Source organism: Delphinapterus leucas, chromosome 13 (assembly GCF_059928025.1).
Source record: "Delphinapterus leucas isolate spDelLeu-1000000601 "Yukka" chromosome 13, BTC_Dleu_Yukka2, whole genome shotgun sequence".
Classification (NCBI taxonomy): Eukaryota; Metazoa; Chordata; class Mammalia; order Artiodactyla; family Monodontidae; genus Delphinapterus; species Delphinapterus leucas.
Window position 1 is genome coordinate 40,075,267 of NC_143141.1, and position 71,844 is coordinate 40,147,110.

Sequence of the window (71,844 nt, forward strand, 5' to 3'; positions counted from 1 at the left end):
TGGCTACAATGCTTTGCAGCTCCTTCCACCAGGAGCTGAAGTCCGTTTCCCACCTCTTGAGTTTGGCCCGGCCTGGCGACTGGCTTTGACCAAGAGAGTGTGGCGGGAGCGAGGGCGGCCGGTTTCCAGCCCAGGCCTCAAGAAGCCTTGTGGCTCTGCTCTCCCCATCCTTGGAAGCCTGCTGCTACAGCAAGCAGCCTGGGGTCAGCTGTCCTGCCTTATGAGAGGGACGTGGCCCGGTCGCCCTTTCACCCTAGCTGACAGCCTGCTGACCACGAGATATGTGGGTGAAGCGGGCCTAACCCATCCAACGACCTGCCGGCTCACCACGGACACACACACAGGCCCCGCAAAGCCAGGCTAGCTAGACACTGCCCCACTGACACCCACAGAGTCAGGAGCCAATAAATACACGTTTCTTGTTTTAGGCCGCCAGGTGGTTTGTTGTGTAGCAATAAACACAGCAGAAAACACCTCAGAGAGAAGGAAGGTATGAAGTTGGAGGAATTCCCACCAGACAGTATGAGTAAGTGGAAACCCTTCAGGCAGGGAAAAGAGATTCAGAGGAAAACAGTGAGGGCCGGGGGAGCACCTGCCTGTTTCCTCAGAAACCCAGCACGCTCACCCCTTCCAGCTTCCACCAGGTGGAGGAGAAGCCATTCTCTTCCGAAGAGAAACTCCAGAGAGAGAAGAAGCTGAAGCAGGAGTACTCTGCTCCTGTAGGGAGGGTGTCCACAGTCAGCCCAAGGTGGCTGCCTCTTGGCAGACACGCTGGCGCTGCACGTCGAGCAGACAGAGAGAACCCAAGACAGTCCTGTGGACCTGGGATCCCGGGTGTCATGGAAGGGTTCCAGCTGCTCCACTGGAGGAGCCCCGATCCAGACAATGAGCTGTGTGAGCCTAAAGTCAAGCAGCAGCCGTTAAGAATGAGAAGAAGCGGGGAAAGGGGAGAAACGTTTAGGATGTACAAGGAACAAGAAAACTTGGGGCGAATTGAAATAGGGGGAAAGGTCAGTGGGAGTGGGGCAGCCTAAAATAACACTGCTGTTCAGAGTACAAAAGGATGCCCCAGGAGATAACAATAGGGGGAAAAAAGATTCGATGATACTTACTAAATGTCACCATCATATAAAATTTACATATTATGGTATAATCATGCCTTTTGGTGATGACATTGGTGATTTTTGGACATAGCCTGCCACCGGCCCTTGTTTTAAGGATTACCCCTCCTTGAGGCATTTGAATTTTAAAGAGAATCAAAGCCTTCGGGTAAGGGATGACGCTGTATTCACAGAATTTCAGGCAGCCATTGAGAGTAGAACAAGGGTTTTTCTTTTATGTTGGCCCCTTCCCGGGGCTCTTGGCCTGGGCACTAGTCCCGGAACCACAAATATCATTTCTCAGGACCTTGGCGTCGCAACACCTTAAACTCCCTTCTTCCCAAGTTTTCCCAGTGTTTCTCAGACTTGGGGAAGCGACTCTCCCCGCTCCGGAGCCTGGGGGTGGGGGCGGCCGATCCCCCGCACGGCCGCCAGAGGGCGCTGCTCCGTCGCCGGCAGCGCCGCGGCCGCCTGGGCGTGTGGCCTGGGGTGGGCATTTTTGTGTTGTTTAAATGCCAGCATTGATTGCTCACTCCTTTCCCAAACATGTTTCTAATTTACCCGGTATCTCGTCTACGTGAAAGACTCAAGAACAACAACCAAAGAATGCACACTTAACTTTGGTTACCGGGTGAGCAAAAGGGGTTTGACACCAAATGCAGTTTTGTTCCAGAAACCTCTGGGACTGGGGCAGAGCAGCCAGCAAGGGATCTCCAGAGGCTACTCACTGGTTAGGACAGAGGCACGTGGAAACAAACACACCGAACCTCGACCCTGGATAGGTTCTTGCTAGCACCCAACAAGCCGGCAGCTTTCCGCTCCAGAGGACGGGTTCGTTTCCGGCTAAGTTCAGGAGCTGGTGCCCGAAGAGGGTGCCGCGCGGGACCGCGGAGAAGCCACCCGCGGCCCTGGGCAGGCGGAGGGCTCCGGCTTCCCGCCTGGCCCTTGGTTGCGTGCGGCGTCCTGGGGAGCAGAGGCGCTCGGATGCGGATGAGGGGGAGCGACGGGGGGCGATCCGGGAGCTCGGGGCAGCAGTACCCGCACAGGGTGAAGGCGGGGAGGCAGGGGCAGGGGGACGAAGAGGGGAGCAGAGGGAGAGTCCTGTCTGATGGGGGTGGCGGGGACGGCCCCTCGGGCTTGGGTGAAAGCCTGACCGCCACAAATAGAAGTTATCAGCGAAGAGACCTAAGGATGCGTTTGGCTGCGGGGAGGTCTCTAGGAGACAAAGCTCCTAATCCCGGGGTGGGGGCTGGGATGGGAACCCGGGGCAGGGGGTGGGCTGTGGGGGGAGGAGTGTCTGATTGCCAGCTGGGTTCTGTTTTTCGGACCAGAAAAAAAAAGAAAATCCCCTGGCCCCTGGGGAGATTGCTCAGTCACTTTTCTCCTGCAGGAAGCTGCTTCTTGTTGGAGCCTCCTGGGACTGGCAGAGTTAAAATCCTTTAACCCAAGATGCCTTGGGCCTTTTGTTCAGCTCTGACAATGGAATTGGCTGGGAGAGGCTGGGAAGGCAAGGAGCTAGGTCTGGGGTGTATCCGTGGGGTGGGCGTCTGGTGAAGCTGTGTTCAGTCACAGGGTGAAAAAAAGCGATTTGGTCGCGTGTGTGTGTGTGTGGGGGTGTGCGTGTGTGTGTGCGCGCGTGCGTGTGCGCGCGCGCGTTGGGGGAAGGTGTAAGGAGGCCCAAGGCACGGGCACCAGCTCATTAACACGTGTGTATGAGTACCTGCTGTGCAGCTCAGCAAACCTTTAATTACCCAGGGAGAACTTCCAAAACTGAGAACTCAATATTGGTCCCTAAAAGGTTGGATAATGGGTTTTTCTTGCATCTCAATCCAAAGGGACAGATCTCCGACTCCCCTGGGCTCCCAGATTCTTCTAGATGTTTTGTCTTCTAAAATTCTGTGCTCCCATGGGACAGCACTTAGTTAAGGACACTCAGAAATGTAAACCCTTCTATCATGTTAATCATCTTTAAATCTTTGCCTTGAACCTATCACATCCTTGAGTCATAATCGTCAGCAGCAGCCACTCCAATTCAAAGGACTTGGAGTGACAGTCTGCAAGCCCTCTCGCCATGCAGAATTTTCTCCTCCCATTCCCCATGTGCATCTTCCCCTGTAGCCAGCCTGGCCCCTCAGGGTCCCTTGGTATATCTTGAATTCTCCAGCCTCCCTATCTCTGGCCCTGCAGTTGCCTTCCTGGCCATCTAGCTGGTCACTTCCTTCTCCATTCAGTTCTGGCCTCAGTCAGTCAACATGCATTCACTGAGAGCCCCCTATGTGCAAGGCATCTATCCCCTGGAATATATCAGAGACTGAGACAAATGCCTGCCCTTAAAAGATTTTTTTGCCTTAATGGGAGGGAATAAAGCCAGACAATTTCACATGTTAAGTAGCTAATCACTGTGATAGAGTTGTGGTGGGGTGGGGTTAGTGGGTGCTGCTTTATTTGGGTAGGAAAGGCCTCTTTGAGACCTTCTGGGCAGGAAGAATGCTCCAAGCAGAAGGGATAGCAAGTGCAAAAGCCCTGAGGCAGGAATGCACTCCGTTAAATTCAGGAGACACCATGAAGGCCATTGTCCCTGGAGCAATGTGAACAAGGAGATTTCAAGGGCTCTTGAGACATAGGCAAGGACTAGACCATCATGTCCTCACGGGTCAAAATAAGGAGTGTTTTATTTTGGTTGCAGTGGGAAACCTTTGGAGGATTTTATGCCAGGAGAGAAGAGATTCCACTTACCCTTTAGAAAGATCACTCTGGCTGCTTGGCAGAGCAAGGAGTAGGAGAGAGGAGGACAGTGAAGATGCGGTTGCAGATGTCCTGGCAAGAGGAGGTAAAGGCAGGGTTGCGGCTATGCAGATGGTCCTATGACAGAAGAGAAGAGTCAAGGATGACACCTCCATTTTTAGGATAACTGGGTGGACAGGATGCCCATGTTAATGGGGAAGGGTAGATCAGCCGTTCCGTTTTGGCCATACCAAGACCTATCAGACATCAGGTGGATATGTGTAGACAGGTTTGAGGCAGGAGTTCAGGGGCATCTGTCCTTCAGATTTAAATTTGAGATCTAGCATATATATGGTATTCAAAGCCATGGGCCGTGGGACAGTTCCACTTAGGGAAAAAGTAAAGCTAGAAGAGAGAGGGATGAGACTGAAGCCGCTCTAATATTTAGAGGTCTGGTAGAGGAAAAGTGAGCAGGCGAGGCTGAGACAAACAACCTGTGAAGTTGGAAGAAAACCAAAAGATGGTGATTCTAAGGAAACTAAGCAAAGGAAGTATTTCAGGAAGGAGGATGCATCAATAAGCTATTGCTAGGTAAAAAAACAACCATAAAAATCTCAATGGCATGTAACAGTAAATATTTATTTTACTCACGCATCTGGGAGTTGACTGGAGGTCAGCTGGGTGAGGCTGACCTTGGCTGGGTCTGAGTCTTCTCTAGATACATGTCCCTCATCATCCTTGCACGGGTAGGCCAGTTAGGGCAGGTTATCCCCTGGTGATAACACTGGCACAAATAGGCAGGTGGAAATGCCTCCTAAGGCCTAGGCTTAGAACTGTACCGTGTCACTCCTCCTACATTCCAATGGCCAAAATGAGTCACGTAGCCATGTCCAAAGTCAAGAAGCAAGAACATATACTCCACCTCTAGTGCAAAGAGGGACTGCAAACTCACATAGGATAAGAACACAGGGAGGAGTGACAAGAATTAGGACCAATAATTCAATCTACCACGGAGTGGTCCAACATGTTCGATGCCACTGGGAGACCAGATGAAATAGGGCCTGTAAACTGGCCACTAATCTAGTCGAGATGTCAGTCACTGGCATCCTCCTGAGAGAGATTACAAGGGAATGGTAAGGACAAAAGCCTAGCTGGAGTGGGTGGAGGTGAGACGAAGGTGAGGTGGGGAAGTGTGAGTATACAGACAACTCTCCCAGGACCATCTGCCCAGCAGAGGGGCAGAAAAATGGTGCAGGAGGAAACGGGCTAAGGCTAATATGTTTTTAGATTGAGGGATATTAAGTCCTGTTTGACTTCAGTGGGAAGGATAGAGTAAAGAGCCAGAAATTGATGGTGCCTGAAAGGAAGGGAATACTTGCGCTGGTGAAAGGGGAAGGGGCCCAGGGCACAGATGGAGGGATTGGCCACAGCTGGGTGGAGGGAATGCCAAGCTGCAGGCATTCTGGTGGCTTTGGTGGGAGGAAGAGCAGGCAGTTGGTCTGTTTATACCTATTTTCTCTATGAAGGACAGTCCCAGGCCAGGCTGAGAGTGAAAGAGGAAGTGGCGTTGAAAATATGAGGAAGAGGAAAAAGTGTGAAATTGTTGCATGGTGGAGAGAGAAAAGGACTTTTCTAAGAAACAGTAGTGGGATTGTCCAGCAGTTCAAATGCCCATTGGAAATTTATGGTCATAAATTTGATGTGAGTCCATCCACAGTAGCTGGGTAATTTTCTTTCTTTTTTTTTTTTTTAATAAATTTACTTATTTATTTATGGCTGCGTTGGGTCTTCGTCGCTGCGCACAGGCCCTCTCCAGCTGCGGCGAGCGGGGGTCACTCCTCACTGCGGCACGCAGGCTTTTCATTGTGGTGACCTCTCCTGTTGCAGAGCATGGGCTCCAGACACGTGGGCTTCAGTAGTTGTGGCACGCAGGCTCCAGTAGTTGTGGTTCGCGGATTCCAGAGCGCAGGCTCAGCAGTCGTGGCCCACAGGCCCAGCTGCTCGGCAGCATGTGGGATCCTCCGGCTCTAGGGCTCGAACCCATATCCCCTGCATTGGCAGGCGGATTCTCAACCACTGCGCCACCAGGGAAGCCCTAGCTAGGTAATTTTCTTCAGCGGTGTTCAACTAGTCGGTTGTGGGTGTGAAGTAACCAGTTTGATTTAACCACAGCTGGGTTTTCACCAGGTGAATACGATGGAGAGAAACTGGTGTAAGGAGTTAAGAGTGTTTGCAAGGGAGATTTCCCATACCAGATCATGGAATCTCAGCTGGCTGATAAGTGAAGACCTGAGGGGAGACAAATAGTGAAAAAACAGTAGAGCGATGGACTGGAGGTCTCAGGTGGGAGAGCCAGTAGACTGGAAGGACCAGAGTGAGTAAGCTGGTGGGCTGGCAGGTAGTGGGATCTTTGAATCTGAGATTTTAGAGATGGTGTAGATATTCATGGTTCCCAGGTCTAGGGTATGACCAGGAGACCAGGATGGGGCAAGAGATGTATTGCTAGGGCTAAGGTAGTCAAGCGACTTAGGGGCTAGGGTGTTGGGCGAGTCATCAGAACTGATGCTGAGGTCACCAAGAATGATGACAGTGGAGGAGAAAGAGCCCAGTGCTGAAATCATCAAGGGACAGAGGAAGTAACCAGAAGGATAATAAGGTGACACTAATGAGAAGTGGTGGGTAGCAAGCTCTGTTGCCATGTATTCCATAGGAGCTGGGTTTTTGAAGGAAGAATAAGAATCAGATTGGAAGCTTCAATGGTGAGTGAGGAGACATCTCCAGGCCCTAAGCATGGCCTGAGGAGTAAAGAGCCTCTGTTGGAGAGGGCTGTGGAGCAGCAGTCTAGTCAGGGGTCAGACAGCCTTCAGAAGGAAGGAAGTGAGGGTCCCAGCCTTGGAGGGGATGGAGAGTAGAGGCTGGGGAGGGCGTGGGAAGGCAGGGAGGGCTGGGGATGGGGCCGAGGCCAGTGGCCCTGAGGCATGATAGGATGGCTCTCCCTGGCCATTGGTGGCCCCCCGGGGAAGGTGTCGGGGCAGCCACAACTGGCCCCTTTGGGGAAGCTTCCCAGATTACCCTGGCCTGGAGGGGGACTTCCTTTTCCAGGAACCCCCATAACTTTGGTTGCTCATGTTTCTCCGTTAGGCCATATCATCTACTTCCTGCTGTCTTCATCGTTCTTCTTCCGTGTGGATTTCTTATTTCATCAATTAGAGGCAAGTTTGGGCAGAACCCCAGCTATGCCATTTTTGCACGCGCTCCAGGCCAGCACAGCACCTGATACATAACGGGCCTTCAGAAATGTTTGTTGCAGGAGTTGGATACAAATGCGGTAATGGTGTCCCTTTAAGGCCAAGAAAGGGGCCTGTCCCGGGGGTGGGGGGGAGGGTCCTTCTGCCCGAGGCCCCGCCCCCTCCCCGCCCCCACCCCACCCCCACCAGGGCCAGCTGCAGCGGCCGCCCCTCCCCCCTCCCGCAGCCGCAGCCGCTGATCCGAGTAACCGGACGCCTGGGCCCGCTCCCCCTCCCGACCCAGGGCTCGGCGGCCAATGGCAGTGGCCCGAGCCTCCTCCGGGAGCCGCGGGGGCCCTCCCGGCGCCACCCGGCCAGGCTGGGGCACCCGGAGCGAAGGCCTGCCCGGCTGCGAGCCCGGCCTCCAGCTCCCGCTCGCGGCCTGTGTTCTCCGTGCCCTGCGTGCTCTGCCGTAAGCCCGGCCCAGCCCAGACACACCCGATCTCTGCCCCGACCCGAGCCGGGGAGGTCAAGGCTGTGAAAGGGGATTGGGCAATCGGCGCAGAGCCGGCACCCAAAGGGCCAAGCCGGGACCCATCCCCAGCCCGGGGAGTCTGGACACTCGGGTTCTTGGGCGTTTGACAGGCTGAGAGACCTTGGGCAGTGGTGGAATCTCTGAGCCTCAATTTCCTCATCTGTGGCTGAGGCTAGTCCCTGTCCACCTCTTAGTGGGGCGGTGTGAGGACCTATCCAGGCGAAGGGTGTGCAAGTCCTTCTGTATTAGCCAGAGGACAGGCCGAACCCAAATCATTGGGACCTGTCGCCACCGGCCCTGCAGCGGATGAAGACTGCAACCCCGCCTCCCCACCATCCGGGTCTCACCCACCATCCAGGGAATTCCTGGGTTCAAGGGAAGGGCCTGACACAACTTTCCTTAACACCCCAGTCTGGGAGTTTCCTGCAGCTCTTCACTCCCAAGGCAGAAGTTGGCTGGTGGAGTTTAGCAACCCCCAGGGAAGGGAGTGGGAAATAAATGCTGGGCTGGAAGGATGGAGCACAGGCACCTTTCCAACTACCTATTTTATCGCCTGTGCTTACTAGAGTGGAAGACGTATAAAGAGGAAGCTCTCACCAACAATGCCTTTTTCCTCCTCCAGTGATTACGACTACACACTCCTGCCTGTTACCTGCCACAGGCTACAAATACTCAAGTATTTATCTGTATACCTTTGCTCCTGGTACCTTAAAAAAAGCTAAGGAGAGCTCAGAAAATGCATTATAGTCTGAAAGCAAAGAAAGAGAGGAAGTCTTTGTCAAGGATGCATTATTTTAACATTCCCAGCTTTCCCACATCATGGCAGGGCGTGGGTCACCTATGGTGATGAGGACACAACAGGGGTGCCCTGAATCTTTGCTTCCATGTCCAGTTCCTGAACAGGCTCCCAAGTAGGTTCTGGAACCTGCAGCCTTAGCTCACACCATTTCCCGCACTGGGCTGGCAACCCTCGGGCACCTTGCCAGGGCACAGTGTCACGTGGCAAACTGCTCTCTCTTCCCTGGCACTTGGACTCCAGGGCCCTGCACCCCATCAGGCCCGCTGCCCCAGGCGAATCCAAAGGCAGAATGTGGTCAGGGAGTCTGAGAGGGGGGGTCCTTAAGTGGGGAGCAGTAGAGGCGCCCACCAGCCCAGGCCTGATGTTCTGCGGGCTTCTTGAATTCATTCGCTTCCAGACCTTTTCAGCCTTGCCAAGCCCTGTGTGAAAGATCAGAACAGCTGGAAATTTCTAGCAGGAGAGTGCCAGGTGCTGAACATGTCCCGGTCTGACTTAGAAACAGTTAGGGGCCGGGGCTGTTTGGGGTTGGCATTCTTGCCTTTGCCAGGCAGGCAAAAACTGCTCTCTCTTGGAAGGCACTGCCACCCCCGAGCCTGGGCTGGAGCTGCAATAAACCCAGGACACCAGGCTGGGGACGGAAACCAGGAGCCTCCAACCTCCCAAGCCCCAGGAGGACACAAAGGGCCTCCTCTCCGGGCGAAGCAGAAGGGGACGGGCTGACCAGGGAGGGCCGGACCGTCACCCAGTCAAAGCCAGGCGGCTGCAAATGAAACACAGGCCTAGAAGGCTCCAACAGGCACTCTGTCTTTCCCAGAGCCAAGAAATCCTGGCTAGAAACTTGACTATGGAGTAAGGCAAGGCACCGGGAAATACTTGAAACCAGGCGAGACCCCTGGTAATGTTGGACTCCGGACAAACAAGGGCTGAGCCAAGTGCTTTTCCCCCACCTGGCCCAGACACAAAAGCTGAGCTGGCCAGCGAAGACCCAGGGGAGGCGGCAGAGGAGCAGGGGAGGGACCCAGCAGGAAGAGGAAACCTGGCAGCAGGGTCATTTTTACCCTGCTCAGACAGCAGAGCTCTCGCACAGCAAGTCTGCAGAGGGGAGAGTTCCCACTTGGCTTCACACAAGGCCAAGGTCACCCAGGCCTTCTGGAGGCTCTCACGAGGGGCTCTGGAAACTACAACGCAACACGCGGCGACCAGGACCAGGCTGCAGGAGCCAGCTCCCGTTTGAAGGAGGGGAGTTGGTAGGGGCAGCTGCTGAGGAAGCCCAGCACCCCGCCCCCAGCCCCAGGCTGTGGCAGGACTGAGCTTCGCCCTCAGGACTAGCTCAATCCTTACATTGCAGGCTCAGCCTGCTTCATTTTATTTTATTTTGAAAATTTTATTTATTTATTGTTATTTTTAAGAACAGATTTATTTATTTGGCCGCACCGGGTCTTAGTTGCTGCACGCGGGATCTTCACTGCCCCATGCGGGATCTTTAGTTGTGGCATGCGGGCTCTTAGTTGCGGCATGCAGGATCTAGCTCCCCGACCAGAGATCGAACCCGGGCCCCCTGCATTGGGAGCACGGAGCCTTAACCACTGGAGCACCAGGGAAGTCCCAGCCTGCTTTATTTTAAATGCATCTACATAGTAGCACATGTTATGGGTAAACTTCATAAACCTACTAAGGAATGTTCTTTTATTCACATTTCTCGTAATATGTGAAGGGAGGGTTACTTTTTAGAAATTCCAAAATTAAAGAGAAAAAGAGAAATCATCCTGTGTTGAGGATGGACTCGGGGTCTCAATTTTCTTTATCCTTTGCTGGATCTTGAAAAAAAAAAAAAGAATAAAAAGAAGTGGTCCACAGTATGAAATCTTCTTGAAAAAAAAAAAAAAGCTAGAACATGCTCTATAAAAAGAAATTCAGACAAAAAGTATAAAGAAAAGAGCAAAAAATCACCTATTAATCCCACCCCCCAGTGATAGCCCTGATATCATTTTTGCGTATTTTTCCCAGACTATTTTCTATGCATGCTGATACATATTTTTATATGAGGTACAATTATTAATATCAGAGTGTCTTCTCCTTCTTCCTCCCCATGCCCACTGCAGAAAATCCTGAATATGCCTATTTGGTTTCCTCTCACTTCTCTCTTCCAGAGAGAGGAAGAATTATCACTTGCTGAGAAAAGCTAAATTGATCTACATAATAAAGGAATGCAGTGGGACAGACCAAGTTCCAGAGTAGGGAAAAGCCTTCTGGACTAGAGTTCAGTAGAGTGTTCAGATTGTAGCACATTCGAGGCTCTGGAGCAGCTACAGGGTGTAGAGAATTGGGCTTGGAGGATGGGGCTTCTGAGATGGGCTGATATGGTTATGACCTGGAGCCCTTTTAATGCTCTTCCAGAAATGTAATTAAATAATGGAATTTATTTTGTATTAATTTTGGCTATTAAGCTATGCATTAAGTCCATATAGAGACTGAAGCTTATGGTCTCCCCTCTCATTTACAAGGGTTATGTTTTTTAAATATGGGGACGCACTATATTTCCTTTTTTTTTTTTTTTTTTCCGGCAGTACACGGGCCTCTCACTGTTGTGGCCTCTCCCATTGCAGAGCACAGGCTCCGGACGCGCAGGCTCAGTGGCCACGGCTCACGGGCCCAGCCGCTCCGTGGCATGTGGGATCTTCCCGGACCGGGGCACAAACCCGTGTCCCCTGCATCGGCAGGCGGACTCTCAACAACTGCGCCACCAGGGAAGCCCCCTATATGCTTTTTTTAAAAATTAAGTTTCGTAGTCCAGTCAATAAATGGAGATATTTGTTATCCTCTTAAACAGCTGTATGGCTGTCCTTCATTCATCTTCACCATAATTTATTTAACCCGTCCCCTGTTGATGATCATTTATGTTATTCCATGTTCACTGTTATCAACAATTACCCAGAGGCTATCCCTATGTGTATACATCTTGGCACTCTTGCTGAATTCTTCCTTAGGATGTATTCCTGAAAGTATAACTGCAGGGTCAAAAGAAAAGAACATTCAAATTTTAGTGCACGGTGCCAAGTTGCTCTCTGTAAAGACTGAACAAATTAAAACAACCACTTACAGGGACGGATTCTGCTCTTGAGTGTAGTGCTGTTGGCAAGGGAAGTCCCAGTGGGCCAAGCAGCCAGAGATGCTCTGGGAAAGAGCTGAGCTGTGGCACAGGGTAGGGCGACAAAGAAGGGTCTTCCAGGGAACATGGTAAGAAAGCCAGTGAAGGCTCTATGGAAATTACTTTTGCTACCCAGCATCCCTTCCCTGGGGGAATCACCTTCCCCTCCACAGTACCCCTTTCAGCCTATGAGCTGTGGGTGGCGCTGACCTCCCACCTTCTCCGAGACCCCCATCCTGGGCTGGCCGCAGAGGTGACCATGACTGGAGCCAGATCAGTCAGAAGTCTCCATACCCTGATGGGGGTGATGGGTCCAAGCCAGGAAGAAGTCTTTCTTGCTCACTGAGCATGATGCGACACCAGAACTGGCAGTGACCCTCTCCTCCCATCCCATGCAGATCTGAGAGATGGAGACAAAACCTTGACAGCCTTGCAGAGCCGCAGGACCTAGCCATGTTTGAAGGCATGAGGCCCATCCTGGGCTTTTTGTGTACCACCAAAAGTCCTTTCTCCCCCTCAAATTATCATGAGATTTTATTTTTTAAGCGTTGGCTTTTTTTTTTTTTTAATAAGGTACATTTCACATAATATCAACCATTAACCATTTTAAAATGTGCAGTTCAGTGGCGTTGAGTACATTCACAGTGTTGTGCAACAGTTGCCTCTATCCAGTTCCAAAGACATTTTCATCACCACGAAAGGAAACCCCATACCCATCGAGCAATCCCTTCCTATTCCCTCTTCCCCTTGGGAAGTTTCATATAAGTGGAATCATACAACATGCGATGCTCTGCATCTAGTTTCTTTCACTTAGCATGCTGTTTTCAAGGTTTACCCATATTGTAGAGTGTTTAAGTACTTCATTCCTTTTTAAGCCCGAATACTATTCCACTGTCAGGAATATACCACATTTTGTTTGTCCATTCTGATGGACATTTGAGCTGTTTCTACATTTTGGCTATCATGATTAATGGTGCTGTGAACATTCATGTGTTCCTATTTGTTTCAATGCCTGTTTTCAATTCTTTGGGGTATATACTTCGGGGTGGAATTGCTGGGTCACATTGTAATTCTATGCCCATACATTCTACATTCTTTTTCTAGTTTAAGCCCACGTGAAGTGGGTTTCTGTCCTGGGCAGCCAAAGGAGTCCTGACTTACTCAGGCCTTGAAAGACGAACCAGCCTGGCCGAAGTGGAGAGCGGGGAGGAAAGTGTTCACCCTGGAAAGAGTGGGCAAGCAGCAGCAGAAACACGGAAACAGAGCAGGGAGGAAGTACATTCTCCGGTGGGAGTGCCACATGAGAAAGTCTTTTCTGGACACGTAGCCGGGCCACACTGTCTGGAAGACCCACAGAGAAGAGGAATCTTAGAGCAGTTGCTTTGACAACCAAGTCTGTGAGAGGAAATACCCTCCTTCCTCTTTTTCTTCCTCCCCCCACCCCTTCCTGCCAAGGCCTGTGCAGGATGCACCAACGGGGAGTAGTCTGGGTGGGAAAGAACACGTTTTCCTTTTTATTTTATTTATTTATTTTTTGCGGTACGCGGGGCTCTCACTGTTGTGGCCTCTCCCGTTGCGGGGCAGAGGCTCCGGATGCGCAGGCTCAGCGGCCATGGCTCACGGGCCCAGCCGCTCCGCAGCATGTGGGATCTTCCTGAACCGGGGCACGAACCTGTGTCCCCTGCATCGGCAGGCGGACTCTCAACCACTGCGCCACCAGGGAAGCCCCACATTTTCCTTTTTAAATGAGAAAGGTTTGTTTCACTCTGGGCCTCCTACAGTTCAGCCAGGGATCGATTTCTCCATGGCGGTGGGCCACAGGTCGGCCCTCAGGATCACGTTTGAGAGGGCCAGCCACCTTCACACCTGCCCGCTCTGCCCGGGACTCCAGGCAGAGTGAAGCCCCTGATCCCGCGTAGAAAATAAATCTGTGAGGTCTCTGCTCCTTTTCCTTCATTCCTACCACCCACCCCTCTCGGCACCCCGATGTCATCAGACCCTTTGGGGGGACCGAACCAGGACAGTGGAGATCTGTGTTTCTGCTCAGTCTCACTGAAGTCCAGTTGCTCACTCTAATCGAGATTCTTCTCAGAATCTGCATTCCCCCCTGTGGAATGGAATGAAGGTAGGAAGCAATTCTATTGACTTTCTTTGGTGTTGAACCCCTTCCGTGTGTGTCATGGTGGGCAAACTCCTGGGCAATGGAGGAAGAGGGGGGCTTTGGAAATATTAATAACCCAAGGCTCCTGACCCTGAGGTACATGCAGCTCAGTGGGGGAGATAGATGTGTACCCAGAGGAGACAGGGGGCAGCATAAATTAGAGCAGACGACATTACAACGGTAGGGAAATTTGGTTTTAGATCCCTCCTAGTGAATATTTATTTACGTAGTTGACTCTGTATTTTAAAAATTTAATCAAAAAAAATTTAATCAAAGTAATACCTTCACATAGTTTAGGAGCTGAGACAGCAGCACCAAGTTGCCAGCCAGGTGAGGGAGCCGTCTTGGAAGTGGATCCTCCAGCCCCAGTCAGGCCTTCAGGTGACTGTATCCTCTGCTGATACTGTGACTAAAGCCTTTCTGTAAGAGACCCTGAACTGCATCTGCCAAGCTAAGGAGAATTTCTGACCCACAGAAACTGTGTGAGGTAAGAAATGGTTATTGTTTGAAGCGGTTAAGTTTGGAGATAATTCATCACACGACAATGGAAAACTGATACATAGTGGTTGCTATTATTATTTTCTTGGGCTAGAACAAGGACGCCTTGCTCGTAGGCTGTGTATTATGAAATGGGCTAAGGACTCTCCGGACAAGTTACACAGCTTCATTTGAAATGATAAGTCTCACACCATTCCGAAGTATCCTTCAGAAGCCAGTGGTCTGAGGGAGGCGATGCCTGGGCTGACAGACCTGGTTCACAGATGACCTCAAGTGCTCAGGTGACAAACATCCAAACGAGAGTTATGGGGCTGTGGATCTAATGCAGTTCCCGCAGTTAGGAACTGACCGAGCACTTTCAGTAGAAAAAAACAGTCCCAGCTGCAGGTTCACTTGAGTCTGGCCCTTGTTTCCAGCGTGTGGAAGCTCGGCCCTTCCCATGAAAACATGGTAAAAACCTCTGCAGTATTTCCCAGCGAAATTGGCTTCCTTCCCTGCCACCAGGAGCTGGACAGAGCTGTGGGCACATGAGCAGCATTTCATCAGTTAATGTGAGCTCATGTCCAAGAAGTCCCCACCCCTCTCCCGTCTCGGTACCTGAGATTCTGGGAAATCTGCTTTATTTTCAGCCTCTAGGTTTCCTTGTCATTATGAGAACTGAGCTCCTCAGAAACAGGTGGCCACAGGGGAGCTGAAAAAAGAGGAAGATGAAGCCAGACCCACACAGCCTGGCAAGGAGATAGTTCTCAGCCTGAAAACTCCAGAAACCTTTGTCAAAAACCCACTGTTTGGGGGAATATGTTTGGTAGGGCTTCTCTCAGTGACCAAATGGTCAGCCCATTTGAACCCCCTTCCTTGAAAGAAACTTGCTATAAAACATTTCAAAAGAGTGTTTTAAACACTTCTTAATTTTTTTTGCTGCTTATTCCTTTCTTTTCCGGTTTTGCTGCTTCGAGACAGACCTTAGATCCAGCAATCTCTCCCTCCCCATGGCTATAAGGAAAAGCTGTTGAGAAATGACCACTTTTCAATTTTTCCACGTCCCTAGAAAAAAGAACACAAAACTCAAGTTTGAACCTTCTAAGGACCAAGTGCTCATAAGTCTTTCCTCCTGCAGCAGAGACCCTGAGAAGGTAAAGGAAACAAATCCAGTGACTGGTTATTAAAAAGCCTTCGCTTAGCATCTGATGAAGGATGCCTTTCGGATTAACTGTTAAAATTGACTTCCAATTCCCAATGGAAATTGAACATGTCCAGGCACTTCCCAGAGGGTAAATGAAGAAACCAACACTTGAAAAAGTTAAGTCTGGGTTTCTTAGAAATAACCCCAGTTTGTGTGGATAAAGGGACTCTTCCACAGACCCCTTGGCCTCCACTCACGTCCTCCCCCAGTGAACAATACCATGCCATAGCTGAAGGGTAAATGGTGTGTGAATAAGATGTCTCTAGCAGCAACTTTAGACAAGGCTCGCAATGAAAGAAAAGCAAAAATGAAATCAAAGTAGGGCTTCCCTGGTGGCGCAGTGGTTGAGAGTCCGCCTGCCGATGCAGGGGACATGGGTTTGTGTCCCGGTCCGGGAAGATCCCACATGCCACGGAGCGGCTGGGCCCGTGAGCCATGGCTGCTGAGCCTGCGCGTCCGGAGCCTGTGCTCCGTAACGGGAGAGGCCACAACAGTGAGAGGCCTGCGAACTGCAAAAAAAAAAAAAAAAAAGAAATCAAAGTAAAACACTGCTGGTGCTTCTCTTGCAATTTGCATCATATTACCCATAATGATTTGTAATTTTACATTTAAAGCTATTATCTTTTGGCAGACACCTTGACTTTAAATAAGTGTCTGTTACCCCAACGGGCTGCGACAAACTGTGCCTCGAATCCCACAGTAAGATCCAGAGTGAGGTTATCCACACGGGAGTACGGCCACCTGGGAAGGAACACCACCAGCCTGAGGCCATGCCTTGCTCCTTGGCCTGAGGCTGTCCCCTGCATTGGCACTTACCATGGTCACTGCTTTGGTGGCTGTCATCCTGCCAAAGGGCTTTAAGTTACCACCATCCATCTACTCCCACTTCTCTCTGCATAGAAAGAATTGGGTAGCTTGCCGTCTTGCCTCAGTTTCCCTAGGACTGTCTGATAAGTGCACTAAAGGATCATCTCTGGGTCCCTGACATCTAGGAACCTACATATGCTTAAAAACAGCAAGAGGTTCCCCAAGGAGCTGCTGGCAGAATGAGACGTTGGATGGATTCCAACTGGAGTGCCATTCCATAACTCCACACGCCTTTAAGTGACAGGAGACTGAGGAATGAGAGGGGGTTATTGCAGAATATTCTGATCTTCTTGTCAGAGCCTGAAAGCTCCTTGGAGCAAATGACTGCACAGAAATTCAATCAGAATTTCAGGCAGAAGCAAACTGAGGGGCTGGCTGGGGGCGATTTCTTCCCGGAACACATATTCTTCACATTGATAGGTACTGATATAGTTTAAAGAAATAGGACCATGACATAAAGTACACGGCCAGTGTCTGGCACACGGTAAACCTATCAGTTCGCTCTTTCTGTTTAACTAACCAGCCAAAACTTAGTGGCTTAAAACAGCAACTGTGGGCTTCCCTGGTGGCGCAGTGGTTGAGAGTCCGCCTGCCGATGCAGGGGACACGGGTTCATGCCCCGGTCCGGGAGGATCCCACATGCCGCCGAGCGGCTGCACCCGTGAGCCATGGCCGCTGAGCCTGCGCGTCCGGAGCCTGTGATCCGCAACGCGAGAGGCCACAATAGTGAGAGGCCCGCGTACCGCAAAAACAAAACAAAAAAAACACACAAAACAAAACAAAACAAAACAAACCCAGCAACTGTTACTTAGCTTACTGCTCTGCAGTTGGGCATATTAGGCTGGCTCACTCCTGCTCTGCTGTCTGCTGCCCCATCAGCTGGGGGCTGGCTGGTCTGCAGTGGCCTCAGCTGGGGCAGCTCCTGTGCGCCACGTGGCCTGTCATTCTCCGGCAGCCCAGCCCGGCCCGTTCACCTGAGTTCCCGAGAGAGAAGAAGCAGGCACCTTCTTTCGAGGCCTAGGCTCAGAACTGCACAAATAACACCCACTGCTTTCTTCTGGGCCAAACGAGTCACTGGGCAGCCCGAATTCAAGGAGTGGAGAACTAGCCCGTGGCTCTCTCTGGGAAGGGCTGCAAAGCCATCTTGCAGAGCAGTAAGCATAGGGAGTGGTGGAGGGTTGTCGCCATTTTTGTGATCTACCGCTGCAGGTAGCAACAAAGTCTGTGAGTGTGTGTATAATTTTCAAGCATTTCCAAAAGGAACTACATTACTGTGTTAGTTGACAAGCTAGGGTGAAAAGATATATGGAAAAGCAAGACCATCAGACTGCTAAGGAGGTAAAGGGTGACACCTTTACCTTTACCTTTACTTGCTCCCTTGATAGCCAACTCCCTCCCAGGGCCCTCCTCTGATCCAGCCCCTCTCCCCTCCCCTTCATATGAGAACACTTGACCTTGCTCAGGACCAGAATCCTGTCCTCAGGACACTGGCATGTGGTTAAGGAGACTTTCTCCATCCTTTAGCTTCTCATCTAGCAATGCTCTTCGCTTGTGAGTCACTCAGCTTCTCAATGGGGTTTCAGTCTGTCCAGGAAGAATGGAAGCTCTGCTCCGAGACTTGAGGGTTCATTACCCTGATGTAGAATGTTTATTTCCCTCTCATTTGGACGCTAGTAAGAGGTTAGTGACATATGGCCAGTGTCAGTGAGACCATACTGTTCCTCGTGCTGGCTGGATATTTGGAGGCAAGTGTGAAGAAACCCAGCTTTGTCTCAATGTGTGTTGACTGGTTTCTGTCACATTTTCAGGTGGGACAAATCAGTTTAGCGATTTCCCTTCAGGGTAGTCAACGTATTCTCTCTTCCTTCTGATTCCCACCACCAGTGCCATTACACGTATATACACAATGCACTCATGAGAGCTGCATTGTTCTGTTTCCTCAGCAGAGCAGACGCTGTCGTAGCCAAAGTCAGCCAAATGATACTTCTAGGAAAGCTTGTTTCCCTGACTTAAGAAAAAAAAAAAAAAAAAAAGGATGATGAACCCTTTGCCCTTCCTCCTTCTTCCTGTCTGGAACATGGATGTGAGACCAGGAAGTACAGCAGCCATCTTGTGACCACGAGGACTAAAGTCATTAAAGTCATGAGCTGAGGATAGTAGAGCAAACAATAGAAGAAGCCTGGGTACGTGATGACTTATTTAAGCAGCTGCACCAGCCCTAGGATTATGTATGTTAGTGTAAGTCACTATTGGTTGGATTTTCTCTTATTTGCAGCCAAATTCTTTACTGATAACAGGCAGGATCCTCATTGGCTTCAAAGGAAGGTGGAGTCACAGAAACATAACTGAGAGAGCTGAATATTTCTAAACAAGTCCCAGGAATAGATTAGTTAGAGAAATCCTTGTCCATGTCAGGCTTCAGGTTTTCACTGTAACTTGCTTGGAAGGAAAATAAATCAGTAACAAGGAGAGTTAGAATGCCATCACCTGAATCATATTATATTTTATTAAATCTCAGATGCCATCCACTGAGGTACATCATTATTTTATGTATCACTATGAAAGAAAAAATGTTCTCAAGGCGTGCCACTGATTATAAGATGTATTTGCTCCAATTTCAGAGATTTTAAAATGCAGGGGTTGGCGGGAGGATCTTAGAATCAGTGAAATATGGCAAATATTGGGACTTCCCTGATGGTCCAGCGGTTAAGACTTGACCTTCCAATGCAGGGGGTGCAGGTTCGGTCCCTGGTCAGGGAGCTAAGATCCCACATGCCTCACGGCCAAAAAACCAAAACATAAAACAGAAGAAATATTGTAACAAATTCAATAAAGACTTTAAAAATAGTCCACATCAAAAAAGGAAAAAAAAAGAAATATGGCATATATTTGCTTCCTTGATTATTGCCTGCAGCTCTGTTAGGTCAGAGACTCTGCCCTGCTTTCTGCTGAGTCCTCCATACCTGGAATTGGGCCTGGCACAGAGCAGGCTCCATAGATACTTGTTATTGAATGAATCAGGGGTCTAGTCCCCGCCTTTCCAGTAACTTGCCATACCACCCTGGCTGAGCAAAGCATTTACCTTTCTCTGTGCCTCTTTTCTCCATAATGTATTTCAACTGAACCTCACCAGAATTGAAGAAATACAAAGCCCCACATAAATGCAAAGTGGACCCATGCTCTGCATCGCCATGGCGATGCCTCCCAGTGCCTCGGGTGGATGCAGGAAAGCCTTATTCTCTACCATCCCTAGAAACCCATCTTTCCCCAGGGCCTAATTCCTTCCAAGGCTCCAGGATTAACCCTTTCCAGCCAATTCTCTTCCGACACTTCGTCTGGGTTATTAAATGTGCTCCTTGCAAATGGACAAGAGGTAAGGAAATATGCAAGATCCTTCCAGGAAAGAGATGGTATTTTGTAACTTTCCTGAATCTCTCCACGAAGACGACAGGCCAGTGTGCCATTGCCACAAAATATTTTGAAGTAATATCAGCGTGCGTGTCTCCGGGCAATAGTCTTTTCTAAACAAAATCTTGAGTTGTTGCAAGGCTCTATGTGCCACCCTCCTGCCGAACACCTTATTCAGAAATAATGAAGAAAATAATAATTCATACATGAATAACAAACACTTTGCATATGTTCTCTCATTTAAACTTCAGCAAAAATGTGTGAGATAGGAAGTATCATTATCCCCTTTTTACAGGTAGGGAAACTGAGGCATGAAGATGTTAAGTCACAGTAGGTTGCAGAGCCTGGCTTTGAACCCAGGTGGGTAGCACCAGTGCTTCACAGCCTTGCAACTACCTTACACTGAAAACCTAGTTGATGCTGGGCTCTGGGCTTAGTACAGACACAAATAAAGCCTAATCCCTGCCCTGAAAGGGTTCCTGCTCTGGTAGAGAAGACAGACCTGCTGGCAGAGATGGGTAAACAAAGGATCACAGGAAAAGAAAGAAAAAAGGCCTGTGCCTGTGGATAATCAAGGAAAGCTTCACAGAGGAGGTGGCTTTGAGCAGGGCATTGAAGGGAAAGTAGGAGTTTGCTAGGTGGGCAAAGAGGGGGCAGGGCATCTCAGGGAGCAGAAGCTTCTTGGAGGCTGGATCTGGGGAAAGGAAGGAGGCAAAAGGCAGGGCTGAAAATAAAGGAAGTGGCCCCAGGGGGAGGGAGTCTCCCTGCCTTGGGAAGTGAGTCTCCCTGCCTTGGTCAGGGAGCCGGGAAAAGGATTTACACAGTTAAGGGGTGGGCTTGCTTTGCATTTTAGAAAGAGCTCTCAGGTAGTTGCATAAGGGGTGATTGCGGTGGGAAAAGGGGGAACACAGTTCAGCACCGTAGGGGACATTGTGAAGTGGAGGAGAGAAGGGTGGACAGATATGTAGATCAACTTTGGCTTCGAGCGTAGGAGGGAATGGACATCCACACCTACAAAACGCGCACAGTGACTGGCTAGGCCTTCTGCATGTTCATGTGGGATGACAGGGGTCTCTGGCAAGGTCTCTACTCCCACTTCTAAAACACCATCTCTCTGGGAATTCCCTGGTGGTCCAGTGGTTAGGACTCCGTACTTTCACTGCCAAGGGCCCGGGTTCAATCCCTGGTTGGGGAACTAAGATCCCACAAGCTCCACGGAGTGGCCAAAAAAAACAAAACAAAAAAACCCACCATCTCTCTGAGGTCACCATTTCAGGGCAGCCATGGCGGGGTCACGCGCAAGCTGATGACTGAAAGCTGTCTGCTGAGAGAAAAGACTGAGGTAGACACAGGCAGTAGAGATGAGAGACCAGGACACCCCAGAGAGTGAAAAAGAGTTGGAGGGGGGGTAATTACAAAAAAAAAAGTTGAAGAGAATAATTGCCTGAGAACTTTTCAGTTCCTTGAGGCCACACCACACTACCTGCAATCAAGTTTCATGCAGATTCCAGCTTTCTAGTAAGTTTTTTTTCTTTCTTTCTTGTTTTCCTTTCCTTTTTTTTTTTTTTTTTTTAACTTAAGCCAACTTGAGTGAGTTTCTATTTCTTGGAATTAACAGACCCCTAACACAGCCTTACATACTGTCCTGTAATTTTCTTTTTCACTTTCTAGGTTCGCTTTTAAAATACAAATCCTCCTGAGGAAGTAATGCTTACGTCACTAATACTTTAGGATAAATGCCTTTTGTCATCTTCCTGAGTGAAGGAGGTAGCAGGCCGGTAACACGAGCTGCAGGGGAGAGGATGCGGATGGGGCAGACAGTGGCTATGAAACGTCAAAGACAGAGCTGGCCGCCCTTACCATTGTTCTTCTGCCCAGCCCAGCATGCAGAACACTGTCACTGCCTTTGGATCTGCAGGGGCTGGCTATAAAATTCCTGGAGAGAGTTATTCCAAAGCACAGGGGTATATTATAAAATGTAAAGAATTAGCTGGAAGTCTGGTATCTTCAGACTGGATCTGTGAGCCATTCCTAATTCTGCAAAAATTTAAGTTTCTTATATTTGCTCCATCTCAAAGACTATGGCGTTTCTTCATTCTGCTGCACCAAAAACTTGTACGCTTGAGTAGTTTCTTCCACCTTCTCACATCCCAGACAATAAACTGTTAATTCACGAGAAGAAAGGCAGCATTCTTAGTTACCTACCCAAACACCTACACCCTCAAAGAGCCTACAACAGCAAATGCCCAAGCCACATTCTTGTTTACTTGAACTTATTTATACCCTTTCTCATTCCACAAGGGATCTGAGGGGGCTGCCAACTTTCTGTGTCATCAGATCACTAAACCAAACCCCTAGCAAACATATTTCTAGAGGGCTGGAAATATAACAATGACTAACATAAGTAGAACACTCACTGGAGGCAAGACATTGTGCTAAGTGGTTCAAATGGATTCACTCATTCAGCCTGTGAGAGGTCCTACTGGGTCCCATTGAATCCACACCAGCCTCATTCGTGGGTTGCACCATTATGGACCACTAAGAAAGAAAGAAAAAAACCTGTCAACTAACTGGAAGATGCAGTACCAGTCAAGATGCGCTAGACTGTGCTATCAAAACACAGAATCCGAAAGTTCCATGGCTAAAGAAGGAAGGTTTATGCTTCTCTCTCCTTAAATTCCCACTGGCTACGGCTTAGCTCCATATCACCTTCACTGTGAGATCCAGGCACACGGAACAGCCTCCATCTGGAACTTTGCTGGCTGTTGAGGTGAACCTTCTAAAGCTTCAGCCTGGAAGTGACACATCACTCCCCTTCACACTCCATTGGCCAGAGCAAGTCACATGGCCGCCCCTGGGCTCCTCCTGTAGGAAGGGGCAGCAACAGAAATACAATTTCCTACTCTTGTATTAATTGAAAGGCATATCCTGGTTTCCAAGTCTAAAAGGTGAGAAACAGCACATCCTGGAATTGATGAAATACGGAACTGGAGGCTTAGGTGGGTCTTACAATGTGCCTGAGACCTCAGAGTGGCAAAGCTGGGGCGTCAGCCCAGGTATCACCAGCTCCACCTTTAATCTGGCCGGAATAAGCCCTTATGGAGGTGGTAGAATCTGTCAGGTCCTGGGGAAGCCTGGGGGGGGGTGGGGCCTAAATTACTCTCCATTTATTAATCTCTCTTTTTTAAAGACTCTTTTCTTTCAACATGTGTCGAGCCAGCACTGTGCTAGTAGCACACTGAAGAATAAGTCTCTAGTTCCCTTCAACAAAATATCCCAGGTCAGTCAGGGGTCAAAAGGAAGATTCACAGAGGCTAGCTATTAGCTGTGCAGAGGGAGGCGTGCCCTTGGAGGCTAAGATGCACGTGGCCCCTTCCCAAACAGGGTTGGCTCTGGTCGTAAATCGTCCCACAGAGAGGATTATTTACTCTAGGCAGAGGCCTGTGCGTGGTGGTCGGGCGTCAGGAAGTGAGCTGGCCATCGGAATGGAGTGTGGGTGGGGTGAAGGGACGTGGTCACCGGCTTCCACTGAGTCACAGAGGGCTGAGGTGGGGAGGCTGGCGGGGCCCCGCCCTGGTGGGGCAGGAAGGACAAGGTCGGGGCAGAGTCAGAGGCTGGGAGCAGGGAGGAGGTGGAGGCCTGTCTCAGGCCCCAGCAGGTCCCCGAGGGGGCTGGCAAACAGGCCTTTGATGCAAATGTTGCCCTGAGAAAACCACCCAGGATCCAGCTGGCAACCCGGAAGGCTCCTTCTGGTATGTAAATCAGGGTTGCCATGAGAACATCCAGAACCTTGCCTTTGTCTGGTTTGAAATTCAGAAGCTGCTGGCTGGGGTGTCCAATACTTATTTGGAAAAGTCATATTTAGGGTCCTTTAGCTGTCACCACTGCTGCCCAGGGTGAAGGTCTCAATGGTGAGCAAATTTTCAGACATTTTCAAAATGGGAAATAAGAAAAGCTGAGGGTTAGAAGGAAGTAGAAAGGATAGAATGGGTTGGAGGGGATGAGGACAAAATATGAATGTGAAATGAGGCCAGCTATAGGATGACATTGCTGGTTAGTCATGGTATATAATCTGAGTGTGTAGCCCCAGCTCTGCATTATAAAGGGAAAGGGATTACTGCGTGGAAGGAGTGTGCAGGGGGGCCAGTCAAACAGCTGCTGGCCTCCTGCCGAGCTCTGAGGCCAGGCTGGCTGGTCAGGGTCCCGCCTCCCTCAGCAGAAGCTCAGGCTACCCTCGCAGGGATCCCTGAAGCAAGGGTTCACCCACACGCTCTGCCCAGCTGGGCCCTAGCCTCCACGGTCACCCCCTCAGACCCCCCGCTCTGGCCTTTCTGGCCACTGTCACTGCTCATGCCTCCTCTCCCTCCTTCAGGGCTGACCCCTGGAATTACTCCAGCCCTCGCTGTACAGGTACTGGGTGTTCATTCCTGGGGCTCCTTTGACTGCACAGCATGGGGACCTGGCCTGCACTGGCTTAAAGGAGAAAGTGGAGAATGTGTTGGCTCGTGTAACTGCAGGGGCTGCAGAGGAGGAAACCATTTTTCTTGACCCTCTTAGGGTCCCTGGCTGGGTCTGCGAATTAAACTGAGACAGATTAACAGGAGAAAAGCATACAGATTTATTTAATCTAAGTTTTACATGACATGGGAGCCTTCATAAGGAAATGAAGACCCAAAGAAGCCGTGGGAGCTGAGTATTTTACGCTAGGTTTGATGAAGAGTGGGCAGTCATGGAGGAAGAGGACAGCTTGAGGAGTAGGAAGTAATGTAGGAAACTAGGCCTGTTTATTAGGATGCTTCTTGGTGTCCTTTTGTCTTTGGAGATAAGGACGCTCCTTTCCTCCAGAAGTAGGGAGGGCACCTCTCACACTAGGATTTTACAACTTTTTTCAGGGAAGAAGGGGTGGGGGTGGGGTCAGAGTAAACTTCCTGCTCTGCCATTTTCTCAAACTCCTTCAGCTTAAAATATTCAATAGGCCAAGATGCCATAGTTTGGGGTAGGGTGTCCTGAACCCCATCACAACCAATCTGAGGAAAGTTCCAACTTTCGACGAGGGACTTAAACTCCATCTGTCCATCTATCCCTGCTTGGCACTCCCTGGAATGTTTTTCTCTTTAGGTTTGTTTCTTCCTCAAGTGGCTGCCCCCTAAGAGTAGAACATGGCCTTGCCGCTCCCTGTTGTAAGGTTCCCCTTACAATCCTGTAACCAGGAGAAGCACCTCTTCCTCTCCTGGCTGATGGCATCCACCCCAGCGACGGGGGCAATGAAGTCTTTGAAGAGAATTTGGAGGCAGATGGTGCTGGGAAGACCAGGGCAGTCTGAGCCACACAGACCATTATTGTCACATCATCTTCTCATTGTTGCAGGTGTTCGTTAACCTCAAGGCCTCGACCACACCGTGAACTCCTCATAGGGGATCCTCTGCTATGCTTGTTCTGGGGTCCCCCAATAAGCAGGCTCTCAGTAAATGTTTATTCACTGGTTAATTAACCCTCAACACCAAAGAGCCTGACCAGGACCACTTATCACTAAAACGAGACCTAGCCACGAAGTTTAGAGTGGATCCACAGCCCTCGGGAACTTTCAGGCTCTTTGGAAATCCAAAATCATCAGGGGAAATCCAGATCTCATCTTGCTGCTGCTGCTGCCTCAAGAATAAAAGGGTCCTCTCCACCCAGTGCTCTGCTACCCGCCCCCCAATCCCCCCACCCCCACCCAGCAGGGAAAGGCGGCTTTCAGGGAAGTCTCTGTGGGCCATTCCAAGGATGCGTGTTCATTTCTCTCCTACCAAAGAACCCGACCTTAAGGGCTGGGATAAAAATGGCCAGTTTTGGGGTGGTAGCAGGTGCACTGATTTTAGCAGAGATGTTACCAAAATGTATCTCAGAAGACAGTTAAGGGTTAAAATTTGTCGTTTAATGTGTCCGTTTGAGAAGTGATCATTTCCAGGCCTTTCGGCTTTGTAATCGCTCTTGTTTCCCACCCTGACATCCCAGGGTTGCCCGGCAGTGCCTCCCTGGCTCACAGCCAGCCTGTCTTCCCCACCTCCTCAGTGCTCTCTCCTGAGAGCCGGTCTGCAGATTCAAAGGAGGGCAGGTCTGTGCTCACACTCCTCGGTCTGTGAGCAGTTATTGACTAACCTGTCAGTCGATAAGTACTTAGTGAGCACCTGTTGTGTGTACCAGTCATTGCGCTGGGGACTAAGAGGACCCCTGAGAAATATAAAACTGGACCCACTCTCCAGGAGCTATGTCTACACAGGGAGATCCCTGAAGACAGATGATGCCAGACTGGATGGTCTTGAAGGGTCTTCAGGACACAAATATTATGTGGTTATAGACTAGGCGATTGGGTCTGGGCTAGGCCCTGATTGGTGGATACGGTCTGGTTATCTGCTAACAGGTGAGCGGGATGGGGGGATTATATTCCAAGGACTGGGAAAGGTGAGGAAGTAGGAGAATACTAGGTGTGTTCCAGGATTAGGGGGTTGTCAGGCTTCGGCCAGAGCAGAGGATTTTTAGGAAAAAATAATAGAAGGTTTACTGCAATATTTGTTTGAGCCAATGAGCATGTAATGTATCTCATAGGCAGAAGAGAACCAGTAAGAATTTGAGCAGATAAAAAACAAAGTTGGACTGAAGTTGAATATTCATCATAGCATTCATATCCCACTTGCCCACTGCTGCCTCTGTGATGGACACTGCTGGTTTTGCACTCAGCAACCAACCCCACTTCTTTCTTTCTTTTTTTTACTTTATTTTTGGCTGCGTTGGGTCTTAGTTGCAGCATGCGTGATCTTTCATTGCGGCGCACAGGCTCTTCGTTCCAGTGAATGGGCTTTTCTCTAGTTGTGGTGTGCGGGCTCCAGAGCACGTGGGCTCAGTAGTTGCGGCACGTGGCCTTAGTTGCCCCATGGCATGTGGGATCTTAGTTCCCCAACCAGAGATTGAACCCACGTCCCCTACATTGGAAGGCAGATTCTTAACCACTGGCCCACCAGGGAAGTCCCCCCACCACTTCTTTCTTTCTAACAGAACTCTAATTATGTTCATGATCTACTCATTCCCCCATGCAGCCACGTGCCTCAAGGGAAGGTGGCATGCTCCAGAGTAAGTCTGATTTGCCTATCTTGCCAACAATTGGTTCTAGAATGAGCATGTGGCTGAGTCCTGGCCAATGAGAGGTGGAGGAAAGTCCACTAGGGGACCTCTGAGAAAAATATCCTTGTTTCTAAGAGAAACTCCTAAGGAGAGATGGTCTTTCTTTTTACTCTGGACATTGTCATGTGTGGAGGTGGCCATTTTGCCTCTAGTCTGAGGATGAAGCCAACAATGAAGCTAGTAGGGCAGAGAGATGGAAAGAACTTGATTCTTTGATTACATCGTTGAGCCACTGAATCAACCACCCTGAATCCTGCCCTTCCTGTTATGTTGCTTAATACGTTTCCACATTAAGTTAGTTTGAGTCAGGTTTTTGTTACCTGCAGCCTGAAGCATTCTCACTTCCTCCTCTCAGCTCTTGAAATCCTTTTTCCCCATTTAGCCCACTCTCCACTCTAATCAGGAACTCTAGTCTCATGACCCTTCCTGCTTCTCCAGTTCTATCTACTCTTCCCCTTCATTACTGTCTTTCGCGTCATCCCAGAATTCTTGCATAATAGTTCGCCTTCACTCTTCTCTTGCCAGCTCCCTCCAGCCCTCCTCACCAGCTCCTGCATACTTACCCACTAAGTCCCCAGCCACAGATCAATCCAACTCTATCACTGCTGCTCCCCCACCCCTGAGCTAGGGTAACAAAGTGTCATCCAGCTTTGCCTGAGACTGAGGGGCTTCCTGGGGTTCTAGACTTTAAGTGCTGAAACTAGAATTATCCTGGATAAATGGATGGTGGGTGGCCCTAACAGTGACTGGTGAGGCCATTGGGGAAACTACCCAACAATGATCAGTGGCCATTCCCAATGCATGGTCTCCAAGCGCCACCTTAGCTTAGCCCGGCTTGGGAGTCCTATGACACAGTCTGGGTAGCCTGACACCATCCACCCCTTTCATTGCAGTGCTTGTTTCAAACCTTCACTGCTTTGCCTACCCAGCTCCCGCCGTACTCCCTTTGCAGCTGACTTCCAATTTCACAGAGGAAAGAGAGACTATTGCCCGTAAAGCCCCTCATCTTCCCGCCTGCTTGCTCAGAATGCATCTTCTTTCCTGCTTCTAGAGGAAGACTTTCTCCATCCCAGTGCATTCATCAGAAATCCAGAGGCCGCCCCTACTTTCCTCTGTACCCACCTCTAGCTATCACACTCTCTCCCTCCCTCCATGACAATACAAGTCTCACTTGCTATCTGTTCCTAATTCTCCCTTCAACCTGGATTCTGCTCCACTGCTGCTTTTGCCAGACTCTCCAAGGACCTCGTCTCAAGCCACAGCTGGCTGCCCAGTGTGCCCCTATCGACCACCCCCTCCTTGAAGACTGGCCTCCTCTTTGGCCCCATCTCCTCCTACTTCTCTGGCTGTTCCTGCTCAGTCTCTGTCTAGGGCTTCTCTTTCTCTGTCTGCACTGTAAATGTTGGTGTTTCCTGCTCTCCTTCTCAACTGTATACACTTCTTTTGGATCATTCCATCTATAACCATGGTTTCAACTATTATCAAATTCCCACAACTCCTCGATCTGTAGCTCAGGCCAAGATCTTTCTTCTAAGCTTTTATCTGCATGTGTTGTGAAGCCATCAGTGTGATCATTAAGGTCCATGGTTTTAGAGTCAGACAGATCCAGGTTTAAGTCCTGGTTCTACCACTTATTAGCTGTGTGACTTGGGTCAGGTATCTTAAGCTCTCTGTGCTTCATTTTCCTCAATTGTAAGCCAGAGATCATAATGTACTTACCTTATGGAGCTGCTGAGAAGATTAAATGAGATTATGTTGAATGCTTAGTATAATGTCTGGCTCAGAGAAACAAGCAACGCAGTTATTTTTAAAGCATTTAGTTGCCTAGCACTCATCTTTCCCCCCCCTCCCAAGCTTTTATTTCCCGAACTGTGAGGCACTAAGCAATTAAAATCATTTAATCATTAAAAACAAAAAATAAAAACCCCATAAAGTAGGTGTTGTATTCTCTCTCTTTGTCTCTGAGGCTCAGAGACAAAACATCTTATGCAAGGTCACAGCCTGGGAGTGGCCAAGCCAGGCTTTGAATGGACTCATGCCAAAGTCCTCCTCAGCCACTACAGTTAGCCCATCTCTCAACATATTCACATCAAAATTCATTCCCTTTTCCGTGCCCCACACTTGCTTGCCCTTCTGCTTAGAATCCCATTTTGCCAGAAGGCTGGCAACATTTACCTTGTCAGCAAAAATCAACCCTCCAGGGACAACAAGGGTGTGGAGGGCAGCCCCTACTCCATCCACCCGCCAGGAGGCCGCATCCTCTTGTCTCCACCCACCCACTGCCCTTGCCTGCCTGCAGCCAATGGGGTTACTGCTGCAGCCGCTGCTGGGGTCAGCACCTATCAGGATACCCAAAAATAACGGTTAAGCACCCCTGGGTGACACTAGCCTTGGCCCCAAATCCACCCCTTGCTCCACTGGTAGGGTGACGCTGCTAACACCTAACTATGTTCACTTCGTTCTCCTAAAGGTCCCCGATACCCCCTCCCCGTTTGGTTTCCCCAGGACAAAGTGTTAGGAAGATTCATGCAAAAGAGCCGTCCTGTGTGAAAGGTTTGGGGGGCCGCTGGGAGGAAAGGGAATTGCCAAGGTCTGAGCCTCTGAATCTGTGGGGCTTCCCTGGTGGCGCAGTGGTTGAGTCCGCCTGCTGTTGCAGGAGACACGGGTTCGTGCCCCGGCCCGGGAGGATCCCACATGCCATGGAGCGGCTTGGCCCGTGAGCCATGGCCGCTGAGCCTGCGCGTCCGGAACCTGTGCTCCGCAACGGGAGAGGCCACAACAGTGAGAGGCCCATGTACCGCAAAAAAAAAAAAAAAGAACCCAATAGTCGCATCCAGGTCTAATTCAACTGCCTCCCGGCCCTCCACTAGCTGTCCCCATGCCCCCAGGAGGGGTCAGTAGCGAGCAAAAGGTGTTGCCATGTTGCCATAGGATGGGGCTGGTGACCTTGCTTCTTGGCTTCTTATCCAGTTCCCTGGGCAGAAGTCCGAAGAAAACACTCCGGTCACACAATTGGTCTTTCATTAGCATCTTTTCTGGCGGGGAGAATTTAGGACTGAAGCAACTGGAAACTAGATTCTTCGCCGCCACCGCCCCCCCGCCCCAGCCCCACCCCTGTTGGGCTTCTACTCCCGCTCCAGGGGCCTGGAGGCTCCGTGCTAGGGGGAACCGGGTGCGAATTTGGTTTCCCGGGTGTTTTCCACCGCCGGCCAAGCCGCCAGCCTCCCCAGCCCCGGTCCCAGGCCCACGGGAGAGTGGTCACGTTAATTGCTCCCGGGGCCTCCAGCACGCCCCTCGCCCCGCCCCCAGGGTGACTCCCACCTTTTCCTGTGCGGCGGAGGGGCCTGCTGGGCGCGCGCCTTAAGTGGCACTTGTCCTGGTCGTTCCTGGGGTGGTGCGTGGCTCCCCAGGGTGTGAAGCCCGAGCCTGGCCGCACAGCCTGTCTGAGAATTCTTCGGATGTCTCCCACTGCCCGCACCACGTTTGGAGTTGTTTCGCAGGCCCGCTGCTGGAGGAAAACACCCAATCTGTACTGGAAAGAGAGATGGTCCAAAGAGCTGGCTCGCTCTCCAGCTACTCACTTCCTGGAAAACCACGTAAAAAGAGGAAAGAGATCTTCTCAGTCAATCAAAAAGACAGTACTGAATAGGGACCCAAACTGTTAGAGTGGTGGTGGGAGAGCGTGGGTAAGAATACCAAACAAACAAAGGAAGAAGCCTACGGATAGTATCTTACTTACCCGGTAACCCCAGGGCAGTGACTGCCATGGTGGGCGGCACAAATCAATCAACCTGGGCTAGTTTAAGGTTTATGAACATCAACTTCTTATTCCCTGGAATTCTAGAACTTTACAGCTATAGAAACCTTAGAGAACACCCATAATCATTGGCCCTCATTTTAAGGCAGAGACCTAGAGATTTAGGTGACTTGAGTAAGGCCATGCTGTTCCTGCTGTTAGTTAACGATGAGTCACACCTGGAGCCTAAGTCCTTAACTCTCCTTACACCTATTGTCAAATGAGCTTCTGCTCCCAGCCTCACCTGCCAGGTGGGGAGGCCATGAGTATGGTGTAAGCTCAAAGGAGCTGGTGTTAGGAAAGCATTCACCAAGTGAAGGGGTCTCCCTTAGGTTATGTAGAAACTTTATGTAGAAACAATTTTGTGTTTCAGCGGAAAACTAAATCATCTATGTGTATCATGCACACCCTCGAAGGTTATGAGATTCAAGCTCCGTCCATTGTCTTTAAGCTATTTTTCAACTCTGTAAATTGTATGTAATTGATAGATATGCATATCGTATCCTATCTGGTAGAGATTTGACTTCTTCGACTTGTTCCCACCCCCACTGCATTGGCAGGAAAAAACCCCCACTTCTGTCTTCATTTGCAATTCATCTCAACATTAGAACTCCCTGTAAATTTGTGCTGTTTCTACTTTTCCTTTGAACCAGTTATGAAACTGAGTAGGCCCCTGTGGGGCTCCTGGGCACAGAGCCTTTCTGTGTCCCGCTTCTCTTGATTGTAGGGAATAAGCCTCAGTCTCCAAGACCTTCCCTGAGTTCCAAAGGGTAGGTTCAAACAGTTGCTAAACAGGGAAGGGAGGGGATGCTGAGACAAGGGAGGAGTAGTCAAGAAACAATAGTGCAGCCTTGGGGCAGGGTCCTGGTTCTGCCTTAAGGGAAACACATAACAATATCTTTGCACCCTTCCGCAGAACTAAAACCCCCAACAAATGGAAGATGTTAACTACTTGATGAAGCATTCTTCATCCCAGAGAGAAGGTCACCTTGAGAACCACAGAAGCTCATCAGGAGACCACCTGAGGCTAGATTAAAGGAATGCAGGCCCTTTGCACACCCTGATCCTTATCAGCAACCCCACCCTTGATCCATTGCTATAAACCGCCTCACCAAGTCCCCCTGGGACACACAGTTTTGAAGACATTGGCCTGCTGTGTCCCCTTTTGCCCGGCAAAGCAGTAAGGCTATTCTTTTCTACCTCACCCAAAACCGTATCCAAGGTTCAACTTGGCACTGGTGCACAGAGGCTGAGTTTCGGCATCAGTCATAACATCTATCTGCCTGTTTCCATCATATCATCTGAGCAAAGTAAACTCTTTAACGTGTGTTCATCTTTTATATTTTTCTGGAAATCATGATTTTACCTTATAACAAAGTCGTACCTCGTCCCATTGTGTGGGGCGATGAGTAGCAGCTGGTGGGTCTGCTTCTGTGTCCAAATGAATCCAAGAAGAGCCACACTTCTCTGAGTTTACAACGGGGGACATTGTGTCCAGGGATGGCAGCTAGGCTGGCTGACCTGGGCCCTGCATCCCCACTCACTGATTGGAAGGTTATTCAGGAAAACGACGTGGTTTAGGGTGGCTCTGACCTTCAAGGAAGGGAAGGGGGGTCTCTGTCATGGGCTGCCCTGCAGATGAACTCTGCACTCTCTTTTTCTGCCATTAAACAGCTACTTGAGTAGACATCACTTCATTTTTTTCTTTCTTTACTGGTATTCATTAGATATTTTTAAATGTCTAATTGTGAGAACTTGTTCTAAGAAGCTTGAATTTTCATGCTGGGGCATGAAATTAGTGTCCAGTAACTCAAAGCCTGTCTGCTTCACTACTTAATTTAGAGATATGCTGGTTGGTGCAAGGCTTCTAGTGCCAAAAGACATCATTTCTGAAGCCTCTTAGCCAAGCACAATGAAAAATATAACCATAAATACTCATTCCAATGACTCCCCAGGCCATAGTCACAAAGCTTTTACACTGCATTTACTCAGGGCTCCCCAGCCAAAATCATCTCACTCATTCTTCTCCAGGGTCCTTGGAAATGTCTGCATCCTCCCACCATGTGCCTTACTGTGTACCCACTTCCTTGCAGGCCATGTATCTAGGTGCCAGGTTTAAGCTGTGGGCCATGATTTCCTGCAGTCGTAAGCCTCTGGCTTCCTGGCTTTCCACGAGGTGATGTTCTGGCCAGAGGCCGTGGGGGCTGCAGCCTTAGAATTTTGGCTTTTACTATAGGTGTTCCTTGCCACTGGGGTTCAGATGTCTAGGCAGAGCTGCTGATTCTCTGGCCGTGGCCTGAAGGATGGATTTGCAAAGCTGATTTGCATGGTCTTAGAAGAATAGAGGGAGAAAGGTGGGAGTTCACAAATTATAATTCTCCTCTCTCCCCCTTCACTCAGTCCACAGAGGCTAGTCCTGCTGCCAAAGGTCAGGCATGGACCACTCACTAGCCAGTCCCTACCAGGATATGCTGTGAGGCCCCTACTTGTGTTTCTTGAAACTGGCTACAATATTAGAACTAACCGGGAATCTTTAGAAATACTGATACCCAATCCCTGCCCCAGACAACATAAATCTAGAGTTTTTTGTTGGCCGTTGGTATTTTTTAATTGAGATATAATTTAGATATAACAAAGCACATGAATTGTAAATATACAGCTTGACGAATTTTTGCACCTGGGTAACTCCCACTGAGATCAGTATTCAAGATGTGGAAAGCTTCCAGTCCCTCTGAATTCTCCTTTCTGGCTTCTATCTACCTACCTATCTATCTATCTATCTATCTATCTATCTATCTATCTATCTATCTGTCTGTCTATCTCAAGGCCCATCAGATCAGAAGCAGGGGCAACCAGCTCTTTTGAACTTTTCTAATCCTCCCAACTGCTGGAGTAGGTGAGGAAAAAAAATCGTCCTTCCCTCTATCCATCTTAGGTTCATTGGCTGGGGCTCTGTAAATTAGACTGAAAATGACAGAATAATAAGAGAAAAACCAACACGTTTATTAACATGTGCATTGCACATACACTTGGAGCACACAGAGATGACAAAAGAACAAAAGATAAAATTTTAGAGAAGTCACAAGACAAAGGAAAAGGACTTTGAGGCAAAGGGCAAATAGTGGGAAGGCAGATATATGGGGAAACTACTGGACGATAAGGGCTAGTATTAGCAAGGTTTGTTTTGGAGATTCCTCTGGTGCTCAAGGTTGATAAGGGTTTAGAGTTGTCCCCAGTGATTAACTTCTGACCTTCCCGGAAGGGAGGGGAGGGGACATCTTTACAAATTTATATCCTACTTTTTTAGGCAAATAGGGGGAGGGCAGAGAGCTTTTCTTGTATCTGCTTCATCTCAATTGCCTTTAGCTCAAAATAATTCTTATGCCAAAATGGCATATTTTAGGGTGGCATAGCATGCAACCCTTCACAGGAAACCCATGTCAAGCACTCTGGGTCCACCTCTTGCATCCCCTCACTTGGCTTGAGGGAGAGAGAAATGCCCAGGACTACAAGACAACTTTCTCCCTAGTATCTTCACTACTAACATTTAGAACAAGTTGCTTGAAGATGAGTGCCTGATGGGATCAGAAGGACAGAACTTAGCAGGTTTTCTGTTTGTTTGTTTGTTTGTTTGTTTAATTTTAGGGTTTCGGAGCCTTGGTTGTTTTTGTTTTTCAATTTAAAAGCCCTGCCTAGAAGGTCCAGTACATTCTTTTGAAAAGAGTCAGCCACTTTTTAAATATGGGGGCTTCAGCTGTGCTTAACAGAAGTAAAGTCCCGGGCTTCCCTGGTGGCACAGTGGTTAAGAATCCGCCTGCCAGTGCAGGTGACATGGGTTCGAGTCCTGGTCCGGGAAGATCCCACATGCTGCGGAGCAACCAAGCCCGTGCGCCACAACTACTGAGGCTGCGCTCTAGAGCCCATGAGCCACAACTACTGAGCCCAAGTGCCACAACTATTGTAGCCCGCATGCCTAGAGCCCGTGCTCTGCAACAAGAGAAGCCACCACAGTGAGAAGCCTGCGCACAGCAACGAAGAGTAGCCCCCGCTCGCCACAGCTAGAGAAAGCCCGCGCACAGCGACAAAGACCCAACACAGCCAAAATAAATAAATAAATAAAAATTAAAAAAAGAAGTAAAGTCCCATATGTCCTCCCTCATACTATTATGTGTGTGTGGTAAAATATACATAAGATAAAATTTATCATTTTAACCATTTTTAAGCATACAGTTCAGTGGCATTAAGTATATTCACAGTGTTGTGAAAACCATCACCACTATCAAACTTCTAGAACTTTTTCAGCATACCAAACTGAAATGGTACCCATCAAATTATAACTCCCCTTTTCCCCCTCCCCCAAGCTCCTGGGAACCACTGTTCTACTTTCTGTCTCTATGAATTTGCCTATTCTAAGTACCTATTCTAAGTGGAATCATACAATATTTGTTCTTTTGTGTCTGGCTTATTTCACTTAGCATAATGCCCTCAAGCTTCATCCATGTTGTAGGCATGTGTTAGAATTTCATTCCCATTTTTTTTTTTTTTTTGGCCGCACCATGTGTCTTGTGGGATTTTAGTTCCCCAGCCAGGGATCGAACCCACACCTTCAGCAATGAAAGCATGGAGTCTTAACCACTGGACCACCAGGGAATTCCCAGAATTTCATTCCTTTTTAAGGCTGAATAATATTCCATTGTATGGCTATACCACATCTTGTTCACCCATTCATGTGGGACATTGATTATTTCTACCTTTTGGTTATTGTGACTAATGCTGCTGTGAATGTTGGCATACGAGCAGCAGTTCAAATGCTGTAGCATCCATATTTTTTTCAATGCCCCTTTGCTGAGTCTAACATGCAGCAGGGTTGAGACTCCCGCATGGTTTGGAGGCTCCTGAGCTGGCCTTGTTCTCAAAGTCAGGCTTCCTCAATAGGGCAGCTGGGGAAGCCATGAGGACACAGAATCAGACAAACCTTTGTTCCATCAGGGTTTCTCATTGATCCCAGGTCACGTTCAGTGCTGCCTCCGTGGAGGTGGCGTCCTGTTGGTGTTCCTGTCTTCCTTTCTAATTAGCTGGCTGTGACCCCGAGCTCCTGGGCTTTCTTGCAAGTTGGTCCCCTCTCTTCCTTGAGATCAACTCCACCTGTGAAGAGGGGGTGGAGGCCTTTGTTTTCTACAAAAGATCTTGCTGCACCCTTTCCTCCAGGGCAGGGAGCATCTCTTAGTTTTTACATTTGCATGACCAAGAGGAGACACTCCAAGTTATCTCCTTAGAACAAAGAAAATCTGCCCCAAGATGACTTCCTGCTTCTACCAAGCCTCAGAAGCAGCTGTCAGCCCTTAAATTGCTGCTTCAAGGACTAAAATAAATCAGTCCTGCTTAGCCAAACACCCCGTTATATTCACAGGCCTGCCAGGTGACAGGATCTGGCTTTGTGTCTGAAGTGCATAGAGCAGCATGGGCAGAGGTTACTTGGGTGTGCAGGGGCCACTTTGCCATGTGGGCTGGGGACAGGTCCATTTCACTCTACCCCGAGGGGTCCACAGCGTGGCTCACAGGGTAGTAAGGACTTCAGGGGTTACCCTAGGGCTGAGACCTCAGGCTCTGGCAGGAGTGGCAGTGTCAATGCTCACCTTGGCTTTGAGGGCCAAGAGTGAGCTCATGTGCTCCTCTGGGGCCTCCAAAAATTGGCACTGGAGGAGGCCAACGTTCTGGGTTCTTCAAGTGACACCTGCGCCAAGGATTTTTGAGTTTTGACTGCTCAGGGGGTCTTCTTAGGGCCTCTGGTCTGAAGAGACCTTGGCAAACTCTGATTCACCCAGATAATTCTCAAAATCAATAAATAGTGAGACTGATTCTTACAAAAGTAGTTTCAAATCTTCCCATTTTCCAGAGTTACAGTTAGTTTGAGTCTCATGCTCCCCAACTCTTCCTGCTCTGAGGGTGCTGATAGAAAGTGAAATGGTCAGGATTCCGAAAGCAAGGCCAGCCTCTAGAGAGTGTTTATGCAAATGGGAACTGTAAGCCCCAGAGCAAGGAGCTAGACTTCTCAAGACTTTCCAGCCTTCTGGTTTGCATAAAGCGGTTCTTGTCCTGAGGATGAAGCTGTAAGGCAGAAAGAGCTAAGGAAATCTGGGGCTAACATCTTCTCTAGAAGGTTTATCAAGGTCAAGGTCTTTCTAATGAGAGCCATCCAGCTATTCAGGAATAACTGCCTTCTCGTCATCAAAACAGGAGCTGGAGCCCTGAAGAGGGAGACAGGCACAGGGCCTGGTCTACCCTGGCTGAGAATGGGGTGCTGGAGACTCACAAGCTCTTTACGTTCACCTTCTCCATGCCAGGCTCTGTTCCCCAACAAACTTCAAGGGAGGACCTATTTTGTGCAAGTCACACTCCTGGGCCCTGAGGGACACAGAATGAGATAAAGCAATGTGAAATGTACTATCTGGTAAAGGAGAGACTCAGGCATACAAAGTAAGGAATCAATGCCCCAAAAGAAGTATAGGGGAGGAAAGACTTTCCCTGTACCCTCCTAGGTTCATTAGCTGCGTCTATGAAATAAACAGGAAATGGACAACAGGCAAATTAACAGGAGAAAAGATATACAAATTCATTATCTTTTCGTATTACGTGGATGGGGCATGATAGGGGGAAAAGTGAATACCCAAAAAAGTGGTGGGATTTGAGACTTTATGTGTCCTCTTAATAGGGGAAGGGAAGGGGTGTACAGGTCCCTTAGGGGAGAGTAAATTATTTTAAGGAAAGATAAATGGGCCCTTAGAAGAACAGATGAGAGATAAGATTGCGACAAAGTTTGTCAGGGTGTGATGTGGACTTCCACTCTCCTTTCCTGTGGTGAGAGTTGATCTTCCTAGGTTAATGAAAATGCCTTCCTGGGGGAGGAGATTTATGACAATTGAGCTCTTTTTGGAGGATCTGTCTTTAGGCAGATAAGAGGAGTTCAGAGAAAGCCTCTCTCTGCATTTCGACTGGCTTCAACTCAAAATAATCAATATAAGCAGTATATCTTGGGGTGGCATGTCCTGAACTCCTTCAAAAGCATGAGTAGAGAATGCAGAAGTTACCCTCCAGCTGTGTGGGATGTTCTTTGGTTAAGGCTGCTGCACTGTTTGATCCAACTTTGGTATTCTTTTAAATAACGGCAGAAACTCACAACATAAAATTTTCTTAGGGTCAACTGTGTGCTAAGCACTCCAAATGCATTAATCTGTTTAGTTGATAGAACAACACTAAGAGGAAAGTAGTATTATTATTATCTTTGTTTTACACATGAGGTTAAATGCTGTTTAGAGATGTCAGATGCTATTCCTGAGAAGGTCCACCTGGCAAGAGGGAAGCCAGAATTTGAGTCCAGCTGGGTCCAGCTCTAAAGCTTGATTGTTAGTGTGATGCTTGCTAGACATCCAGATGCATCGACAGGCACAATGAACAGACCTCTGAAGAAGTGGGCGCTGATTCTGGTTTCAGTACTATCCAGTTTGTGGACTTATGTCAGTACTTTGTCCCCAGGCCTTCGGTTTCCTCCTCACTTGTTTTAATGGTTAAACCAGATGACTACAAATGTGCCTCCCATTTCTAAAATTCTCTCGATCTAGGGTTTTCAAGTTCCTGAAATGAAACCATCTTATGCTCACTCTTTTAAGTGCCTAAATCCCAAAGGACATTTAGGAGGCAAGTAAGCTGCTGTTGTGCTCATGCCTCTTGGACTTCTGGGAAGGATGGTAAAAATGTCTGAGTGCTGTGACAGGGGACAGAGGCAGGGGTACAGAAGTAGGGAGCCACGATCACATTTGAAACAAACTCAACAAACTTACTCTTTTACACAGCGTGTATTAGGGTTGACCACTATGTCAAACAGCCCCATGTTTCAATGACTTAACCCAAGGAAAGTTTATTTCTCACTTTGGAACAGTCCAACCCAAGTGTCCTAGTTCTATGGCTCTCCTCTAAAGGGCTTCTCAGGAATCCAGGCTCTTCCTGTTTGTGGCTCTGCCTGACTCCTAGGTCCTGAAAGTACTTTGCTTCCAGTTGTAGAGAATCACATGAGAGGCTTTTAGGGTGCAAGAAGTAGTATGTCTCACCTCTACCCCATTCCATGGGCCAGAATTGGTCACATGATCCCACCTAACTTCCTAGGAGAAGTTAGGAAATATAGTCTCACTGTGTGCCCCAAAGGAAACTGATCTTGATGAATACATTGTAGTCTCTACAGAAGTCCCTAAGTAGTCAAGTCAATCTTAACAAAGAAAACAGGGAACTTACCCTACCGGGCATGGAGATGCTCCACTGCTGTCCTCTTTGGGCTGTCCATGTCTGTTTTCCCACCATGACTGCTCATAGTATTAACCCGGTGTCCCTGGGTGGAAATAAAGAGAACCCCTTTCCTTCTTTCATTCTCTAAGAGAACGTAATAGGACTTTCTTAGTGTCTTGTCCTGGGATCAAAGGTAATAATAATAATGCTAACTAGCATTTATTGAGCACACCTCATATATCAGGAACTTACAGACATTTTCTTAGAGTCGGGGCAAATCTCAAGGTCTGGATGACATATGCGGAATTGAATAATTCCATTTATTTTTTAAGTTAATTAATTGTTTTATTTATTTGGCTGTGTCAGGTCTTAAATGCGGCACATGAGATCTTCACTGTGGCATGTGCGACCTTTCATTGTGGTGCTCGGTCTTAGTTGCCCCACGGCATGTGGGATCTTAGTTCCCTGACCAGGGGTCGAACCTGCGTCCCCTGCATTGGAAGGTGGATTCTTAACCACTGGACCACAAGGGAAGTCCCACTGAATAATGTCATTTAATTTACCTTTTCTGTAAATGGCTTTAATTTCTATTTTTAATGCTCATTCTGCTGGGTGGCAGAAACTTAATTTCACTTGATTTGGCCCTTGCTCTATCCCAGGTTTTGTCTACGTTTCCAGATGACGGGGAGTAGCTGGGATTCAACGTCCTGGCATCTACCATTACATCCTGTCAAGTGACAAAAGTAAAAAAATTCGAGTCTGATGTCCCGTACTCAAGGGAAACCAATCCACAGACTGGGAGAGTACAGTGACTCACAAGCAGGGGAGCACTCTTGCGGAGGATGTTTGGACGAAAGCGAGTTTATAGAGCGTTAGAAGAGGCAGTGCAGAAACAGGGCATGATCGGCTAAGGGGTCAGAGCTCCCCTTATAAGGCGAGCAGGTCTTGTTTTCTAGGGTGAGATCAGCTGGCTAAAGCCGAGCTGGAGGACTGTGGTTGGCAGGTACTAGGATTCCGTGCGGGAACTTAGGTTTAGATTTGTGTCATGGGTGGGGCCCCTGGGGTGGCGTCCTTTCTGTGGGTCATGGTATGCAAATTAACGTTATCAGTCCGAATTACCAGACTTGACATTCCATCAGGCCTCGGCCTGCTTTGCCCCTTTGCTCCACACCTTAAAGCCATGGTTCTCTCTGGTGCCTCAAAACCACCTCCCACTTCACCAAGTGAACCACACACCTCACCTTCCTGCCGGGCACTTCTGTCTGACAAATTCCTCAGCCCCTGAGTGGGGAGGACACCACCACCTCTCCTCCAGGAGGGTGGAGGGGAGAGGGAGGAAGCCCCTTTCTCAGGGACCTACTACCTATGTTTTGCCTCCCCTCTGCTTCTCTCCTCCCTTCCAGGGTTTTGATAATCCTTAGTTCTCAGTTTTTCCATTTCTAATATTTATGGTGCAAACTTCATGCTTCAATTATTCAAGGGTTAAATTTTTGCAGTTCAAAAGGCTTCATTCTTACCAGTCCTAAGTGGTTTTCTGGTTTTTCTGCTTTATCACTCTTCCCCTGAGGCAATAAATGCTACTGACTTCAAGGCGATAAGGAAAGACTACAGACAGAATCAGGAGTAGGGCAAGGGACACTAGGAAATAAACATAGGGGGGAAAATTGTCAATTTCTCAAAATATTTTTCTGCCCCAATCTCACTTAAGTCTCAGTGACCACCGTATGATACAGTGGTGATACACCCATTTCTATCTCTATTTGACAGATGAAAACACTAAGCTTTATTTTTAAGATCTATTTTGCCAGGAGACTTTTTGGTGTATGGTGGGTGAAAAGTTTAAAGATCATTTTGAATTGGTAAAAAATTAGAAGGTCTGTTTGAAAGCTATGCAGCGTTATTGCTTTTAAGCGCCAACATAAACTAACCAGTATGAAATCTGGCCTAATGGAGACAAGTCTTAGACTTTCTTTAACAAATACCTAAGGCACACTTGAAATTTGTAAGATGCCTATTATTTGGAATGGATAAAACAAAAGGTTTGAGAACTATCCTCTTAATTGAGTTTAACTCCCTCTTGCAATCTCATCTAATGATTAGCTTATTTTAAAAATCCTCTTATTTACGAACAGTATGAATGTAAAGTTCGCTTAATCATTCAATAAACATTGATTGAGACCATTTCCAGGCCCATGTGTAAAGAGTAATTAGTTGTTTTTTTTTTAATGAATTTATTTGGCTGTGTTGGGTCTTCGTTTCTGTGCGAGGGCTTTCTCTAGCTGTGGCGAGCGGGGGCCACTCTTCATCGCGGTGCGCGGGCCTCTCACTGTCGCGGCCTCTCTTGTTGTGGAGCACGAGCCCCATACGCGCAGGCTCAGTGGTTGTGGCTCACGGGCCTAGTTGCTCTGTGGCATGTGGGATCTTCCCAGACCAGGGCTCGAACCCGTGTCCCCTGCATTGGCAGGCAGATTCTCAACCACTGCGCCACCAGGGAAGCCCCTGGGTTTTTTTTTAATAAATTTATTTATTTATTTTTGGCTACGTTGGGTCTTCCGTTGATGCACGTAGGCTTTCTCTTGTTGCTGCGTGTAGGCTTTCTCTTGTTGCGGTGAGCAGGGGCTACTACTTTTGGTTGCGGTGCCCGGGCTTCTCATTGCGGTGGCTTCTCTTGTTGTGGAGCACGGGCTGTAGGCACACGGGCTCAGAAGTTGTGGCTTCCGGGCTCTAGAGCGCAGGCTCACTAGTTGTGGCCATAGTTGCTCTGCGGTATTTGGGATCTTCCCAGACCAGGTCTCAAACCCATGTCCCCTGCATTGGCAGGCGGATTCTTAACCACTGCGCCACCAGGGAAGTCCAAGGGTAATTAGGTTTTAAACTCCACTTTGCAGCATTCAGATTCTTTAAGCTGCCTCCTCCCCTCATCTTTAAAATCTTTTTCTAAAATTTAACAGTGAAGCTTCTTTATTCAGTGAATGCTTGAAGCAGATGACTCTTCACCAGAGGTGGGGTCTGGGAGCCTCTCCGAGGAGAGAAGGCAACTGAGGCCAGGGAAGAGGTGCTTAGAATGAGACGATGAGAAAGGCAGTGCCTGGCAAGGCATAGCACCAATGGAGCATTCAAGGAACGACTAAAAGCTGCAGTGGTGCTGCAGGAATGAAACACCCTGTCCAGGACCTCTTGGGGGAAGACCTTAATTTCCCAGGGCCGGATCCCTCTATGACTGGCTTTGACTGAACCTCAGTGCCCCGGGATGACTGGGCTTGTCTTGTACCCTAGTGAAGCCCATTCACACCTTCATCTCATAGCGCCAGACAGCATAGCAGAAAAATCTGGAGGAGCATAGGACACAACAACAGAGGTGAACCAAAGATGGTTGCACAGATGGGTCTTTAGAGAGGATGGGTTACTGCGGGGACAGTAGGTTGGTGGCAGGGGAGTGTGGCTGGGGCTCTCTGATGTCTAAAAAGAACCATGGTAAAAAGTTAGTTTTGAAGCTCACAGACCTTTGGTTAGGATTACAAGTAGCACTTGTTCGAGAGCCTCCAGAGAACGCCTAACCTACATGTCCAGGTTCAACTAGGGCCTAGCATCTTATGGCGGAAGAATCAGCCACCTCAGAAGGAGGGCAGCCTGGCATCTCTGAGGCTTGCGGGCATTGGACTCAGTGGTTCCCAAGATGCTCACATGTTGTTAGAAAAGACAGCAATTTCCTGTGGTTAGAGGGAAGACTGGGGCCCTTTTTGGTAGACCTTGGTGCAGCCTACACTGGCATCCTTTTTTTTTTTTTAATAAAAAATTCATAAGTTTTTTCTAAAGTAACAATATTTTATTTATTTTTGGCTGCGTTGGGTCTTTGTTGCTGCGCGTGGACTTTCTCTAGTTGCAAGGAAGCGGAGGCTACTCTTCGTTGCGGTGCGTGGGCTTCTCATTGTGGTGGCTTCTCTTGCTGCGGAGCACGGGCTCTAGGCGCGCGGGCTTCAGTAGTTCCGGCACGCGGGCTCAGTAGCTGTGGTGCGTGGGCTCAGTAGTTGTGGCTCGCGGGCTCTAGAGGGCAGGCTCGGTAGTTGTGGCACACGGGCTTAGTTGCTCTGCCACGTGTGGGATTGTCCCGGACCAGGGCTCGAACCCGTGTCCCCTGCATCGGCAGGCGGATTCTTAACCACTGTGCCACCAGGGAAGTCCGCGCACTGGCATCTTTGACAAGATGTTATATAAGTGGTGTTGATATTGCCACCTAACTTCCTTTTCAAACACCAGAATCGATAACGGCCATTTCCAGTACTTGGGCAAGTTCATAATTAAGCCGAAGGTGACCGTAAAGGAAGAAGTCAGGCTGACCTGGCTTCAAATCCTGGCTTCACCACTTTCAGGTATGATAGATTAAAGATGGCTGCAAATTCTTTTCTACTCCTCCTCCCATTGAGAGGCAGACTTGATTCCCCTTCTCCTTTGACCAAGAGGGTGCAGTAGAAGTGATGCTAGGGCAGAGAAGACTTGCAGCCCCTGCCTGGCTCTCAGAATGTTCCTGAGACATTCCTTCTCAGAGAGGCTGCTGTAGGTACTCTGGGGTGACAGCCCCAGCTAGCATTTGAGCAACAAAGCTGTGTTTGCACATCTAGCTCAGTGGAGGCTTCAGATAACTAACTGCAGCCACAGCCAATGCCTAAGCGCACCTGCATTAGAGACCCCAAGTGAGACACCCTCACCTCCAGCTGAGCCTCAGAGAATCATAAGCAATATAATAATGTGTTGTTTTAAGCCAGTACATATTGGGTGAGATAAGCACTCAGAGGTTTAGTTTCCTTCTGTAAAATGGGCAAAATAGCAGTATCCACTTCCTAGAGTTATTGTGATATGAATGTAATAATGGTGGAAGCGCCAAACGCAGTGCTCGGCACACAGTAGGTCTTCAGTAAATGCCAAGCTCCTGCCTGCCCCTTCTCCAGGAGGCTATATATCCCAGGTATGAGTGAATCTTGGCCACTGCTCCAAACTTCCTGGGCAGACACCCAACTTTCCTCAAAGGGAATGCCTAGGATCAAATTTGAAAGTGGGGTTGGAGAGCACTTGATTTTTTTCTTTCTGGGACAATCTGTGACCCCTTTAAGAAAAATATCACCACCTTGTATGAGGAAAACGGTATGTTTTTTTCTTTCTCCTCAATCTAAGAGCTCAAGGAATTAAGTCTTCACCTTTTCTTTTTTTTTTTAAAACAAGAAATATGCTTGCTCACGCTGAAAAGTACCGGCTTGAAATAAAACAACTCCCCTTCTGTTTCACAGCCAGCAGTTTTTCTGCAGCACCCAGCCCTGCAGAGCCACAGACTGCATGCACAGTGGGCAGACTTTGTTGAACAGATGAACAACTGTGGCTTAATCTGTTTTGGGAAAAGAAAAAAAGTCCTGAAGCAATTGATAAACAGGAGGCTGAGGTCAGCGTGAAGGAAGAGTAAATGAGGCCAGATTGGGGACTGCTGAAACGTAAGCCTCTTTCATCCCCAGTCTTGAATCAGGGGGGCGTGTGAGCGATAGTCAGGACTAATCTGCAGGGAAAGGGGCTGAGAACCTCCTGCATTGCCTGAGTTTGGAGTTATGTTTTCATTATCATTCAAAATTATTTTAAAATTTATATTCTTTTACTTATTTATTAATCAAAAACTTTTTCCAAAATTCTTTGAAGTATAACATAGAAAAGTGTACAAATCCTAAATACAGACCAGTGAGTGTTCACAAACTAAACACATCGTGTAACCAGCATCCAAGTCAGGAACAGAAAATCAGCAGCATCCCAGAAGCGCCCTGCATGCCCCCCCCATAAGGAGAATCTCTGTCCTGACTTATAACGCCGTCATTAGTTTTACTAGCTCATACGCATTCATGGGTATTCTAGAGACATTTTACGCATATACAAGAACTTGGGTATGTTATGATTTTGTGCAAATGTAAAATGTACTTTGCACTCTACGTAGCATATTATCCAGACTGTTCTGCTTCTGGCTTTTTTCACATTTATCTTGGTAATTATTCCATACCACTACCTAGAAAACAGCTCGGTTTCTGGAGAGGCCACATGGTATTCCATTGTCTGAATGTACCACAATTTATTTAATTTTATTAAAAGGCAAAGAGGTTGTGTCCAATCTTTTCAGAGCTGGATTTTTGAAGAAGTATTCTTGAGGTGTCCTTGTGGTCCTTTAGATTTAAGGTGGCAGCTAGGCATTGCTTTTTGGAAGCCTTATAAATAACGACTACTAGTTCTTACTCTATTCTGAATTGGCGTGGGGTGTGGTACCGCCTGGGGTGCTCGATTATTTTATTGCCTCGTCCTGTTAGGACTCAGTTGTTGCATGTTTGAATGTGTATCCAGGAAGTGGAAATAATGTCCCTGACACCCTCACTTCCTTTTCTGGCAAACCTGTGTCCGGTGAGTGAATCCAGCTACTTTCACCCACCCCCGTGTCCTTCAGTCAGCTGCTTAGCCTGCCTCGTCTTCGCTGAAATCTGGAGATTTTAGGAAATGGACCCAGAGAGCACTTCCAGGCAGGACTAGTTTGAGGAACTATTGTTTATTTTGGTTAAACCAAGCCTTCCTCTTCTTCCTGCCTTTTCTTCCTCTGTGGATTCTTTTTGTCCCTCACTTCCAACCGGAGCCCCAGTTGCTCTGAACTCAGCTCTCAGAATTCTTTAGACTTAATGTGAGTTCAAGTCAATGCCTACCTCTTGCTCCTAGTGGTACTTGCCCTTTAAATTTCTTACCCACCATAATTATAGAACAAAAAGCTTTGCCTCCTTAAGCTTTTTCAATTCCCTGACAGCAGGAACTGTTGTATGCTCAGGAGTTGGGGCAAAGTCCTCACCGCCCGCCTTCACCACCAGAATCATGCCTGTCTTCTCCCAGCCCTCAGAGGATAGACAGGAAGGGGCAGGTCTGGCTTGTTCAGGACCTCAGGGTGTGAGGCAGGACTGTCCCAGTGTCTGTTTCCTGTGGCAGAGGGACAGATGCCACCAGCTTTTGCACAGGGTGCCAAGGCTGAGCTGCAGAAACATGTCCTCCAAAAGCAAGGTCACAGGCAAGTATCAGGGGCAGGGTGGCCCTAGTTCCCAACCTGAAGGTTCAGTGTGGTAGGGAAATCCTCAGGGGTGTCCCACCAGGAGGTAAGGATCACTGGATCACCTTTTGGCAACCACACCTTCTCTGGGCCTCAGTAACCGCTTGGTAGAGCTGTAATTCAGATTAAATGAGTTGATATACAGCTGTGGTAAGTGCTCTGTAAATGTTAGCTCTAATTATTATGTGAAGTGGCCCAGACATGGTGACCCCATTTGCTGTTACCAGGAGCTAGATGAGCTTGTCTGTCCTCCTCCGACTTGCCCTGCTCTCCCGACTTGGCTTGGCTCTTCTGGCCTGACCCATCTTCCTAGTCTCCACAGACCCCTGTGCACCTCTTCCTCCTGCCTGTAGCCTTAGCGAGCCTTCACTCTTCCACTCTTCCTCTGCAGGACCATCAATGCCTCGACCTCCTTCCATAAGGGGCAAAAAGCCCACTGCGTGCCAAAGAAAAAACAAACGCTTCCTTCCCTGGTGCTTTTGTGTCTCTTTCATCCCTCATCTTTGCACTGTCCAGTCTCCTTCCAAATTCCCATTTCTGGTGTCTCTCTGCCCCAGCCCTTTGTATGTGCTGAGGATAAAGACTGGTGGTGGGAGAGAGGGATGCACGATCCTTACACTTGGGGACTCTCCCGAGATCAATGACGGTAATACGTCTCCATCCTTCGGCACCTGTCTCTATGCAGGAAGATAAGGGCAACAGAACTGAACTTTAACATTGTGAGGACCCACTACAGACCTGGTTCTGTTCTCGGCCCTTTACATTTACTCTGTCATTTAATCCTCATGGCAGGTCTTCGCACAGGTGTATTAGGACCATTCTGTAGATTTTCAAACTGAAGCTCAGAGCAGGTACACATCAAGGTCTCATCACTACTGGGGAGCAGAAATGGGATTTGAATCGGGTCTGTCTGACCCCAGAGCCCAAGCATGTTAAAGAAAATTTGAGACAGTGAGACTTAATATAGTAATAACATTTTACATTCTGTTTTGTAGTTGGATCAACTAGCCCGAGAAGCGGTGTCTTCTACTTTTGAACTTGGCACCCATGATGTCTTAGCCAAGGACTTCAAGCTTTGTCTTGTCCGCACACAGGCTTGATTTTGAAATAGCCAGTTTGTAGACATTCAAAAGTATTCTTGCCAACACTCACACAGCACATCTGTTTTCCCAAACTTCTGAAATATACTCCTCCAGAAATTAATCACCCGAGGACAGCAGGTACTAGGGAGGTGATATCCAGGGCTCCCCACCTCCTGTGAGGGGCTCATCAGGACAGAAGCACATCACAAAAGGCTCTGACAGAGAAACCAGTGGAAGGAAAACGGTACCTCATGGTGTGAGCGTCTAAAATGGCTTGAGAGTTTTATTCAAAGTAAGCAATGCTCACCTTCACATGACCTAGAGAAACAGCGCTCAACCGTGTTCTTTTGCAGCTCCGAAACTGTCACAGATGTATGACATATCTAAGCAGAGGTTCAGTCTTACCTTCTACCCCAAGTCTTCCCAACCTGTTCCCCTCAAGGTTTAAACTATGCCCTCCTGAATTTTTGCCTGAAGCTCTCTTTTGAGCATAGTCTGCCTAATGATACCTCTAGTTTTCTAGTATTAAACAGAGGAACTGCACTGGGTTTAGTAGTGTCCTCCCAAAGTTCATGTCCACCCAGAACCTCAGAAAGTGACCTTATTTGGAAATAGGGTCTTTGCAGATGTAATTAGTTAAGATGAGGTCATTCTAGATTGGGGGGCGGCCCTAAATCCAATGACTGGTGTCCTCCTAAGAGAAAGGAGAAGGAGAATCAGATGCAGAGACACAGGTAAGGAAGAAGGCCATGTGACGACAGAGGAAGAGAGTGGAGTGATGCATCTACCGGTTTCCCTCCTATCTGAAAGTAGAGCATTCCCAGGAAAACTTTTGTAAGCCAAGATCGTGTAAAGCAAAGAAGCAATTACCTTAGGACACACCTTGCTAACAGATGCACAGAATAAATCGAGATACAGCACAGGTGCTCACAGACACAGTTCAAAACTGTGGTGGCTGGATGTTGAGATGCTGAGTGTAGCTCCCAGGGAAGGAGCTTGGTGGTGCCATGCTGGCTGCTTGGGGTGCGCTGCCTCTATAACAGCTCCTGCAAAACCAATAGTGAACGCTATTTTCACTTTTCGCCTTTTTTTTTTTTTGGGTAAAAGCCAAATTCCTCTTCAGATTTCTTTTGGTTAGTGAAAACAGGTTCTAACGTAGATCTTTCATAAAAGCGAAGTGACGTAAAGTGAGCTTTTGAAAAGTGGGGGATACTGGTACAGGCCAAGGAACACCAGGGATTGCCAGGAACCACCAAAAATTAGAAAGAGGCCAGGAAGGACACTCCCCTAGAATCTTCCCAAGGAGCATGGTCAGGCTGACCCCTTGGTTTCAGACAACTAGCCTCCAGGACTGGGAGAGAATACTTTTCCAGTGCTGTGTAGTAACTTGTCAGCTCAGTCCTAGAAAACTAATATAAGGACTTTCATTCGATTCTCTAAATAAAAAGCTTCCTTTACTATGAACATTTCCATGAGCTATTCTTGTTTTTAAACAAGGCTCCCTGAACCTCAGTTTTCTCACCTAAAGATTGTGTATCAATCACCCCACAGCTCAGTGGCATAAAGCAATGATCATGTATTACCTCACTCGAAGGTCTTTGGTGTGGCTCTGTTCCATACACCACTTGTTCTTCTGAGACCTACAGGCCTCCTGGGCATCTTGTGGTGATGGCAGAAGCCCAAGCTGACATTTAGACTCTGCTTTTGTCACTGTAACCAAACAGGACCCTATGGGGCCTTCCCAGGACAGACCCCTCCCCATATCCTCTGCTTTAGCTCCTCTTTGAAGTACCTACATAATAGTACCCGATGTACATTTCCTGAATTGTTTTGCAGATGCTAAAACCCCGCCAAACGGAATAAATTAACTACTAGATGACCACAAGCATGTACCCCACAGACCTACCGGAGCCTGAGGATTAATTGTGTGACACCACCCTGTTACCTCACCATCAACCAATCAGAGGACTGTGCACGAGCTGATCACAAACCCTGTGACTCCCCTCCCTCACCTGGTCTTTAAAAATTCTTTGCTGAAACCCATCGGTGAGTTCATGTGTTTTGAGCACTGGATGCCCTGGACTCCTTGCTTGGTGTCCCGCAATAAATGCTGCACTTTCCTTCAGAACAACCCAGTGTCAGTAGATTGGTTTTACTGTGCATGGGTGAGCAGACCCAAGTTTGGGTTTGGTAACGCCACTGCTAACATCCCATTGGCCAAATCGAGTCACAAGGCCAAGTCCACTCTGCTCACAGTGAGAAGCAGAAAGGAGGAATATTTGTTCAACAATAATCCCAACTATCACAGATGTGATAATACCTGCTGCTATAGACTAAATGTTGTGTACCCCCAAATTTATAATTGAAACCTAATTCCCAATGTGATGGTATTTGGAGGTGAGGCCTTTGGGAGGCGATTAGGTCATGAGGGTGGAGCCCTCATAAATGGGATTAATGCCCTTATTAAGGGGCACAAGAGACCCCAGAGAGCTCCCTCGTCCCTTCTGTCACGTAAGGACATAAGGAAAAGATAGCCATCTATGATCCAGAAAGATGGTTCATAGCCATCTATGAACCAAATCTGCCAGTGCTCTGATGTTGGGCGGTGGAGTGATACCCATTTAAGTAAATATAAGTTCAGTTTTGATTTTCTGACCATGTCCTGTCCAGTTATGAAGGTTCTGTCCCATCCATGAAACTGCCACTCAACTTCTACACTCTTTTGGGGAGGCCATTATTCTGCTGATCATGTGGTCAAACCAGTGACAGGGACAGCCCAGGCTCGAGGGGAGGGGAAATAGACTCCACTATTTGATGGGAGAAATAACAAAGCTATTGTGGCTCTTTAACCCACCACAGTATGCATCCACTCATGCAGTCCTCACCACAAACCCATGAGGTGGGGACTGATATTCACATTTGAAAGTGGGAAACTTGAGAGCAAAGATGTTACTAACTTGGCTAAGGTTAGCCAGCTAGTCAGCGGGAGGGCTAGGGTTCCAGTCTAGGCTGTTTGGCAGCAGGGCGAGAGCACCAGACACAACGTTGTACCTGGCGCTCAGCTGTTTGCTTTCTCCTTCCCTATTGATTCCATTTCTTCAGCCCTTTAAGGGCAGGAAGCTGTCACCCCTTGTACCCCATTATGTACAGGCTTCTCTCGTACATGCACTCACACGCACCTAAGGGCTTGTGGTAAAGTCTCCTTAAAAAAACAGGGTGGTGGGACTTCCCTGGCGGTCCAGTGGTTAAGAGTCTGCCTTCCAATGCAAGGGGACGCGGGTTCAATCCCTGGTCGGGGAACTAAGATCTCACGTGCCGTGGGGCAGCTAAGCCCGTGCGCCGCAACTACTGAACCCGTGAGCTCTGGAGGCCCCACGCCACAACTAGAGAAGCCCACAAGCTGCAAGGAAGAGCCCGAGCGCCACAACAAAAGATCCCACGTGCTGCAACTAAGACCCCACGCAGCCAAATAAATTAATTAAAAAAAAAAAAGGTGAGTGACTGAAGTGAATTAAAAACCATGTGAGGAAATTAAAAAAAAAAAGCAAACAGAAAAACCAGGGTGGTTGAGTGATACTTGTTTAACTAAATATAATTCAGTTTGGGTTTTCTGACCATGTCCTGTCTGGTTATTAAAGTTTCCTCATGATTTCTTTCTATGGGGATTCTGACCTGTCCATGGAAACGCCACCCCGCTTCCACACTCTTTTGAATCAAACTCGCTTCTGGCTGCTAGTCCTTTATTTTCAGATGTTGTCTTAGTAACGGGTCCAGGGTTCCCCAGCCCCACCGCAGGCCCAGACTGATCTCCCAGAGTCAATCAACCTCTGCTCCGCCTCCCCTTGGGCTTCACAAAGTGCGGGAAGTTACAGAGCTGTGCCAGAGGGTGTAGAGGTGGCAGCATTCAAAATCAGCGTCTTGTCTGAATACATTCTAACTTAGGTGGGTTTTGAAATCCATATGCGTGGAGCACTGTTCCAAGCACTGGACTATAGTCATGGGTGTGACACATTAGCCTACGTAATCACTTGGTTTGGGCCGGTTCTCCCACCCGAACCTGTGAGAAGAGCCTGGGGTTCAGACAGTCTTGCAGACTGAAATGGATGCTTGCCTTGTAAACTAAGTAATGCTTTTGGATTCATTCACTTGTCCAAGAAATATATAATTGAGCACTTGTCATGAGCCAGTCGCTGTGCTGGGCACAGAGGACAAGGATGAATAAATTAGATGCAGGAATAAATTTCTGCACTCCAGGAGCCCACAGTTAATTCTAACAGTTATTACCTACATTTTATACCTGGGCATGTAAAGTGTAAAAATGTTAACCACTATATATGTCTACCAATGAGGCAAGGTTTTTTCCCCCTAAAGTTATGGCCCAGAAGAGAGGGGAGTACTTTATTTTGGGGTCTGTAAAGGAAAAATACACTCTTGTGTGCTTCCTTTCCTACTAACACTTAACACTTCTGGCATTTCTGGTTACCAGATGTGTGGGTTTTCCATACATCAAGCATTCTATGACACCAGCTGGTGCCTACAATTCAACTCAATTCTGACACTATCTACCCGTAGTTAGATCTCACAGGTCAAGTCCATAAGACTGCCTCTACTTAAGATGCCAATGGCAAATCTATGTTGTCACCTGTGCTTCTGACCGACTGGCTATATTCAGAGTTTCCCATGACCACCTCCTTTGATTCCATTAATTTGCTAGAGTGGCTCACGGAACTCAGGAAAACACTCTACTTACTAGATTACCCATTTGTGGGCTTCCCTGGTGGCGCAGTGGCAAGAATCCGCCTGCCATTGCAGGGGACACAGGTTCGAGCCCTGCCCCGGGAAGATCCCACATGCCATGGAGCAACTAAGCCTGTGCGCCACAACTAGTGAGCCTGTGCGCCTAGAGCCGGCGCTCCACAAGAGAAGCCATCGCAATGAGAAGTGCGTACACTGCAACGAGGAGTAGCCCCTGCTCACTGCAACTAGAGAAAGCCCACATGCACCAACAAAGACCCAACGGTAGCCAAAAATAAATGAATAAAATAAATAAATTAGATTACCCATTTATTATAAAAGGATATAACTCAGGAACAGCCAGATGGGAAAGATGCATAGGTCCAGTTACATGGGAAGGGCACCAGAGCCTCCGTGCCCTCTCTAGGAGTGTCACTCATGGCTTCATTACATATGCATATATGATCAAATCATTGGCTGTCGGTGATTGATTTAACCTTCAGCTTCTTGCCCCTCTCCAGAGCTCAAGCTGGTGAGAGTGAAAATTTCATCTCTCTAATCCCAAGGTTGGTTCCCCTGGCAACCAGCCCCTATTCTTAGGTTATCTTGGGAATTTCCAAAAATCAGCTCATTAATAAATTCAGGTGTGGTTGAAAGGGGCTTATTATAAGAATAATGAAAGAAAAAAAAAAAAAAAAAAAAAGAATAATGAAAGACACCATTGCATCTTATGGCTCTTATCACTTAGGGAATTCCAAGGATTTTAGGAGCTCTGAACCAGAAATGGGAAAAAGACCAAATATATATTTCTTAACATAAATCACAATATCACAGGGTCCTTGCAATGCCTCTCATGTTACACCAATGCTTTCCAAATTTCTAGTTTTGGAAGCTTACAGAGATCACCAACTCAGTACAAAAGGAGGTGAGAAAATGTAACACAGTTTTGTTAGCTATTCCTGGGAATGTGACTTTACATTTGCAATGCTGGAAGTTGCTATAAACAAGCTTTTTATGATCACTTTAAAAAGCAGAACAGTGAGCAGTTATGTTGGAGAGACCGGTGAAGGCATGAACTGACTAATGCTATTCGAATGGACACTTTGTGGATTGGGATAAAACTTCCAGGGAAAGCATCCCATAAAGGGTCCAAGAGAATCTCCGACAATCCAGACGGCAGTGAGAATGCCGAATAAATGGGTCTAGTCGCAGTTAGGACGTTGATGACCAAGAGGTACATGAAGAATTTAAATAGATTTTTTAAGTGAAATATGAAAGTGGAAAAAAGCGGTATTTATAAATTAATTTATTATATTGCATAAATGGTATTAAACGTGGATGTGTAACTAAATTCATTTATTGAAAAAGTACATCACAATTTCATCTATCTCACTAAAAGCTTTATGTGCTCAGGTTGACCAAAATATTACGGGAGGATTTCCCCGTTGGAAAGTTAAGTGCTATCTTATATTTGGTACCTACGTCCATTTGGGCACATGTGGAACCTTTGCCCAAAGTCAAACAGTTAGGAGGGACAGAGCCAGATCTCTCTGACCCACCCATGTATTTACCTTAATTCCTCCATCAGACCAGATTTCATAAGATCTCAGACTATGGTCCCTGCCCCCATTGTCCATCTATTTCACCCCATTTCAACTGAGAGCATTTATTGAGCCCCTAATATAATGGAGGACTTGTTTTTCTAGTCTGTAAATCACTTTTAGTACTGAACTAAGGGAGAAGAGACTGACTTTTAACTGAAGATCGAGGAAAAAAAAGTAGTTTTGACTAAGAATAGCTGGGTCCAGGTTTATGTAGGCCATTCTCCCTGTTACACAATATGAGTTCTGGTTTTCTCTGTCTTCTTAGGACTAAAAAATGCCTGTAACCTCAGCCCCAATAGGACAGTCATAAGGAGCAAATAAAAGTGCAATTTCCCTTTGTCAGTTTTTTTTTTTTGCGGTACGCGGGTCTCTCACTGCTGTGGCCTCTCCTGTTGCGGAGCACAGGCTCCGGCCGCGCAGGCTCAGCGGCCATGGCTCACGGGCCCAGCCACTCCACGGCACGTGGGATCCTCCCGGACCGGGGCATGAACCTGCGTCCCCTGCATCAGCAGGCAGACTCTCAACCACTGAGCCACCAGGGAAGCCCCCTTTGTCAGTTTTAAAATAATAAACAAACCTGGTTAATCTTTGGGTAACAGGGTTTTATATTTTTCTTGATACTTTGCAGTATCACATAAATTTTCTACTTGAGCATGTATTATATTTAATCAGAAAAAAATCAGTAAATATTCATTTTTGAAAACACACAAGTATTGAGTTACAGAATTTCAATTTCACTTGCTGGATTTGCATTGAGTCCACCTTACATTTAACCTCTTTCTTTCTTTTAATCCAAGCTAAGAGAACCAAACACTTTCTGTGGGTAATACTTGCAGGGCTCCCCTCTCAGGATCTGCCTGCCATCCCAGCCTACCTTCCCTCAAGACGCCCAGACAACTATACATAGAGGAAAGGAACAGAAAGATGCTACAAGAGCTTGAGCCATATCTTGTGTGTGTGTGTGTGTGTGTGTGTGTGTGTTCAATATTATTATGACTCTCCCTGAGATTCCCCTTTAAGATCACATTCTTGAAGATACATTAAGTCTGTGAAATAAAGTGGAAGACGCTGTGCGACTCAAAGCAAGCTGTGCTACCTCTCTGAGCTGGAGTTTGCTCATCTGTAGAATAACTGGTGGAATCCAAAAGGAAAAAGAGCATGGCCTGAGGTGACAAATTCAAATCCTGACTGCTTAGTGCTGAGCCAAAATGTATACGCTATTCTGTGTAATTTATACTGGTACATTCTATATGCTTAAAAAAAAAGACAACTACTGCTATTATGTATGTGAAAGAGCCTATAGCTCTTAAAGCAAAACCACAAATCACAAGGCTGCCACCTCAGCTGTGCAGGCTGTGCGCTGCACAACTCTAGGGGGTGCCATCCACATGTCACACAGTGTCTAGTGGTGTCCTGAGGACGTGCTATACAAATTTTAGATATTTCTTTCATTAAGAATAACAGGGGTGGGGAGAGATAAATTGGGAGTTTGGGATTAACAGATACACACTACTATATATAAAATAGATAACCAGCAAGGGCCTACTGTTAAGCACAGTGAACTATATTCGATATCTTGTAATAACCTATAATGGAAAAGAATCTGAGAAAGAATAGATTTACATATATATGTATGTATGTATAACTGAATCACTGTGCTGTACACCCAAAACTAACACAACATTGTAAATCAACCATACTTCAATAAAAATAAAGGCCGAAAATAAAATAAAATTACAACCCACTCCCCCCAAAAAAAGAGTAACAGAGAGGTAGTACAGGACTTTCCTTGTTCCTTTAGGCACAGCTGAGGCCCCCTAAATTGATAAAATAGGTAACAAGAACACTCTTTTTTAAAAGAAAGGTGCTGGACCATGTGGGCAGGACTTGTTAAATTAAAAAACAAAACAAAACAAAACGAAACAAAAACAAAAAACCCCGAAAAACCAGAGTTCGGCCTTACTGAACCTATCACTTATTCATCTTCAGGAGATTCATTCTAAATGTTAGCCGTGAAGATTCTAAGGAGAGAGTCGTCCTGGAGTCCTGGGTGGCTCCCTTCCCCTCAAGCCAAGCGAGGGGACCCAAAAGGTGGACCCGGTGTGCTTGGCATGGGTTTCCTGCTATGAGGAAGACGGGAGAAGTTCAAAGCAGAGGTGCTGGCTGCCCCTGCTGCTGATGGCGGAGGGAGGGGAGTGCTACCGAAGAACAGCTGTGTCCCACCGGGGGTCTCAGAGGGTCTCTCCAGCGGAATAGAGTTCGAATGGACACAGTGGGAGAAAAGCTTTGAGCTGTTTTCCAATTTCTTTTAAGGTCTTTTAAGCTCTGCTTGTCAGGGCAGATGACCACAGGGTAGGGGGAGGGGTGCTGTATGTGTGGGAGTGCTCTGTCAACAAAAGCGGAAGCTGAGGGCACTTAAGTGGGGGGCTGTAGGGGTATAGTCCTTTCTGAGGAAAGCTGAGTGCACACTCATTGCTCTCCCACTCCATAGGGGCCTCAAAAGAACTCAACAAAGCAGGAGGGCTCACCTGTGAGACAGGAGGGGTGGAGGCAGGGCACAACAATTAAAAGGATGACACAGCCATTGAGAAAAACAGCACCCACAAAAACTGGTTAGAACCTACTAGGCCCAAGATGGAGGGAAATTCGACTTCTGCTAGACCTTGAGCCTCATTATATGCTCATTGTAATACAGTAACATATGCTAAGTGACACATCCACAGGCACCAAGACAGTTCTGAGGCTGGCATTGTAAGGCCCAAATTGGTGGCCCAATTCCTGGAAATCCCCGCCCCCTTCCCTAAAATAGTTGGAATAATCTTCCCACTTATTAGCCTATGAAATTACCCAGCCCGTAAAAAACTAACCACACCACACACCCCGGGCCCACTCTTACCTTCTGTGATGGACTGCATTCTGCCTATGGAATGTGTATCTCTCTAAATAAACTCACTTCCACTTTACCATGGCTTGCTTTTGAATTCTTTCCTGCTCAAAGAATTTGCTCGAGACCTGGGACATGACCATTCTCTTGTTCCCTCTTCTTCTGCAATACCTGTGCCACTTTCCCAGTGGCTCTTTATAATGGCCCCAGTCAGGTAGACAGTTTCTGTCCTTTATACCCATCTTTGCTCCCTGTATCCCGTCCTGGAGGAACCAGAGGCTGGAGGAGGGACAGAAGAATAGATAGAAAAATGTGAGACATTTAGGATTCCCAAGACTAGAAGGAAAGAAGCTTTAAATTAAATGAGTGAGGGTTTGAGTGAGGTTGGGCTAGCAGGAGACTCCTGAGTAACACTTGAGTTAAGGCTGGAAAAGCAGTGGGTTGTGTGCTTCTGATATCATCCAGAGGCCGGGGAACAACACAGCAGGTGTGACAGAAGCAAAGTCTTTTCCTGATTTCACTTCTGGGGCACAGACGGATTGGTAAATGGCAATGCTGATTCTGGTCTCTCCTGGTCCAGCTTCTTTCCTTCCGGGCTCCAGGCTGTGCTCTCTGCTGCAAGCATACACGTCCCTGGATTGACATGTGCTTATGTCTCTCCAGCTAAAATGAATGTCCCCTGAGAGCGGGAGCTGTGTCTTTTCTCATCCTCAACCCTTAGCACAAGGGCCATTAAAAGTTTATTATTGGGCTTCCCTGGTGGCACAGTGGTTGAGAGTCCGCCTGCCAATGCAGGGGACGCGGGTTCGTGCCCTTGTCTGGGAAGATCCCACATGCCGCGGAGCGGCTGGGCCCGTGAGCCATGGGAGCTGAGCCTGCGCGTCCGGAGCCTGTGCTCCGCAACGGGAGAGGCCACAGCAGTGAGAGGCCCGCGTACCGCAAAAAAAAAAAAAAAAAAAAGTTTATTATTGAAGATGATGAGAGACCCCGAGTACCAGAGTCAAGGTGTGCAGAAGAGGATGGTGGGGGTGGGGAGGAAGTACAGAAAATGGAGACAAGGTTCGTGTTCATCTTCTCCCTTCACATCTGAGGCAGCCATGAGACGATGCTATTAGAATTTAGGGGTAAGGAGAAACCATGCACTTCCATCATAATTTCTATAAAACCACACTTCTCTGACTTAAAAATTCAATTAGAAACTTAATGGAACTATGTTTTTCTGGCCTCCTAGTAACTGGAAATATTCCGTTTACTACCCATCTACTTTCCATGAGATTGACTCGTGTTATAGTGATGACCCAACTCGCTGACAGCTCCTCAAGTCCTGAAGTCCTGGTTATCTCAGAAAGCCTGAGTTTCACAGCTTCAGACCTGGTTATGAAGCATATATTACTGCACAGAGAGTCTTCCAGTGGTTGCTCTTTATCAATGCAAATAGTTGATTGACCTAAACATCCCATTTCCCATCACGTCGGAGAGCAAACATTTCTCATATTCAGTGGTCAGGCTCAGAAGAAATAGAGGAGGAAAATTTCCTCCCTCCATTGCTCAAGTAAACCTTCAAGCCAGACAAATCTCTCCAGGGCTGACTTCAGATGAGTGATGTTCAAGGTGAAGCAAAGCGATGAACCTACTTGAAGACATACATCCCTTTTCTATAGACATTGATAGATGTCTCAAGAACTCAAGAAAAATGCTGTTTTCCCCTGCAGACATCAGCTGCCCTGCAATTTTTTGGCAGTTCACAGTCAGAGTACACTGGAAAGACTGAATTATTTTACTTCAAATGTGTAGAAACACTTTGTTCTCAGAAAGCCTAGCTGTGTGTCAGCTTGCCTGATCATCTGGGGTTACCCCTGCCGGGCAATAAATGTTGGTTTATCTTTCTGGACATCACAGAGTTGTTAAATCCAGAGTCAGTTGTCTACCCAGAAGTTGTGAGTTTATTTGAATAACATTCCTACAGAAAAACGAATGTCCATGGTGGACTGATGTATAGGAAATTATTAGATGTTGAGGGGCAAGATGGGGGATGAGAGGGAGAAACGAAAAAAAAAAAGAGCAGGGAGGTCATCTCAGAGAATTAGGAAATCCTGATCTTTTCTAAGCCTCAGATCTTTCTGGGATTCCATCTGGCTTTCATTTCTAACTCCTTGTCTTCCAACAAAGAGAATAAAGATGGTTTTAAAACTAAATGTGAGCCCTTCCAGGAAACAAGGGCTCCTCTCTTCCCCTCTCTCTCCTAGTAGCAGAATTTTCTTTTGCACTATTAAAAATGGCGTGGGCCACCTTTTCTCCAAAAACACATGAAGCTGCTGCATAACTCTTTTCCAAATAATTAATCTTTCCAGTGGAATCTTTCAAAGCCCCACATTTCCTGTTATTTTATACAGCTGCAATTTGTAACTGGAGCTCCTGCCCAGTGTTCCACGGGCAAAACGCCAAATCCACTACATTTCACCTACCAAGGTGCCCCGCGCAAATAATCCTTAACCACAAGTTAAACAGTCAGGTCCTGTTCTAGCCGAAAAGAAAAGCCTGGGGAACAAAAGACTTTTAACATACTTCTCTACTAAAATTTTAGTGGACGCTCGCGATATTTTATTTTCTAGTGTCAACATTGGGAGGTAACACCATGATGCCACAGTAAAGGAAGAGTTTTCAAAAATGGATTGGTTCTAACGTTAAGTTAATATTTGTGAGTCATAAAAATGACACCCTCTTCCAGTTATCTAGAAGCCAAAACTTGCCGGTTGCTCTATCAGACCCACCTTATTTGCTTCCTTGTCTATGAACTGGAAGATCAGAGCCAAGATGGGCTAAAAGGTAAGCAGGGAGGCAGATGTTGGCAGGTTGGCTGTGACCCCCTTCCTTCCTTCTTTCCTCCCTCTGCATTTTCCCTCTTCCCACCACCCAGTTATCTTTCCTCCAACCTGCCTATGAAGGAAGTTCTCTCAAAATCACGAAGTTGGAAGTTTCTTCTATTTCAAACCCTCTCCACTCTTTTGCCTACCCTTCCTCCCCCCGCCCTTCCCCCCCCACATTTCTGCCTATGACCTACTTCCTACTCTTTAGAAATTGAAGCCATTGAACCAGACCCTCAACTTCCTGCTACAGCCCCACCTTCCCTGGCGCCATCTCCCTTCCTTTCCTCCCATCCCTCAGCGGATGCTTCCTATCCTGAGGTCAGGACCTGTGCTCTGGATCCCAGCCCCTCCTGCTCTCTCTGGAGTCTCATGCTATAACATGGCTCCTCTTCCCTGTATATTCAACCCTTGCCTGAATCTGAATCCTTCCCATTTACATTTAGACACCCTTAAGTCTCTCTTAAGATAAAACCAAAACACTTGTCTCAACCCACAGCCCCTTCCTGCTATTATTCCTTCCTCTCTCTTTCCCAGTGAAACTTCTTTTTTTTTTTAATGAATTTATTCATTTTATTTATTTATTTTTGTCTGTGTTGGGTCTTTGTTGCTGTGCGCAGGCTTTGTCTAGTTGTGGCAAGCGCGGTCTACTCTCCCTTGCGTGGACTTCTCATTGCCGTGGCTTCTCTTGTTGTGGAGCATAGGCTCTAGGCATGCAGGTTTCAGTAGTTGTGGCATGCAGGTTCACTAGCTGTGTGGCACACGGGCTTAGTTGCTCTGTGGCATGTGGGATCTTCCCGGACCAGGGCTCGAACCCGTGTCTCCTCCATTGGCAGGCAGATTCTTAACCACTGCGCCACCAGGGAAGCCCCCGGTGAAACTTCTTGAAAGGGCTGTATATACTCCTCTTCCTTATCATCAGCTCCCCTCACTCCTCAGTCCCATCACTCTGGCTAAAATGATTAATGACCACTATGTTGCTAAAGCAAATGACTCAGTCCTCTCCTCCTCTGCCCTCTTTGGGACCTTTGCTCCTGAAACCCTCTTCCCTGGGCTTCAAGGACTTAAACCTCTTCTTATTTTCCTCCTACTTCTTTGCCTTTTCTTTTTTTTTTTTGTTTAGATTGTAAAATTTTATTGATATGATCAAAAAGCAAACAGCCAGATGTTTGGTTACCTTTGCCACTGCCATGTGTCATTTTGAATAGTGTTTTTAAATGCGTAACAAAGAATATTTAAACCGTTATTAGAAAAGTAAATTAAGAGTCTACTTAAGGCACTTCAGATGCCTTGTTCTTCCTTTATCTTCCTTCCAAGTCCATCGTTCTTTACAGAGCCATTAAATGTTAAGTTTTTAAACTTCCCTTTCTCACTCTATATTCAATCCCTACCATCCATGTGTACAGCTCCAACAATCAGACTCGTATATTCATTTGCCCACTCAGAATCTCCAGTGGGATTTCTCATAGGCACAAGTTCAAGCTCCAAGTCAAGATTTTTCCTTCCAGGCTTGGTTTTCTACCTCATATTCCTATCTCAGCAAATGATGCCACCATCCACCAGGCTGCTCGGGTCATAAACCTGACATCCTTGATAGCTTTCCCTATTTCTCAAATCCAACCATTCCCTTAGCCCTGGCAATTTTACCTCCCCAAATTTCTCATATTTATTCAGTTTTCTCCATTTCCACACCCACCACCCCAACCCTAGACACTGACTACTTTCCTCTGGACCATTGCAATTGTTTCCCACACATCCATTCTCAGCTCTCTTTAGGCTCTTCTCCACAACGTTGACAGGCCATGTCACTCTCTTGCATGGAATCCATTAACGGTATGTTGGACACAAACTCCATGTGCTTCTCAGAGTCTCTTGATTGCGTCCTTCTCTTTCTCTTCGTTGGTATTCCACCCACACCTCAACTTCCAGGTTTGGATAAAATGCCACACCTCCAGCCTGACCAGTGCGGGGCTAGGTGATGCCCTCTGGAAGTGCAGGGGGTTAGTTTTCTGCAGTGTGAAATACAAACAATGAGCAATAAAGATAGGAGAATATGAAGCAGGTGAATTACTCCCTCCTTTCTCCCTACTAAGAATTGCTCTGAAATATGGTTTTCCTTGTAAGCTTCCTGGAGAAATCCTGTGGGCTGAACAACACACCTGGCAATTGATCAGCTGTGTTTCTTTGCAGCTTAAACTCCTTGTAACCCGGTGACCAGACTGATAACACATAGACAGCATTGCATTGCCTCACGTCCCCTTTTCCTCACTCTCACTGTCCTGGGCTTTCACCTCCCCATAAAGTGTCACCACTTTAGTCTTTAACTCAGACTTTACTTCCTACAGGTCTCAGGCAAGACAAATGCTTAGGAGAAACGCCGAAATATCTATCCAAGACTCTACATGGGTTGATTCCTATTTACTTTTTTAAAAATTTAATTATTTTATTTTATTTATTTATTTTTGGCTGCATTGGGTCTTCGTCGCTGTGCATGGGCTTTCTCAAGTTGCGGTGAGCGGTGGTTACTCTTTGTTGTGGTGTGCGGGCTTCTCATTGCAGTGGCTTCTCTTATTGCAGAGGATGGGCTCTAGGCGCGTGGGCTTCAGTAGTTGTGGCTCACGGGCTCAGTAGTTGTGGTGCACAGGCTTAGTTGCTCTGCGGCATGTGGGATCTTCCTGGACCAGGGCTCGAACCCGTGTCCCCTTCATTGGCAGGCAGATTCTTAACCACTGCACCACCAGGGAAGTCCTCCTGTTTACTTCTTTAGCTTCTTATCTAGCACCATTTTACCATCCTTTTTTTATCTCCAGCTACAGTACAGAGTTCTTCATTCATGCCGAGCCCTCACATGCCAGAAAGTCTATTAGGAAAACTCTTTCCACCACCCCTCTGGCTTCACCGGGCTAATTCCTTTCTCACCAGATCTCAGTTTCCATATCACTTCCTTCCAAAGGAAATCTCCATGGCCCCCTCTCTGCTCCCTCCTCCCTGACATTCTCTAAGTTTCCTTTGCTACAGTATCTCAGTGATCTATGTCAGGGTTTGAATAGTGTCTGCCTCCTTCCCACACTGACTGTAAACACTGTGACAGCAGAGATGGCATCTTCTTTGGTTCTATGCATCCTCAGCACAGAGCCTAACACTCAACAAACATACACTGAGTAAACGAGCTTATGGGGTCTGACACTCATTTTATAGATGGAGAAGCTAAGATTAAAGAGATGAAGGGATTCATTCAAGATAGCTAGTCAGTGGTAGAGATCAGCTGAACCTTCTACCTTTTTTAAAGATTAAGAATCATCCTTCTTAATTCTGAAATAGACAGATAACAGGCAGATCAATGAACCAGAATAGAGAATCCAGAAATAGACGTAAATACCTGCTTCAATATGTGAAAAGTACTTGCCCTCATTCATAATAAAATAAATGTAAATTTAAAATCGAGCTGACATTTTTTATCTTTCCAATTGGCAAAATTCACAAAATTTGGTAATTTCCTCTCTTGATGAGGGCACACCAAATATATGAGTGGATATGTGAGTGTTTGTGGAGTGTGCAAATCATCTTCCTTCATGGAGGACAGTTTGACAATAGCTATTTTGATTGCAATAGGTACCAAATCACAAGAGCAGATGCTCTCTGACATTCAACCCACTCATTCAAATTTTAGGTATATATCCTACAGATATATTTGCCCAGGTGGGAAATAGAGAATGTACAGTTATTCATTGTAGCATTATTTTTAATAGCAAAAATTTTAATCTGCATCATTTAGGGACTGGTGAAGTAAATTATGATATTTTCATACATTGGAATATTACATAGCTATTAAAAACAGTGGGGTAGTTCTTTTGAATTCCATATTCCTATATGTGGACCATTCCATATTCCTATTGTAGGAATATTCCACACTGCTATATATTCCATATTTCTATCTCTAATAATATGGAAGCCTTTCCATGATACATAAGCAAAAACCCAAGGTGCACAGTAGTTATATAGTATGCCATAATTTGGGCTAAAAATGAACAAAAACTATAAATAAAGCCACTGGACAATAAACTAAACCTAGAGAGAGAGCAGTGCCCTCATATAGTTTGTCTTTCTTACAATGCACAGCAGATACTCAGTGAATATATTTTTATTAATTTCAATAAGAAGAAATGTCCTAAGTGATAAGGGAAAGAGGCAAAAAGGGAAAATAGACAAGTAATCATTTATACTTGTTTGCCAATTGGGCAAAATTTCATCAGAGGAGAAAGTGAAATCTGACAGTCAATATGACAGTTTTAGATCACCTGTGGATTTTTTTTTTATTCTCCATGAATTAGGTAGCTATCCCCATGGGAACTGAAGAGCTATGTGTTCTTGATTGTATTAGCTCCTTTCTACCACGACTAGAAAAGAAAAGATACTCAGTTAAGCTCTGCCTGCCCAAAGCTTATTCTGATCAGGTCTCTGCCATGTGCATGTCCTCACTACTGGATTAGCCTGGTTTCTCACTTACATACCACATCAGGAAAATCAAATGAAAAGATGCTTATGCATTAGCAGAGACCTTGCTCATGCTAAAGAAACAGTTATAAATTTGATGGAATCCCCGGTTTCCCATTGCTGCCTGCATGTTCTTTCAGAAGATGTATGACTATATACCTTAGACCTGGGAAGTAATAACTGTGAACTCTGGCTGTGGCCAAAGTAAATATCTGCATGTCTTCCTGTCCAAATGCTCAGTGTGTGCTTGTGAGGACATTACTGCTACAGAGGCACTTGTGCAATTTTTCCCCTGATTTGAAGGCTGTTTTCTAAACAGCATTCAAGTGTGTCAATACAAAAGATGTTTTCTAGTGTGACAAAGGCCCAATGATACTTATAACATCAGGAAGCTGGTGTTTTCCTGTTCTGAAATCAATATATTAAAGGCAGTGACAGTCTTTTCCATCTACCAGAGAGCGGGCAATGGGCTCTTTGCAGGACTAACCTTGACCCTTTGGTTTCATCTCAGGTATGTAGATGATAGATAGATAGATAGATAGCTAGAAACATACATACACAAAAGATTGCTACAGAGGTGGATACATAGAACATTGCCTTAATGGAGGGAGGTATGAAACTGAGGGGCAAAGAGGTTAAATGACATACCTGAGATTAGAGAGCTAGTAAGTGGCTGAGCCAAGGTCTAAACCTCACCCCATTTGACGTTCCTAACTCCACCCCAGTGCTGGCTGCCTAGGGCTGAAATGGATGAAGACAGGAAGGAAAGCATTCACGGTTCACTTTGATCACAAAGTCCAACAGTGGTCAGTGCAGGCAATTCAATTCAAACCAGTTGTTAGGTAGAATTTAGGCCAGTATTTCTTAAAGCATGTTAGCATGTTTGGCAGAATATCAGTCTTTTGAGGTGTTCAGCAAAGAAAAAACATTAAAAGACTTAGCTAACATATAAAGATCTTAAGAAGGCCTATGGTAAAGAAACATGCTTAATTTCACTTTACAAAAACTACAATTTCTCAAACTTATCGGACCACAGAACATTTTTTGAACTTTGCAATATAAAAATTGTTGAAAGTAAAGTAAAGTGGAGGCTATAAAAACATTTACCTACTCATCACCCAGCTTCAACAACTATCATTATTCTCCTTACTTGTTTCATCTATGCCCACTTTTTTGTTTTCTTGCTGAAGTATTTTAAAGGAAATTCCAGACGGCATGCTATTCTATCCTTAAATAATTTAGCGTGCATCTCCCAAAAAGTGGGAGATTTTCTTACATAAAGTGTCATCATCATGCTTAAAAAGATTAAAATATTTTCTTAATATAACTTAATACCCAGTTCATATTCAATGTCCCTGATTACCTAAAAAATCAGAGCCCCCTTTTTCAGTAAAACCATTGGAACTCTCTGCTTGTCATATTGATTCGGTTTTACAACCAAATGCCAGGACCAAGCAATCACATGTTAGAAAAACCTACAGTAGTTGATAGTTCTTTTCTAGGACACTGTTAGAGCTAAAAACCTCTTAATAATTCAGCCTGAAAAACACAGGACAGAGGATGTTTAGTCGTTCACGCTCAAGATGTCTCCTGGCTGGAGAAGAGACTAATAACCGGATTGTACCACTTTCTTTTTTTTCTTCACTTGACTTTCCAAATAGAAACAAAATAGAATCCTTTTAGCATCCCACCAATACGTATGCTGAGGAACACATTTTGGGAAACCTTGATTTAGACAAAACAACCAGTTGAAAGAAGGCTTCACTTTACTTGACTGTTTTGATATTTAACAGTGATAGGTTTGGACTCATTATGCAGGTTTTTCTGTTTTAAAGTCATCACATTCTAAAAGGAAGGGCTTAGTGATCAGTCCTGGTTGTGACTCCTAGTTACATCAGTGATATTAACAAACACACGCACACAACACACACACACACACACAAAACACAAAACACTGCAAATCTTAAAACAGAGAAGTATGGCTGTAAAGTTAAAATCAGGTCAAAACCATCTGAAGCAAGTGACTAGGTTATTCAAGATCTATTTGAAGGAGATGCACCTAAAAGAGAGATAATATGCCAAGGGACAAAATAATAAACCATACAGCACAGTAGCAATTTAGTTTCCCATGCATAAGAGGCGCTGAAATAAACACCTCATGCTAGTACACTGCCAACGTTATCTTCTAAATTAAAGAACAGAAGAAGTGATTCCATTAATTGATGCTTCAATGGCTAGCTAAACATTTATACACCCCACAAGCACTGTACTCAAAATTTACAGTAGCAAAGCAGCCTGCAGCAACCAAAATATTGATTGAGTCCTAAAAACTCAAGATTATTAACCCAAATATCTCCTTGCTTTGTACAAAACGGATTGCTCAGCCAGGGATTGCAATTTCTGAGACAACTACTAGGAATGGGGGCTTTAATGACTTTGTCTTAATGTTTTGCATAAGTAAATAGTAGCTGCCTGCCTGATCCAGGAGCCTGGGTGAGTTTCCTTCCACAGCTTAGAGCTAATCAAACGCATTTCTCACCAGGAGCCCAGGTGACTCTTTACCTGAAGTCAGACCCGTGTACATTCCAAGTTTGAAACGTGTGTTCCTGAAGCAGTACACATCCTCAGGCCAACCTCAGTTTCTGATGATATATTATTGACTGTAAAGTTGTGTAAAGGAAAACAAACATAAGTGTAAGTCATCAAACAGTGAAATGTATCTCTATTACCAAAGCCCCATGTAGTCATTTGCTGGTTTGACACTGCAAACAGATACTAGTTGGCTTCAGGGCTGGCTAGGGAAGTGTCACGGGAGACTTAGGTCTCGTATTGTGTGCTTCCTGTCAGGAGCCTGGCAACCCTTTCCCCACATATCTCAGGACATAGCCAGGCATGGCCTAGTTAATTGCTATAGGACAGGGTGTACAAGGAAGAGTCAGGACCTAGAAGCAAATTTTCCTCCTGGAGTGGACAGACCCCAGGGAGACACAGCTAGCTAAAGGAGCAGTGAGGGTAGAGCCAGGCATCCAGAGGGTATGGTGATGGGCAAACTTAGTGCCAGTAAGGAGTCTGCAATAGGCACCTCCATACAGAACAGTGGAGGTGTCCCAACAGACAGGCAAAGTATGGCAATTGATAATCCTGGAGTTGGTGACTTTCAGAAATCCAGGAAGAGGATCATCTATCCTGGGTCTGTAGGTCAGCAGGATCCAGGACCATGGCACAGGTTTTAGGGAGGATTTATAGGCAGGTAGAGGCCGAGATGATCAGAACAAGTCAGAAGCCCCATGTTTTACTTAGGGTATAGCTGGGTATAGCTGCTGTAACAAAAAAAACCAACATAACATGGCTTCCATTGTATAGAATTTTGTTCCTCTCTCATGCAACACTGCGAAACAGGAAGGGTACCACAGCTCCACGAGGTTGTCTAGGAACACAGGAAACCATCCTCTGCTCACGGCTCCCTTCACTGTGTCTGAGGTTGTTGTTCCAGCTGTCTTCTCCTCTTGGTTCAGCTGGCTTACCAGCACCATGTTGGAGTCCAGCCCATAGCAGGGGTGAAAGAGAACAGGGAGGGCAAGAAACTTTATTTGAAACTCAAGAGGCAGAAGTAGCATACATCACTTTTACCCATTGGCCAAACCTAGTCATATGGCTACTCCCAGTTGTCAAAGAAACTGGGAAATGTAGTCTCTACAACAGAAATTTATCCTTTTGCAGTTCTGGAGGCCAAAAGTCCAAAATCAGTATCACTGGGCTGAAATCAAGGTGTTGTGAAGACTGCACTCCCTCCCGAAGCTCTATGGGAGAATCCCTTCCTTGCTTCTTTCAATTCCTGATGGCTGCTGGCATTCTGTGGTTTGTGGCCGCATCACTCCAATCCGTGCCTCCGTGGTCACGTCACCTTCCCTTCTGTCAGGATGAAATCTCCCTCTACCTCTGTCTTATAAAGATACATGTGACTGCATTTTTAGGGCCCATCCAGATAATCAAGATCCTTAATCACAACTGCAAAGATGTTTTTTCCAAATAAGGTAACATTTGCAGCTTCCAGGGATTAGGACCTGATATTTGGGGAGGGGGGATTATTCAGCCTACTCCAGAGTTTTACTCAGTTAATAAAAGGAAGGAGAAAATGGGCTCTGTAACACCCAGCAATCAGAATTAGGAAACTCTGGTCAATGCAGCAAGCCTCACCCAGCGCTGAGCACCAAAGAATTTGTCTCCAGCTCTTCATAGTTTCCCAGTTGGGTTCTACTTTGGTGTAGAGCCTGAACTGGGCTAGGCCCTAGCTAGGGCCAAGTCAGGCAGGTGGCCCTGGCCATGGGGAAAGAAAGGCTACTAAACAAAGGAAGCAGGCAGGCAGGCAGTGTGTGCCTTGTAAACAGTATCACCCACAGTGAGAAAGCACTGTGAGTGTTACCCAAGGACACACATGAGGTTCTTGGACAAATAAGTAAGTACTGAGACCTTGGCAAAGCCTCATTTGCAGATTACAGCCCCTTAAGACAGAAGGGTGCCTTCCACCTCCACATTCCTTACCTTCCTCACTCTCCTCCCCCCATCCCGCAAATACCCCAACAGTCCAGATGCTTGGGTGAAATGGCAAAATCCCTTTACCCACTTCCCCATTTCGACTCCCCAGAATTAACCACTCTTAACAGTTTGATTCTTCCTGACTTTTCTTCATGTGTTTATAAATACACACACAGAGAAATACAGCTGTTCCTCTTCACATAGATGGGATTGTGCCATACATGTGCTTTATTTATTCACTTAATAATATATGATCGAGAATTCCCTGGCAGTCCAGTGGTTAAGACTCGGTGCTTTCACTGCGTGGCCCGCATGACACTGCCAAATATATATATATATTGCTTGGCAATAATAATAAATTTAGTGCTCACAATATACCAGGCAAGATGCTGAACACTTTACATGTTTTTATTTCGTATCACCCTCATAAGCACCTTATTGGCTAGGTACTATTATTTTCCTCTCTTAAAAATGACAGTCACAAAAGTGACTTGCCCAAGGTCACAGAGTTGGTGAAAGGCCAAACTAGGATTTGAATCCATACCTCAATCTTTGCTAGCATCCTCTGCGATCATGCTTCTGCTGTAGACATCCTTGTATGTCTCATCATGCAGCTCTTCCACTGGCAGCCTTGTCAGCTGTTGTACCAGATAAGCTTAACTTTTGCATCACCACCTCTTAGACTTCCCTGGAAACTGAAGTGGTCTCCCAGGTTACTGGACCGCTGGCTGTCACGTAGGGCACGTGGCTTCAGCTGCTCCAGTTGACTTGTGCTGGGAAGGAGCTCCCAATTCCATTCCAGTCGTTGCACCTGCCCTAGTCCCAACCCCTAGGCTCAGCTTCTCTCTGCCTCCAGCTTCACCCTCTTAAGCAGTAGTGGCTCTGGCCAAGCATCTGTCGCCCCTGCTCAGATAAGCTGGCCCTGCCTGGTACCTTCTGCCTAAAAATCTACAGTCATGAATGATGGTTTTTGACTCTTCCCTCCCCTCTGCTGCTACAGCAAATAGAAAGTCTTTGTGATGGTCAGTGGCCAGTGAGACCTCTGCTCTCCTTCTGGGCCACCACCATGGAAACAGATGCCATACCAGGGTTACATCCCCCTTCTTGTCTGTTCCTGTTCACCTTCTAGGGGCTCTGTCCCTCTCACTTCCCTCTTGCCTGCCTTCCTACCATTAAAACCTTCTCTCACGCACGTGAAAATGTGGGCCCCAAGCTCATGGTCTTTCCAGTGGAGAACAGGACTCCGTCGTGAGGGTGAGTGGCCCTGGGGGTGATCAACACAGACACAGATGTTGGTGGTCGCTAATGGGGTAGGGGAAGGTTGCCTTCAGAGAATTCAAGGCTGGTGGCTCTGATCCTGGATCTTTGGAAGCTAAAGGCTCTGCCAGGCACAGAGAGAGTGGCTCTGAGGTGCTAGGACAAAAGGGTACCTCCACCCCTATACCCGCCCTGCTCTCCCCCACCCCCCACCCCGCGCCCTTAGCTGTCCCTGGTGCAGCTGCCTCTGTGAGCCCTATTCATGGTTACACCCTTGCTGAAGCTGGCCTCCCCCATCTGTTAGGCTGCAGCCTTCATTCCTTGACCTTCATTCATTCATTCTGCCCCCCAGTCTGAGGGCAGATAAAGCAGGTAAAGCTCAGGTGTTGCCATGACACCGGCCACAGACCACAGAGATGTCACGGTCTCAGGGTGAAGTCCGGGCCCAGGTAGTTCCTCACAGGCCCATTGACCCCACCCCTGATCCACCCCCGATCCTCTGAGTCTGAATCTCTGGGGTAGGGCCCACAATGTGTTTTAAGAAGCCCCCCCCACGGAAGTCTGAGGCACGCTCAAGTTTGAGAACCATTCTCCTGTGGCTTCTTCTGATTCTCTCTCCTGGGAGGAACCAGGTCCACTTCCCCCACAAGACTAAGAGGTTTTCCTGGGTGGCTGTGGTTTGTCACTTTAAACAAGGTGGTCAAACCCTGTTAGCCTATGCTCGGTTCTTTCTTGGGGCATGAACCAAACTTTTCTATACTTTGTTATGAGAAGCCAGGTGTCCACGACAGATAAGAGGGAAGTATTGCCGTTCTCACGGGTATTGTTGTTTTATGAGGCCAAGAAAACTAACAGTGGAGTCATAGGCTTTTGGTAGGGGAAGGATTTGGGGGAGACAGCACGGTTTTCCGAGCTCCTTGGAAACTGTCATGTTGAGAGGGTCCCCTTGTTGCAGGACCAGGCTTCATAATCCTTCATGTGTACCGTTTTGTGTCACTCATGCTGAGGTCAGACCTCTGGTAACCAAGACCTTCTAGAGTTCAGACAGGGCTGGGGTGGGAGCCAGGGGCCAGATCATGAAGGGCCTGGAAAACCATTTCTACAAGTTGGTCTTTATCCTCAGAATGATGGAGGAGCTTTCAGGCATGCTCCGATTTGAATATGGGGGACAGCTCTGGCTTCCTTGCAAATAATGGATTGGAGTGGGGCAGCGTGTGGTCAGAAAGAGTGAATGCTCAGAAGCCAGCTAGGGACAGAGGTGAGGAAGAATGGCAGCTCGAAATCAGGGCATTGGCTCTGGTGATGGAGAGAAGCAGACAGATTATAAAGATAATGTATACGGAGGAGAGGAGGAAAAAGAGGAACGCACTTACATACCACTTACTCTGTGTGAGGCACTTGACGTTTAAAGCTTACAGTGACAGCCTTATGTGGTCTGTACTATTATAATCCTCCTCTTATCGATATGGAAACTGAGGCACAGAGAAAATATGCCCAGATAGCTTCTGATTGCGTGAAGGTACTAGAGAGAGAGGGCAGGAGGAAAGAGTAAAGAATGGCATTTTGCTTTCTGCCATGAAACTGGTGGATATTGGTGCCATTTCTTGAAATGAGGAACCTGGGAGGAGAAGCAAGTTTTTTTGGGGGGAAGATCATGAGCTCTCCCTTGGACTAGGAGAAATGCTTGGCAATAATAATAAATTTGGAGAAATGGAGCTCTCCAGCCATATAAGCTGCTATCATACAACTTAAACATTTTCATCAGAAAGGGTTATGATGAAAAAATATTCAGGTGTTGGGAGGGGGTGAGTTTCAGTGATGTGGATTAATTTTAGGGCTTTTGGGTTAAGCCTATATTTGGAATTGTGATCCCTGAGTCATGAAAGGTAAAACCTTTGATTTTTTCATTAGTAGCCTCTACCTCCGAGCATTGAATTCTCTTGTTTTTCATGTAAAGCTGCTTCTTTGGAAAAGGATTCATCATCCAAGAGACGAGAATGAATCAAGTAAATATGTGTTTAGACGGTTTCTAAAAATCTATAGTTTAACCCGAGAGACCAGAAAGGTTTCTGTCTCCTAGGTAAACAGCAGTTAAATGGTATATTAAAAAGTATATTATGTATGCAATTGGTCCATGGAGTAATTATGTATTTTAGGAATATTTCAAAACATGTGTTCCGCCTCTCTCAGCACTGTTTCAATCCATCAAGTAACTGTATACTTAGAACATGTGTTCTGCATAGTAAGAGTCATTTTATAAACCTCTCGTTAACGGGAACCAAATGAAAAGGCATCAGCTGCAGCCCATTTTTCAGAAGTGTTTATGCCAACCAAATGCAGACAAAGGAAAACAAAACCATAGAGGCAACTCGCGCACCACGGACCCTCCGTCACTGA

The 71,844-nt window shown here is 47.1% G+C and overlaps 1 long non-coding RNA gene across 2 annotated transcripts; it reads left to right on the forward strand.

The window, feature by feature from the left end:
• Positions 1–7,257: 7,257 nt before the first annotated feature.
• On the forward strand, positions 7,258–32,753 carry LOC149747736 (uncharacterized). Of its 2 annotated transcripts, none has more exons than XR_016395430.1 (3): positions 7,258–13,658; positions 13,987–23,402; positions 31,524–32,753. It is a non-coding gene; the product is annotated as an uncharacterized LOC149747736 (long non-coding RNA). The 2 variants fall into 2 exon arrangements; XR_016395431.1 differs by lacking the exon at positions 31,524–32,753 and adding an exon at positions 24,769–31,512.
• Positions 32,754–71,844: the final 39,091 nt, after the last annotated feature.